Below are 72,089 nucleotides of genomic sequence, written 5' to 3' on the forward strand. Positions count from 1 at the left end.
AGACATGGGGTATTTATTTAACACCCAGGGTGTTCAATTAGGTCTCTTTCCTCTGGCTCTGAAAACTGAAGCGATTCCCAGATGAGTATGAAGTTACAGGATTTTCAGATTTTGGTTCCCTGGTAATAGTTATTTCCCCAGACTTGTAGAGCTTTACCATAACTAGATTAGCATCTAGCCAGTCTCATGATTTTTTTTTTTTTTTGGTGGTACTGGGGTGGAACCCAGAGGCTTTCTACCTCCGGGCTATACTCCCACACCTATTTAATATTTTATTTGGAAACGGGGTCTCACTAAGTTGCTAAGAGCCTCACCAAGTAGCCGAGGCTGGCTTCGAACCTGTGTGATCCTCCTGTCTCAGCCTCCCAAGCACGGGGATTACAAGCGTGCACCGCCACGCCCGGCTGAGTCTCATGATTTGTGCATATTCCTGGAGTTCTCTGCATAGAGCCTTCCTAACATTCTCTCTTTCAACTTCTAGTCTCTTGGCCTCCCAAGTTCTGATTCTTATCTCTTCAATACATGGTACCTTTTGATTCTTTTGGGTGCCCTCTCTCTACACTACAGTCTAAAAATTGACTTGGGGCAGAAAGCTGTTGGCAACCATAGGGATCACTGTGTATGCTGCTTCCTCCACTAGGACCACAGTTCAATGATGCTAGTTGAACCATGCTTCAGATCAACTGTTCCATGTATTTTTGTCCAGAGTTTTGTTTATGTTGAAATGATAAGTCCAGATCCTACCACCTCCTTATGGCCAGTAATGGAAAGATGCGATTGTAATTGTAATATATTTTATTTATAGCATTTAACAAACATTTATGGAATGCCTGTGAAGAACACATAAATGATCCTAAAACTAATACATATATAAATAAAAATTACAATATTATGGTAACATTTAAACATGGCCCCCTCAAATTCCTTAAATCTTCTTCCAAAAAGAGGCAAAGTTTATCTCCTCTCTATTGATGTAGATGCTATTACTTCTTGTCCAATAGAATAGTGTTCAAAGATGATGTATCTTTTTACTAGCCCAAATCTTAAGAAATCTTCTTGTCTCCTGAAATGCTGGATCCAAACACATCCACATTTTTATTTTTGGCGGTACTAGGGATCGGACCCAGGGCATTATACCTCTCAGCCCTCTTTTTTGGTTGTGGTTGTTATTGTTTTTTGCCATACTAGGGATGGAAGCTACGGGCATTCTACCTCTGGGTTACACTCCCAGCCCTGTTTTTTATTCTTTATTTTGAAATAGGGTCTCACTGAGTTGCAAAGGACCACACTAAGTAGTAGCTAAGGGTGTCCTTGAACCTGTCTCAGCCTTCCAAATGTTGGGATGACAAGCATGTGCCACCAAGGTTGTTGTTGTTTTGAAACAAGGTTTCTCTAGGTTGCTGAGGCTAGTCTTGAAACTGTGACCCTTGTCTCAGCCTCCCAAGTATTGGGATCACAGGTATGTGCCACCATGCCCTGCCATATTCACTTTTTTTGTGTGTGTGAGACCCTGGGAATTGAATTTAGAGGTATTCTACTTCTGAGCTACACCTCCAGCCTTAGTTTATTTTTATTTGGAAACAGGCTCTTGTGAGGTTGATGAGAATCTTAACTACTTGCTGAGGCTGTCCTCAAACCTGTGATTCTTCTGTCTCAGTCTCCCAAGTGCTGGGATTACAAGCGTGTGCCGCCATGCCCGGTGTATTCACATTTTTAAAGCTTGATATTTCCAAATAATTCTTTGGGAAGATCATGCTAATTTACACTCCGCTGACAGCTCTAATATATGGTTCCCCTCATCCTTGATTCTTTTCTTTGAATGACAAAAACTGTACTTTAATTTGCATTTATTTTGCTTTCAGATCGCGGGGTGGGGGCTGTTCATATTACATGGAGTTTGGTAAAAGGCTCTGTATACCAAGATAGGAATCTTATTATGTCGGTACTTCCATGCTACATTTGGAAGTGTTGCAAACTGGGTATAATTTATATAATTTCAATTTACGTGCAAGATCATCTTAGGAAGTTTGTTCCAATTGCATCCTAAAATCTCATAGATGCCTTAAAATTTCTACACGAGGACTGTTAACATAAACGTAGAAATAAAATAATTCAGTCAGCATTTTAAGTTGCTAGGGATCAGGGATTAATTTCTAGTTCCACTGTTCTGCCTTCCTTTTTTTTTTTTTTTTTTTTGCTATTTTCTGTCTTTCTTTGGTAGTCGGGATTGAACCCAGGGCCACTGTACCTCTGAACTCCACCAGCCCTGTTTTGAATCAGGTCTCATTAAGTTGCAGAGGGCCTAGTCTTATTGCCGAGGCTGGCAGCGAACCTGAGCTCCTGCAGCCTCAGCCTCCCAAGCACTGGGATTACAGGCGTGCCACCATGCCCGGCTGACTCATCCGTAATCATCACAGCTGCCAAGTGACTGCACTGTTAGTCAGGAGGCGCCGACACCCATGAGAACCCCCTTCTGTAGGGCAGGAGGCCGGGCTGGCGGACTCCCGGCACCGTGCCGGCGGGCGCCGCCGCTGCCCGGGAGGCCGCCCAGCGCCCTGACCCTCCCCTCCGTCGGACCCGAGCCAGCTCCTGCAGCTCACATGACTCCGTGCGAGCGCGTTCCTGGTCACCTCGCACGGCCAAGGCCGCACAGCCTTTTTACTTATAGGATGCCAGGAAGGGACTTACATTCTCATTCAGAGACACTAGGATATTCTGGAGACCCAGCGAGTGAGCAGGGTGGCGGTGGTGGGGGAACGCTCGCCCCAACGCGACCTCCTTTCTTTCTTCCCCGGCTCGGATCGACTCCGAGGGCCCTTAGTTGGCTTCGGCGCGCCTGAAGGACCCCGCCTTCGGAGCCGCCTGGCCAAGCGTAACGCCAGAAAAATAAGCCACTAAGTATACGCCGGCGTGTTCCTAGTCAAAGGAAGAGCCGGGCGGAGGGGTTGGCTGGGCGGGCCAGCGCCGACGGGGCCGGCTCCGGGCAGTCCACGCGGGCTCCCGGCAGGCAGCGCCGAGGGCAGCCCGCTTCCCGGCAGGCTCCGCGCGGGGGCCTGCGGCTCCGCTGCTGTGAGCGCCGCGGCCGCGGTTGCTGGGGGTGGATCGAGGAGGGGCCGTCGCGGGCTGTCGCTTTCGTCTCTGTGGCTGGTTTTGGCTAAGGAGACTCCCGGCCGGCGTCGCCCTGACTCCCGTGCGGTGGAGGGGGCGTCCGTGCGGACCCCTCGCACGCGGCGGACATGCCTCTCTTCGCCTCCAATCCCTTCGACCAGGATGTTGGTGAGTGTTTTGACTGCTCGCGGTCCATTCCCCCGCGCTGCCCCGGCCTGCGTGCCCCGGCCTGCGTGCCCCGGGGACCCCAGGTCCCAGCCGAGCTCGTCCCCTTTCCGGAGGCGCCTGCTTTAAGAACCGGAGAAGGTGGCGGGCTCGGCGCGGACGCCGGGGAAGCAGGACTAGAGGACCTCTGAAGTGGGCCTTGAGCTGCCACGCTGGGTGGGTTTCGAAGGCACTGCCCCAGCAGCAGCTGGTGGAGCATCTGGGGCTGGGACTTTGCTCCTGGAGGAACAGCGAAGGGCCGAGGCATATCTAGGCTAGAGCAGGATTATCCTGGAGCAGAAGCGTTTCCCTGACAAAATGTTAAGTCAGCATCGGAAGCTAGCAGAATGTTTGAGGTTAGAGTCTTTAGAGGATCCCAAGAAATCCTCTTTAGAAATGGACACTGGAGGAGGGCGCTCTGCTTAGGGGTAGACTCAAACTGTTGGGAGAGACGAAGGTGGGGTATTTGGAAACAACTCAAAGTAAACTGACTGGAGCCTCTGGAATGCCTCTCTCAGCTGAGAAGTGTGGACGAGAGCTCCGCACCTGGGAAGCGCCTGAACGCTGCCCTTTGTTTTCTGAATGATGGGCATTGGGTACTGATCTTACCAATTCAACAAGTTAGCTTCTTGGATTTTTTGGAGGGGAGGGGCTAAAGGTAATAATTATGGGATTTGAATTTTCGGGAAGAGAATTTTGGGGTGGCCTGAACGCACTTAGGAGCTGCTTTGGCATACAAATGTGGAAAGCCAGCAAATCTTATATGCCCTGTTTAAGTCCGTAAGGCTGGGTTTAATGATAACTATAGAAAAGGAATATAAGAACAACCTTAGAGAGTTATTTTACAAATCTTTGTGTATTTTAATTGTGAAAGATCAGGTTTTTATTTGCTTTTCTTGGTGCATTATAGTATCACATCATAACAGGTCTTGTGGACAGTGATATACATGCACACATGAAAGGTCAGTTTTGAGTTTTGTTGTTTTTGTGGCATTAGGGATTGGGTCCGGTATTTGTTTATTTTATTTTATTTGTTTATTTATTTGTATATATTGGTCCTATATAATCTACCAACTAACCCATCACTAATTTTGTTTTTGTGGTGGTGGGAATTGAACCCAGGGCCTCATACATGCTCTTACTGATTTCTTGAACACACATTTGCATTTGATTCAGATCAATTGCTTGGTGTCAAACCAGTTCCTTGTACCCATGCCACCCGGTTCAAACACAGGCTCCGTCTGGCCTTTATGCTTTTCTTTTTTTCGGACTTTCTACATATCCTTATGTTTTAATGCCGACTCAGAATCCAACTTGTTATACCTGAATTATTTCCTGATTACTACAGCCTAGTGTTTGTCCATAGCAACATTATAGTTTGAACTAAGCAAATATCTTGATGAGGATCTGTTCTCGAACACATAGGGTGTTGCTCTTGTCAGATAACACTGACAAAGTGTCCAGGCATTTCTAAATGTCTGTGCTGTCAAAATTGTCTTCAGTTGACTACATTTGTTTTAGTCCTTTGCAATTTCCACCCTTTCTCAAACTCTTGCAAATTAGAGTTGTGTGCCCCCCCCCCCCCCCCGGTACCCCCGTACTGGAGATTGAACCCAGGGGCATTCTACCTCTGAGTTACATCCCAGCACTATTTTGTATTTTTTTAATTTGAAGCTAGGTCCCTTTAAGTTGTGGAAGGCCTCACAAATTGGTGCTGAGGCTGGTCATAAACCTGTTATTCTCCTGTCTCAGCCTCCCGAGTTCTGGGATTACAAGTGTGTGCTACCATGCCCAGCTTAAGAGTTTTTTTTAATCTTTAATAAATTATTTAGTAATTAGTTACTCCTTAATGATTTGATGATTCCTACATAGTAGGGATTTAATAAGTGCTTGTTGAGAATGCTTCAGTTTTCACAGACCTTCAAGAGAATGTAGGATTTTTTTTGCTCCATAAAAGCTTACTTTTTAAAGTTTGTCAGATATTTGGATTAATTATTTCTTTATAATCTACATATTGAAATATGAAATATTTATCTAAAAAGATCCTTCAAGGATATCCCCCATTAATCCTGTTAATAATCATCTGATTGAGTCCAGTGGATTTTCATGTTCAGTTTATTAGTGTAACATAGAATATAGTATGTAAGCCAGGGGTGATGGCGCACGCTTGTAATCCCCGCACTTGGGAGGCAGAGAAAGGAGGATCGCGCAGGTTCGAAGCCAGCCGCGTGCGCTGGCTTAGGAGACCCTGTTTCCAAATAAAAATGTAAAAATAGGTCTGGGAGTGTAGCCCGGAGGTCAAAGGGCTTCCAGGAACCCCAGTGACACACACACACACACACACACAAAAGAATATAGTATGTAGAATGCATTTAACAATGTTCCTTCTCATCTTGTCCACCAATGATTATGCCAGTTATACTAAAGTACTCCAACTAACATTTGATAAAATTACTAATTATTTAAAACATACACATTGCACTTTATCAAAATTGTCCCTAGCTTTATTCATACACTGGAACTATGAATCTGAGGTTGATCAATTTATATTGAGACAAAAAGCTGGAAATAGCTTTTTCCTTGAAGAAAAAGGATATGAACTGGATGAGGACAGGAATTTTTGTGTGATGAATTCATGACTGTACCTAAAGCATGTAGACCAGTTCCTGAGGCTAATAAACATTCACTGAACACTGAATAAGTGAGTCTCATTCTAGACATGATATTTCTTCTAAAGTCAACTCTTGAATAAAGATAACTGATATCATCAAGCTTTTATTTCAAACCCACTACTGACTTCTTTCTTCCAAATCCAGCCGTCAGGCCGGGCGTGGTGGCGCACGCTTGTGATCCCAGCGCCTGGGAGGCTGAGACAGGAGGATCGCACATGTTAGAAGCCAGTCTCAGCTACTTAGTGAGGCTCTCAGCAACTGAGTGAGACCCTATTTCCAAATAAAGTATCAAATAGGTCTGGGAGTGTAACCTGGGGGTAGAACTGGGTTCCATCTCCAGTACCACACCAAAAAAAAAAAAAAAAAAAAAAAAAATCCAGCAGTCAGTTCCTCCTCTCTTTGTTGATCTCTTAAATATTTTTTATATCAAGAGAGGTAATATTTGTGAAACACTTAGAAACATTTCTATACTTTTTATTATAAAGTAAGATTTTTAAAACCCTAATCTCTTAGCTTTAAATAATATGTGTATATATTGTACTTAAATTTATGTACTTAATCTCAGCCCAGTTTTCAGACCTAGGCATCCCTCAATTCAGTATGTCCACTTAGGTTCTGAAAGGAGGCTAAAAACATACATATTAAAAATTTTTAATCAGGTCGGTGGCGCATGCTTGTAATCCCAGCATTTGGGAAGCTGAAACAGGAGGACTGCAGTTCACAGACACCCTCAGCTACTTAGTGAGGCCCTCCACAACTTAGTGAGATCCTGTTTCTACTTCCTATTACAACAACAACAAAATATAAAACAAAATCAATTTTATCTTGACTTCTTTCTTTCTTTTTTTTTTTTTTTTTGAGGGTTTGGGGATAGAACCCAGAGGTATTTGATCTCTGAGCTACACCCCCTGCCCTATTTTTTTATTCTTAATTTTGAAACAGGGTTTCACTGAGTTGCAGAGGGCCTCACTAAGTAGCTGAGGCTGTCCACAAACCACGATCCTCTGGTCTCAGCCTCCCGAATGCTGGGATTACAAGCATGCACCACCATGCCCGGCTTCACTGCTTTCTTGATCTGTGTTCATTTTTCTTTATAGCACTTAACTACCTGACCTTAAATTCATCTATTGACTATCCTTTGTGTGGAATGTAAACTCCTTAAAGATGAGAACTCTTTATTTCTATCCCTAGTACCTTAAGTTAATGTCTATTACATTGTAAGCACTCAATTTATCCAATAATGAAATATTAGTATTTTTCTATATTGTTAATCTTTTATTTATTTATTTATTTGAGATTTAAATGAGTTTATTAAAAAGATAGAAATACAGAAAGCAGTTACAGCCGCATGTTACCCAGGGGTTACATGAGGGGGTGCTTCGAATGAAATCACCCTATGCTGTCAATCTTTTACTTCTTTTTAGTGTTCTTATCTCTTTTTCCAATGCAGTTCTCCACTCATTATTTGGTAATTTTATAATATTTTAGTTATTCAACTTAAAACCCAATAGACGTCTTTGAATCATCCCCCTGGCTCTTTTAAGTCATCATGTGTTTGTTTTTATAACAGTGCATTTGCATGCCTGGTCAGACTCCTTTGGACCAGCCCATCTCCTACAGAGGTGAACATGTTTTTAATTCATCTGCTTAGTCCAGTAAGTATTGTAGACCACAGCCAGATTATTTTTTCTCCTGAAGTATGATCTGATGGAAAGACCGTGGCTTTGGGCTGAAATTACACCTGCAGCATCTACTACTAGTAAATCGGCAAAATTTGTAGTTAGACAGCTATAAGTACTTTCTACTTTTGTAAATAGGGATAAAAATAACGAACTCATGGGTCAGTTGCTATCACACTTAACATTCTAACTTTTAACTGGAGTTAACTCTGCTTCAAATCCCTCAGATTCAGCACGGTAAAGACCATATTGAGGTTTTTTTTCAGTTTATGCTTTTCCTCTGTTTTGATGACTCATACATCAGTTGCTTACTTAGTCACACTGGTCAAGAGCCTAAGAGTCATTCTCTTGTTCTGATTCTCTGCATTCCACAGAACAAATACATACTGTCTACTGCGTGCCACACACACTGCATATGCCCCTCATGGATTCCAGTGTTGCTCTAGTCTATACATTTCATCTTCCTATTAGCTCTTGAGTCTCTCTCTCCCTTTATGTGACTGTTAGGGTTCTTTTAGATCAGTGTAGAAGCTTCTATCTGTTCTCTGCCTCCAGTCTGTCCCTGGTCATTTTCCAGGTGGCTGGTATGATATTTTAAAGATGAAAATGTAGTAGTGACTGCTCTGATTGAAGTCTTTCATCAGATCTACAGCCCTCACGGTGATTGGAACTTCCCAGCCTGCTGCATGGGACTCTTAGCGTCAGGCCCAGTAACTCCTCAGCCGCACTCTAGTTCTATTCAAAGGGTGTACTGCACTCCTTTTTGGTTTGACACTGCTGTTTTTCAGGTGCAGACCCTCTGGCTGACGTATTCTTTTCATTAGTCCCCGTTATAGTTTTCTTGTGTTTTTTGTGGACGCCTCACCTCACACTAAGCACAGTCTCTATCACTGAGCCACAACCCTGTCATTGATCATTTTTGAAGAACTATTAGATCTCCAGGCTGACTGTATGGTATTCCTTCCCTACAGCCTGAAAAGAAGGGGTAGTCATCCTGTCAGCCTTTCTTACCTCCCCACATGTTTGGTAGTCACAAGTTTTAAGACAATTAGAAAATCTGCTTATCAGAAAAACTTCAATCCATTCCAAAGACTATTAAAATTCATTTGAGACTTTCTTTGTGATTTTTCTAGGTACTGCAGGGAAAAGTTCTTTATCACTTCTTTTTGAGTATTACAGTGAGACTAATATGAGGATAGAATTAGATCTTCACAAGCTTTGTATTCTTTAGTGGCAAGTATGTGTTATTTTTGTTTTCTCTTTTTCCTGTCCCACAAAACCTGTTTTTCTTGTAAAGTAATAGTTTTAACATCATTTATCAGTCGTAAAACCATGTTGGATTGCTGTTAATAGTTTATATTCTCCTAATTTTAGCAAAAAATTTGTTCTTTTATAACAGAAATACTCTTACTGATTTTGAGACAGCATCAGTAACTGACATGAACAATTCAGTCCTCAGTTGTGTTAATAGGCAATTTATATTTGATAGGATACAGGCCTATCATTTTTAGTTAACTATTAACTTTTAACAAACTTAGTTTAATACACTTAGTTCTTATATTATTGAATAAGATGGTAAATTTTGAAGCTGGGTGTGGTGGCACACATCTGTAATCCAATACCTAAGAGACTGAGACAGGAGAATGGTGAGTTTGGACAATTTAGTGAGGCTCCCCCCCAAAAAAAAAAAAGATAAAATGTAGCTAGAGGTGTAGCTCAGAGATAGAATATACCAGGGTTTTATCCTTAGTACCACCAAAACAAAGCAAGAAAAGGTTTCTTTCACTACACTTCAGTATTAAAAAAAAGCTTTCTTAGATACCACTCAATAAGAATGATGATTAAATTAAATTAAAATGCACTCTCAGATTGAAGAGCATCTTTACTTAAAGAACAGCTTTCCAGTATATATTAGACTGAAGGATATTGTTGAGAATGACTTAGCCTTCTTGGGCTTCTAAGGGCAGGGCTCTGGTATACAAAAGCTTCATGTTTGGAACTTAGCATTTGTTAAGTTTTTAGACTGAAATTGTGGCTTTTGAAAGAATTACCCAAAGTAGAACTCATCACTTTCTTTTTTGGGTACTGGGATTGAGCCCAGGGGCATTCTGCCTCCAAGTTGCATTGCTGGTCCTTTTTATTTTGTTTTGAAATTTGAAACAGGGTCTCTCTAAGTTGCTAAAGGTCTCACTAGGTTTCTGAGGCTGGCCTCAAATCTGCAATTCTCAGCCGGGCGTGGTGGTGCACACTTGTAATCCCAGCATTTGGGAGGCTGAGACCGGGAGGATCGCGGACAGCCTCAACTAACTTAGTGAGGCCCTCTGCAACTTAGTGAGACCCTGTTTCAAAATAAAGAATAAAAAATAGAGCAGGGGTTGGAGGTAGAATGCCCCTGGGTTCCATTCCCATACTTGAAAAAAAAAAAAAGTCTGGGAGTGTAGCCTGGTCCATCCCCAGTTACGCACGCGCGCGCGCGCGCACACACACACACACACACACACACACACACACACACCCCTGCAATTCTCCTCTCAGCCTCCCAAGTACTGAGATTAGAGACATGAACCACCATGCCCAGCTTTAGAACTGACTATTTTCAAGGAATTTACAATGTATGAGCCCTTAAATAATTACATGTAATATTGAGACAGTTCTTAGTTTACCTCCTAGCCACAATAACATTGAATAACATTATACCATTAGTATCCTAAATGACTTTATACTTAGTTAACTGTATATTTTTATCAGTTATCTCATTTTTCCTTTTATAGTCTTTACATATTGGTGGTAAATTAACTTCTCAAAAAAGCCTAGATCTGATTGGATTCATTTTTTATTCAAAATTCTTGTTTTTCTGATGCATCTTGAATCAAAACAAATACCTCTTCTATTGTGTTAGGTTTTAGCATGGCTCTATTACAGTTTTTCATAGAGTACTCTGTACTTCAGCCAGTGTAGATATTCTTCATTATGTCCTTTCTGTTCTTATAACTTGGTTTTCACTGTTCGCTTAAATAGAAAGGGAAGAGTTCATTATTCTGTTCTCCACATAGTTTCTAAATATACCAGAGAGCCTTTCCTGATTCTCTTCTCTCCCCACAGCTCCTTATCTTCCTTTCAGCTTGCTCTGGCTTTCCACGATTTTGGTGCCACCTTTTCTGTCTTATATTTAAGCATTTTTCTGTTAGTTTTATTTTCTTCTTTAGGTGGTGGGCCCCCTGTCTTCAGGCAGGGATTGGCATAGACTAGATACTAATTCCATTTCATTGGATGTGTATTCAAATATTATAATTTCCTGCGAATAAATCACCTTACCAGTGTTAGGAGTGCCCATCAAAGAGTGTCATGTCATATACTTTTGTAACAAAAGACAGGTTAATGAGAGGAAAGCTTAACACATTATTTGATCATAATCGTACAAATAACCAGAGTAAACTATACATTTTTGTGCTCAGGTTCAATGGGACATGTAGAAGTGTGATTAGACAGAAAGCGTATGAGCTAATGGCAACACACTAAGGCATGTCCGGATCTTTCTTGGATACTCAGCTGTAGCATGTCTTCTTCCTGGTTATGAATGAGTGATCTTCTAGAAGGATAATCTTAATTTCTTCATGATCAACTCCTAGGCAGAAAGTCAGGAGGAAATTAGAGGAGCAACTTTAGGTTTTATGGCTGGCTGTGGGGAAAAGGACTTCTAGCTTTTATGGCCCACCTTGGGGAAGAGGAATTTTAGCTTTTTGGCTTATCTCATGAGAGAATGAGGGATGAGAAACAAAGAAGGTAGGAGAAAATCAGACAGAAACTGCTTACGAGGCCTTTACTTTGAGCTGTCATTTGGTGAGCCACAAACATTTTGGGCATTTTTAAAATTAATTCTGATACAAGAAATTCATTGTCTGAGTAGCCTGCTTTTAATGTCTTCTGCGTTACAAGTTTTTAGGAAGGTGCTATGGTTTGGAAAGGTTTGGGTGCTGGGAGCTTGGGCCTCGGTATGGCAGTGTTGAAAGGTGGTAGAACTCTTAAGCGGTGGGACTTAGTGGAGGTAATGAGGTCATTAGGTGCATCGCCCTCAAAAGAGGCTTCTATTCTCATATGACGTGTGTGTTGTCACACACACACACACACACACACACACACACACACACACACACACACCTCTGTTACTGAGGGTCTTGGTGATGTTATCTTTCAACATACCTGATTTTTGATGAGTTACAGTGCTTCAGTCAAGACTAACAGTTATCTTATGCTTCTGTACAGCTATTGTCTTCAAAGAGAGTATTTTTTTCTTTTTCTGCTTCTACTTCTTCTGTTGCTACTTCTTTTATATATATATTTTTTACTTTTTTATATTGCTTGTTTTCTGTTTTCTTTATGTGGTTTGTGTGTGTGTGTGTGTGTGTGTGTGTGTGTGTGTGTGTGTGTGCTGGGGATTGAACCCAGGGGCATTCTACCTCCAAGCTACACCCCCAGCTCGATTTTTTTTTTTTTTTTTTTTAATTTTGAAACAGGGTCTCACTAAGTTGCAGAGTGCCTTGCTAAGTAGCTGAGGCTGGCCGTGAACCTGGATCCTCCTGTCTCAGCCTCCCAAACACTGGGAGTACAAGTGCGCACCACCATGCCTGGTTTTTATGTGTTTCTTAATCTTCCATGTTAGAAGATTTTCTTAGCGGATAATCCTTGGTTGTCCACCCATGGTTGACGATTGAGAAATCAGAAGCAGATTCGAAGTGCTGATTGTGTAGTTGGGTCTTCTTGCTTTTGGACTTCATGATAGGTTGCTCTGGTGGGTATTTACGATGGAATCCTTTTCCTGTCGCTCATTTTTAGTATCTGTAAAATGTTCTCTTGGGCTGAGCTTGAGCACTCAGAGAAAAGACGTTCACTCATTTCTTAGAAGATGATATTCTGAATTTTAAACCAGCCTTGCATAGTTGAGGAAAATATTGGTCATGCTATATACTTCTTTCTATACATTGTTGGATTTGAGGTACTAAAGTTTTATCAATAGCCTTTGCGTTTGTGCTCATGAAAGATGATGATTTAGCTGGGCGTGGTGGTGCACACTTGTAATCCCAGCGCTTGGGAGGTGGAGACTGGAGGATTGCAGGTTCAAGGACAGCCTCAGCAAGTAGTGAGACTCATCAACCTAGCAAGAATTGTTTCAAAATAAAAATTAAAAATAGGGCTGTAAGTGTAGCTTAGAGGTAGAATGCCTCTGGGTGCAATCCCTGGTTACCCCCCTCCCCCCACACACACACATTCTGTAGAATTTACTGATTAATCCATCTGTGCCTGGTGCTTTCTATTTTGGAAGATTATTAATTTTATTATTTCAGTTTTCTTAACATAATAGGTCTGTTGAGATTATTTCTTTTTGTATGAATTTAGATAGATTATATCTTTAAAAGAATTTGTTCATTTCATGTAGGTTATTGAATTTATAGGGATAGAGTTGTTCCTAATATTTTTCTATTAATGTTCACAGAATCTGTAGTGACGTCCTTTCTTTTATTTTTATATTAGTAATTTGTCTCTTTGCTCTTTTTATTTTTCTTAGTGTGGCTAGACATTCTTTTTATTGATTTTTAAAGTAACCAGATTTGGGTTGTATTAATTTTCTGTATCATTCTCTTGTTTTCAGTTTCATTGGTTTCTTCTCATTTTTATTGTTCTCTTGTTTGCTTTGAATTTAATTTGCTCTTCTACTAGTGGTTTTCTAAGGTTGAGGCTTAGATTATTGATTTTTAGGTTTTTCTTGTATGTGCTGAGTAATATACATTTTCTTCTCAGCACTCTTTCATTGTATCTTACACATTTCCATAGGTTGTGTTTTCCTTTTCATTTAGTTTGCTTTGGATTCCCTGGACACTTGTGTCTGTGGTAGGTTGTGGTTTTCCGTATCTGCTTCTTTGTCTCTAATTTTGGAATCAGCAGTGCATTCCTATTTGCTATGTGAACTCCCTTTCCTGGGGATCTAAGAAGAGCTGTTGATTTTTGTTTTGTCCGTCTTTTTACTTGTTAGGACGGAGTGAGAACGTCTAAGTACCTTACATGCTGGACGGGAGAGAGCAGTTCTTTTATTTTTTGTGCCCACTAAGCTTGATGTTGCATGTCCCAAAAAGCCTGGCTTGACCTGCAGCTAACAAACCTTTATTCTTTCTCCGGCTGAGGGGTGTTGCAGTCAGCATGTTTACTGTTGCTCCCCAAGTACCTGATGACCACAACTCAGAGGAAGGGAGATTCGTGTGCTGACAGTTCTGGAGCTTTATATGCTGACATGTCTGCAGCACTCAGGGCCCTGTGACAGGAAGGAGAGACATAAATAACCCCCCAGGCCACAGCCCAGCTACCCCTCCCTGCCTACCTCATCAGAAACCCAGTAAATTCACTGATCTATCAGTGGACTTATCCACTGTGTGACTAGAACCATCATGATTCATTTATTATTTTACATCTGAATTTTTTTGCATTGTTAGTAGATGAGGACTCCCATTGTAATGAGGGAGGGAACTTAGATGATTATGTTCCCTCTGTTACACCTCTGTCGATGTCTTATTTATAGGTAGAATGTTTTGTTTTGTTCTGTTTGTGGTGCCGGGGATGGAACCCAAGGGCATTTTACCTCTGAGCTACACCCTCAGCCCTATTTTTTATTCTTTAATTTTGAAAAGTGTCTCATTGAGTTGCAAAGAACATCACTAAGTAGCTGAGGTGGTCTGTGGACTGTGATCCTCCTGCCTCAGCCTCCAGAATGCTGGGACTATAAGCATGCACCACCACACCAGGCTCGCTGAGTTTTTGTTTGGGGAAAAACTCAAAATTTGAATTTTTAATGCCTCCTCCATTCTCTAACAAACCAAATCAATGAAACTAGCCAACTCACTAAACTACCTCAAACAAGGTGTGGTGGTACAGGATTGTCATCCCAGTGCTAGGGAGGCTGAGACAGGAGGATCGCAGGTTTTCAGCAAGCCTCGGCTACTTATTGAGATTCTTCCCAACTTAGTAAGACCCTCTTTAAAAAAAAGAAATAATAATAAAGAAGGCTGGAGTGTAGTTCAGAGATAGAATGGGAAGAAAAATCATGACTTCTGTTTTAAGCTAAGTGGACATGGAAATCTTATGCCGATGCTGAGACTTGATTGTACTACAGTTGCAAGTTGGATCTCATTGCATATATTTACAGATAACGTACTGTGATTCTTTTTACAATCTACAGAGAAAGCGACCAGCGAGATGAATACTGCTGAGGACTGGGGCCTCATCTTGGATATTTGTGATAAGGTTGGCCAGTCTCGTACCGGGTGAGTGCTCAGACTTTCAAAGAAAGAAAGCATTTGTTCTTACCTTTTATAAACATGAAGAAAGGATTAGGGCGTAAAGCAATTTATAATTACAATTTTAGTTTAAAAAGAGAATGCTTTTACAAGAAGGATTTGAAGAATTATCCTATAAAGGTTACTATAGGTTTACTCCTTATAAACAGTTATATGGTATGACTGGCAAAAAGTCGATATGTACCTGGGCATGGTGTGCATATCTTAATCTCAGTGTTTGGGAGACTGAGACAGGAGGATCTCAGGTTTGAGGCTAGCATTAGCAACGTAGTGAGACTCGCAGCAACTTAGCAAGATCTTGTTTCAAAAGAAAGGGGCTGGAGATAGAGCTTGGAGATAGAGTGCCTCTGTTTCAATCCCCATTGTTAAAAAAAAAAGATTTCTTTCCCTCTGAAATCTTGTGTTTTTTTCAGTTCTCAGATTTCATCATTATTGCTAAGGTTTTTTTTAATCATATCTGCACCATTCTACACAACTACTGTGTGACTGTTTAAAGAGAGAAGGTTAAGAAAATAGAATGTTCAGATTTTTGGCATATAGCCAGGCGTGGTGGCACATGCTTGTAATCCCGTACTTAGGAGGCTGAGACAGGACCATCACAGGTTTGCAGCCAGCCTCAGCTACTTAGTGAGGTCCTCCACAACTTAGTGAGACCCTGTTTCAAAATAAAGAATAAATAATAGGGCTGGGAGTGTAACTCAGGTATAATGCGCCTGGGTTCAATTCCCAGTACTGCCAAAAAAAAAAAAAAGGCATATATAATAAAGCTTTTCAAACAGTTTTCGAGTGGGTTAATTGGTGTGCGCGTGAATGAATTTCTCAGTTCCGGCACTAACAGAAGCTAGCCATGAGCTTTCTTACTTGGCGTGTGGCTCACAACAGCACTGCCTTGTTTGCTCTACACTTGAGAGGGTTGGGATGTGCGGTCTTACCGTACTTGCTTCTTCTGGCGAGCCCGACTGCAGTGCTTCTTTGACTCTGCTTCTGGAACATAGATGTTCCTTAAACTTCCCTTCATTTACTCTGCTTTTCTAATGCATTTTCTTTTGAAAACGTAAGCTCCCAGGTGTCTCTGTGTGGGTGCGATTTGACTCTCCGCGCGGATTCTTCTTGCTCGAGAGCAGTTCTGTGGACACAGCCTCCTTTCCACTCTCATTTGTGACCTAGCTCACCATGATTTGACTCTCCGCGCGGATTCTTCTTGCTCAAGAGCAGTTCTGTGGACACAGCCTCCTTTCCACTCTCATCTGTGACTCAGTCTCCCCATCTGGACCTGAACGATCACTTTCTGCTTTAAATCTACCTCCCCTTCCTTGTTCCACTTCTGTTCATGACAAGATGATTCTCTTCTTTTGTACTTAAAACTCAGAGTCACCTTTACATTTATTGTGATACTAAATTCTATCACTTTACTCTCTCAAGGTGTTGCTTTAAAAGTCGAATTCTTCAGATCAGAAGATTATGGTTCGCAATAGCCTCAGCGACTTAGCGAGGCCCTTCACAACTCAGTTACTTAAAAAATATAAAGACTAAAAAAATAGGGTTGGGGGTGTAGCTCAGAGGTACAATGCCCCCGGGTTCCATCCCAGTACTGCAAAAAAAGAAAAAAGTCTCTAATTCGTGAGCATGGCCAAGTCAGGCAGGGGTGTCTTTTCTTCTGGGCCTGTCTAACCCTTCACGCTAGTCCTTTTTGGCCCCAACTATACCCTGCACCACTAGGTTCCCAGAGACTATTCCAAATGTCTTCCACCTGTTGCCTGAGCTGTCTTTACATATTAGTATATCATATCTAGTTCTTTCTGACTATTGCATTTACTTAATTGCAATTGGAGTTACTACTGCTGGGTGCTACATGTCCACTCTTCCTTCTCTATTTTCATTTGACTCGCTTTACTTGGGAACTCCTTACCCTGCCTGGACCAGTGAGTAACCTCTGACATTTCTTTTCATATCCATCCCTTTTATGTCTAGTCCTCATACCCACTTGTCATATAATAACTGTGCTCATGTTACTCCCCTAATTTCTTTAGTAAGTGAAGTCTAAGATGCTTAGACTTAGGGAATTATTTTTCTTTTACTTCTTTCTTAAATATCATTCATTTAAACTCAGTTATTTTATTTTATTTTATTTTATTTTATTTTATTTTATTTTATTTTATTTTTGAGAAACTGGGGGTTGAACCCAGGAGCATTTTACCTTCAAGCTACACCCCTAGCCTTATTTTTAATTTTTTATTTTGAAACAGGGTCTAACTAAGTTGTGAAGGGCCTCACTAAGTAGCTGAGGCTGGCTGTGAACCGTGATCCTTCTGTCTCAGCTGCCTAAATACTGGGATTATAAGCGTATGCCATCACACCTTGCTCAACTCAATTATTTGAATTCTAGTCCTTTTCTACTTTAGTTTTTTGCTTAGGATTTGTTTCATTTAGCTTGGATTGCTTTCCTCTCTTTTTCATATTTCTGTGACTTATATCATTCCAGACTCACTTTAAATATTTCTCTCATGAAGTTTTTCTTTATCCTCTTTTCTGACTGTAATATCATGATCTTTTAAATCCTCAAAGCACTCGATCAAAAAACACTCTTAGGCTGGATTATAGAAGTGTATATGCTTGGTATGTGCAGGGCCCTTGGCTCAATTACCAGCACAAAAAAAAAAATTTAAAAATTTTATTTGTATTTTGTGCTTTTTATTGTATTTAGTAACTTATATGTAGCAAATTTAGATTTATAGAACAGTTTGTACATTGTTGTGTAAAAGAAAGAAGCAAGTAGCTTAATGGTCAGAGTGTGGGCTTGGGAATGAGATGGGCTCAAGTTCTGGTTCCAACTATTAGTGCTTTCAGTTGCAGAAGTAGCTTGCCTACATAAGCAATAGCCAGGCACGATGGCACATGCTTGTAATCTCAGCACTCGGGAGGCTGAGCAGGATCTAAGGTTCATGGCCAGCCTCAGCTACGTAATGAGACCCTGACTCAAAATGAAGAATAAAAAACAGGGCTGGAAGTATTAGCTCAGAGATAGAATGTCCCTGGGTTCAATTCCAGTACCATGAAAGAAAGAGGAAGGAAAGGAGGGAAGGAGGGAAAGCATGAGCAATATAAAATAATTCATAGTATAGCCGGGCGTGGAGGCGCACGCTTGTAATCCCCGCACTTGGGAGGCTGAGACAGGAGGATCACGCAGGTTCAAAGCCAGCCTCAGCTACTTAGTGAGGCTCTCAGCAACTTAGTGAGACCCTGTTTCCAAATAAAATATAAAAATGGGTCTGGGAGTATAGCCCGAAGGTAGAAAGCTTCTGGGTTCCACCCCCAGTACCACCAAAAAAAAAAAAAAAAAAAAAATTCATAATATATATATTTTTTGCAGGTCTGGGGATGGAACCCAGGGGCATTTGACCTCCGAGCTTTAACCCCTGCCTTATTTTTTATTTTGAAACAGGGACTCGTTGAGTTGCAGAGGGCCTCACTAAGTAGCTGAGGCTGTCTGCAAACTGTGATCCTCCTGTCTCCGCCTCCTAAATGCTGGGATTACAGGCGTGCACCACCACGCCTGGCTGTAGCTTTGGAAACATTCTCAGGTTTTAAGAAGGGGCAGAAAAGAGCCATTGTTGTTAAATTTTATTTAGTTACAACTCCGACCCACAGACGTGTCTACAATGATATTATGAAAAAGTTGCCTAATTCTTTAAACCAAAACAAGACTTTGTAGTGTGTTCCTGCACACATTTGTTGTTTTAAAGAATATATATACTTATATAAAATATCTTTTTTTTGTGATGCTGGGGAATGAACCCAGGATCTTGCACATGCCGAGCCAAACACTCTCCCACTGAATTACACCCTCAGCCCTGTGTGTGTTTCTATAGTCAGCGTCTCACGAAATTGCCTAGGCTGGCCTCAAACTTGGAGTTTTCTTGCCTTAACCTACTGAGTTGCTGGGATTACAGGCATACACCACTGCACTCAGCTAATGTACTTTTTTATTTTTTTTTTAAAAGGAGCTGGGCGTGGTGGCGTAGTTTGTAATCCCTGCACTTGGGAGGCAGGGACAGGAGGATAGCTCAGGTTTGAAGCCAGCCTTGCTGGCTTAAGAGACCCTGTTTCCAAATTTTAAAAAAAGTATAAAATAGGTTTGGGAGTGTAGCCCAGAGTTAGAAGGGCTTCTAGGAACCCCAGTACCATACACACACACACACACACACACACACACACACACACACACACACACACAGGTATATATTCACATGGCTCAAAAATTAAAACAAGCTGGGCGTGGTGGTACACACTTGTAATCCCAGCATTCGAGAGGCTGAGACCAGAGGATCACAGTTGGTGGACAGCCTCAGCTACTTAGTGAGGCCCTCCTCAACTTAGTAAGACCCTATTTCAAATGAAAAAGAATAAAAAATAGGGCAGGGGGTAGCTCAGAGATCGAATGCCCCTGGGTTCCATCCCCAGACCTGCAAAAAAAAAAAAAAAAAGTTTAAAAGATAAAATTGACATGTCTTAACTCCAATTCCTGTTTCCTACCACAGTAAGCATATTGTACATACTATTTTGCATTTATTACTTAATTGTATAATTCATCCTGTCAATATTTGAAATGTATCACTTTTAATGTCTATTAGTTTTGGTCAAATCTAGAAATCATCTAATTTAACATCAACTTTTGTTAGTGATATAAAGGATTTTTGTGTCATGCCAATAATTATTTAATAAAAATTATTTAGCCGGGCGTGGTGGCGCACGCTTGTAATCCCCGTGCTTGGGAGGCAGAGACAGGAGGATCGCGCAGTTTCGAAGCCAGCCGCTTGCTCTGGCTTAAGAGACCCTGTTTCCAAAAAAAAAAAAAAAAAGTAAAAATAGGTCTGGGAGTGTAGCCCGGAGGTAGAAGGGCTTCCAGGAACCCTAGTACCACCAAAAAAAAAAAAAAAAAAAAAAAAATAATAATAAAATTAATAATTTCTAATAATTGTACAAATCTCAGGAAACTGAGTAAATGTAATCCCTATTTGGCTCATGTAGATTATGCATTTTTTTAAAAAGCCAGGCGTGGTGGCACATGCTTGTAATCCTAGCATTTGGGAGGCTGAGACAGGAGGATCACAGTTCACGGGCAGCCTCAGCTACTTAGTGAGGTCCTTTGTAACTCAGTGAGACCCTCTTTCCAAATAAAAAATAAAAAAAATAGGGCTGGGGGTGTAGCTCTGAGATAGAATACTCCTGGGTTCCTTCCCCAGTACCGCAAAATAGATAAAAAGCTTGAAATATTTTATTATTGTGATTTGAAACTTAAAAAACATTCTGAAGCTGGGCGTGGTGGTGCACACTTGTAATACCAGTACTTGGGAGGCTGGGACAAGAGGATCATGCAGGTTTGAAACCAGCCTCAGCTACTTAGGCTCTCAGCAACTTATTGAGACCCTGTTTTCAAATATATATTTTAAAAATTGCCGGGCGTGGTGGTGCACACTTATAATCCCAGCATTTGGGAGGCTGAGACCTGGAGGATCACGGTTCGCAGACAGCTTCAGCTACTTAGGCCCTCTGTAACTCAGTGAGACCCGGTTTCAAAATAAAGAATAAAAAATAGGGCAGGGGGTGTAGCTCGGAGGTCAAATGCCCCTGGGTTCCATCCCCAGACCTGCAAAAAAAAAGAAAGTCTGGGAATGTAGCCCAGAGGTAGAAAGCCCCTAGGTCCCATCCCCAATACCGCAATTAAAAGAAAGAATAAAACCATTTTGAACAATTTTCAGATCTCTGCAGGTATTCACATGATTCCTAGCGTGCAGTTCCAGTGGGTGAGGGCACAGGGAAGAATGCCAGTCAGCCCCTGTGATGGGCCCAGCGTAGGCTCGGATTTGTTTAGAGCCAAGAGAACTTTCAGAATGACAGTAGCAGTTTTCTTTAACAGGTGTTTATATATTAAATAACTTCTCTGTTACTTTTGACTGGCTTATCTTTTGAATGTAAATATATATATATATATATATATATATATATATATATATATATATATATATGGTGGTAGGTATTGATTATAACAATAATAAGTTGAAATTAAAGTTGTAAAATTGCCCCTAATTTGTGCTATCCTCATCATTCATCTCTGTAGATATTCTTTAGGTACTGGGGATTGAATGCAGAGTCATTCTACTCTAAGCCTTTCAGTTTTTTGCTCTGAAGCAGGCTGAGTCTTGCTAAGTTGCTGAGGCTCGTCTCAAACTTGCAATGGTCCTGTCTCAGCCTCCATAGTATTGGGATTACAGGCATGTGCCACCACACCCGGCTTGTGCTATTATTGTATGTTAACTCTATTTGCTAATATATGCAAAATATAATTGACTGAAGATGAAACATTTTTTTCTCTACGTGGCTAATGGACATGTTTAGCAGTAAATTTTTGGTCTGTTGATAAAATTAGAAGGATAAAATTATATTCATGATGGATATTATGTAAACATGTAAGTGTAAGTCTTTGGGAAGAGACTTGTTACAAATTTTTTCCTTTGGTTCTGTATTATCTTGTTCAGGACTGGACTCTGACTATTTCTGACTTTGAACCGGAAGTTGATAAAATGCCTGGGCCACATCAGGTAGAGAATCAGAGCTCTTTTGGTTGTAGGAGGGTTTTTATTTTTTATTTTTTACTATAATCCCATCCTTGATTTGCAGGTCTTAAACTTTGGAAGTTTTAGACGCTCTTCTAAGATTAATGCCTGGCGCTATTGATCACTTATTAAGTGCCAGGCGTTGTTAAAGTGCCTCGTGCCCTTTTCTTAATCACCGTAGCCACCTTTGGTACTCTTCTGTTTTCCAGTCTACAGGTGAGGAATCTGATTCATATAGTTTAAATTAGAAGGTCCCAACAAGAGTAAAATTACAGAACATTTTTGATGCTCTTGATTTGCATCTTTCATTCTCTTTCTTAACATAGAATTCCTTTAGTTGATTTCATTCTTTGTCCTCCAGCCGGTTTTTGTTTTGTTTTCTTTTTTAATTCGACACTTAGTATTGATTGGGTATCACGTTCTGGGTATACAGAAGTGAAAAGCATTCATAGCATTTGCCATCAACAGTCCTAGCAGTGTATTGGTAGAAAATAGGAATAAACAGATAGGCGACCAAGACAGTGGTGAGGAGAGTCCTGTCACGGAGAACAAGGAGCAGACCTACTTAGGTTTTCAGGTAGGTGTGCACAGGTGACATTTGTGGTATGACTGTAAAGTTTAGAGGCAAAAAGCTGAAAGCAGTGCGCTCCAGCAAGACATGGTTGTGTCCGTGAGTGTTCGGAGGCAGAGAAGGCATGGCTTCTCTAAGAGCCAAGAGCTTGGGATGCGAGAAGCTGGAGCAGAATTGACTTGCCTCCGGGAGGAGACTTGGGTGTATCATGTTGGGATCGTATGACATGCCTCTTCATACCGGCTTCTTTCACACAGCAGTCCACATTTAGTGTTCTTCTGTGCCTTCTTATGGCTTAATTGCTTACTTTTCCTGCTGAATAGAATTCTACTGTATATATATATATATATATGTGCATATATATTAGAATATTGGTTGCTTTCATATTTTTATAACATTTACATGCATGTTTTTGTGGTGACATAGGTTTTCAGTTCAACTAGGTAAATACCTAGAAATATGTTTGCTGGGTCTAATAAGACTGTTTTTTAGTTTCATAAGAAACCCTGAAACTGTCTCCAGAGTTGCCATTTGGTTTCATTTTTTACACTGAAGTCTTTGACCTATTTGTAATTTATTCTGTTAGGCATTATAAGTTTATGGGTCTATATTTTTTTTTCCATTTGGCTACCCAAATATACCAGAACCATTTACTGAATAGCATTATAGCCCAGTTTTGCTATTTTGAAATAGAGTCCCACCAGGATTGCAGAGGGCCTTGTGATCCTCCAATCTCAGCATCCCAGGTACCGGGATGACAAGTGTGTGCCACCACACCTGACTTTGATATATATTTTAAACATAATTCTCTAGTTTTCTAATCATTCACAACAAGAGTATAAATATGGTTGCATTTATTCTGTCAGCCCAGAAGTGGACATTTGGCCTACCATTTTATTTTCATTTTTTTCACCCAGCATTAGCATCAAATGTCCAATCTATGATTGTTAAATAAGAGCATATTAATTTTATTTGAAATATTTTAAAGGAGCTAGTTAGTAGTTTTTCAAATATGTCATTAATAAAAATTAAACTACCTTCATTTTACCATATACTTCCTCTTGTATAGTCTAACAATTATGGAGGGGGAGAAAGGTGTACTTTTTTTTTTTTTGTGTGTGTGTGTGTGTGTGTGTGTGTGTGTGTGTGTGTGTGTACTGGGGATGAAACCCAAAGGCTTTCTGCCTCTGGGCTACACTCCCAGACCTATTTTTATTTTATTTGGAAACAGGGTCTAAGTGGCTGAGAGCCTCACTAAGTAGCTGAGGTGGCTTCGAACCTGTGCGATCCTGCTGTCTCAGCCTCCCAAATACTGGGATTATAAGCATGCACTACCACACCCGGCAAGATGTACTATTAATTATTACACTTCTTGTTTTTTAGACCTAAAGATTGTCTTCGGTCTATTATGAGGAGGGTGAACCATAAAGATCCCCATGTTGCTATGCAAGCTTTGACTGTAAGTCGTTTCATTTTAAACTCTACCACAAAATTATCTGCCAAAATTGAGCTCTTTTAACTTCTGATTTTATGCTTTTAGCTTCTAGGAGCATGTGTATCAAACTGTGGCAAAATTTTTCATTTAGAAGTATGTTCAAGAGATTTTGCTAGTGAAGTAAGCAACGTGTTAAATAAGGTAAGGAATGTTATTTCCAGAAATGAATTTAGGTAGTTTTCTTTCTTCATGTATTTTATTGTTTAGTTCTTTACATTTTAAATTACAAGGAACTGTTGTGTGCTTCTTAAAATACTTTTTTTTTTAACTGTATATCATTTCTAGGGTATGTCTGTCCATTATATGAATAAGCAGAGACCAAAAAAATCCTCATAATTTTGAAAGCCACATTAAACTACGTATTTTTCCATCATTCTTTTTGTCTGATAAGAAAGTATGTATTTATCTAATTAAATAATGCCAGGCCACTTTTAGCACAATTTTTATAGCTACTGAGGTATTTTTCTAATGTAGGACCCTTAAAAATACTATCAAAATGTAAGACGCTGTTTTGTTTTTATCTTATGTCAATAAGGCCACCCCAGCATGGGATGTTCACTGTATTACCAGGTTTTACTCTTTACTGCTCTGTGTCCAGTCAAACCTGTGGCTGGAGTTGCTCCACACATGGTGGCGGGCAATTCCTGCCCCAGAGCATCACAAGGTGGCTGGTTAGGAGCCCAAGAAGCAGCAGCAGAGGCCGAGGGGCAGCCAGAGCATTTGCTCGCAGCCCTTCCTAAAGAGGGCTGCGCGTCCTTGCAGGGAGAGAAGACGCGCTCTGCCCGCCCACATCTGTCTATAGTGATGACCAAGTTGCAGAGTCTGTGTGAGGGTTAAGGAATTGGGCTTAGAGTCATGGCAGATGTCTATGTGTTTATAAACATATTTGATTTTTTACTTTTTCGGATGACAGCTTGAACAAGCTTATCAATGCCTGAGGATGTTCATGGCCCTTTAACTTAGGCTCAAAGTCTGTAGATGAAGGCGTGTGGCTGGCAGGGCCACGGAATGATTGTGGTACTCTGTGCTTCTCCACTAGGACAGGGAGGAAAGCGGGGGCCCTGGGGCACCTAGAGCTGCCTACATGTGAAATAAAAAACAATTTTCAAAATTTTCAAAATTGTAATATGTGAGTTTTTAATAAAAAATATGTACATTCTAAATATAATCAATTCTGGGTTTAAAATGTTTTGTTATTATATGTCAATAAACTATTTTTGAGCCGGGCGTGGTGGCGCACGCTTGTAATCCCAGCATTCGGGAGGCTGAGACCTGGAGGATTGCGGTTCGTGGACAGCCTCAGCTACTTAGTGAGGCCCTCTGCAACTCAGTGAGACCCGGTTTCAAGATAAAGAATAAAAAATAGGGCAGGGGGTGTGGCTCGGAGGTCGAATGCCCCTGGGTTCCATCCCCAGACCCACAAAAAATAAATAAATAAATAAATAAATAAACTATTTTTGAATATTAAAAGAGGAAATGCCAGCCTGGCATGATGGCTCATGCCTATAATCCCAGTATTTGGGAGACTGAGACAGAAGATCTCTGGTTTGAAACCAGCTTTGACAACTTAATAAGACCCTGTTTTTAAAATAAAAAATAAAATCAGATTTGAGGTGTAGCTTAGAGGCAGACTGTCCCAGGGCTTAATCCCCAGTACCACAAAAAAGAGGGAGAGGGGAGAAATACCTGATTTATTTATTTATTTATTTATTTATTTATTTATTTATTCATTTGTGGTACTGGGGTTCCTGGAAACCCTTCTACCTCTGGGCTACACTCCCAGACCTATTTTTTACTCTTTTATTTTTTTAATTTGGAAACAGGGTCTCTTAAGCCAGCACGGCTGGCTTCGAACCTGTGCGATCCTCCTGTCTCCGCTTCCCAAGCGCGGGGATTACAAGCGTGCGGCACCACGCCCGGCCCTGATTTATTTTTAAATGAGTAGTTCTAGCTTTTAATAGGAAAAAGTAGTGCAAATATGATAAAAATTTAAAATTCTGTATTTTTCCTGTGCAATTATGTCATAATGAACATTAAAAGTCACAAATTAAAAATGAGCTATGCCATTTATTCTCTTCTTGCAATTTTTAAATTGGTCTGCACAAAACAAAACAGAATAAACGACTTTTCTTTGTCTTTCTGATGTACAAAGCATGCTTAGTTGCAAAATGCTCTGAAGAGTTCTTTCTGATCTGCAAAGTTACTACATATTTAAAATAGGTTTCAGTTTTGAAGTGAGATATATAAAATGGCATCTGCTGTTATTTTTTCATAGTGTGAAAATAACATTGTTTCTAGTAGCCAACTGTTTTTTTATTTTCACATGTATAGCATATAGCCAAAGGGTAATTCATGAATCAAAAGAAGTCTACGATACCTTCTAATTTCTTTAAATACTTGTCTTGGTGCATTGTCATCTCACATTATAACGTGGCTCATGTGATGGAGACGTCCATGCACACAGCACCTGGCGGGCTCCCCTCCCCTCCTCCCCTCCCCACTCCTCCTTCTCCATACGAGAGCTGAGCTTGGCACCGGCATTCTTACATAGTTTGTACTTAAGTTATCTTTCTTTAGTCAGCTAGGAAATTCACAGTTTTCATTACTTTTTTCTTTCTTAGGGTCATCCTAAAGTATGTGAAAAATTAAAAGCTCTTATGGTTGAATGGACAGATGAATTTAAGAATGATCCACAGCTCAGTCTGATATCGGCCATGATTAAAAACCTCAAAGAGCAAGGAGTTACATTCCCTGCTATCGGCTCCCAGGTATTGTGTCAAGTGGTGTGTGCGACAGTTTGCTTCTCTAAAGTGGGTATGCTTATTTGAGTTTTCCTTTTTTCTTTATTTCTGGGTAGCTTTTAATACTTCGAAGGAATGTTTGTTAATAATAGTCTTCATTCAGAGGTGGCAGAAAACTGTTGTAGTGCATATGAGGCGTGTAGTGCATATTAGGCACACCAGTCTTCATGTCCCTTCTCTCTCCCCTTTAGAAATTAATTGGCCTAACAGTTCATAATTTTTAAAATTTTTATGTAGTTCTTTGTTTTTTTCCTGAGTTGAGGATGGAACCCAGGGACATTCTACATCTGAGCTACACTCACTGCCCGATTTTCTACTCTCTCTCTATATTTCTTTTGCAGGTCTGGGGATGGAACCCAGGGGCATTCGACCTCCGAGCTATACCCCTTTACCTATTTTTTATTTTTTATTTTGAAACAGGGTCTTACTAAGTTGCAGAGGACCTCACTAAGTAGCTGATGCTGTCCATGAACCGCGATCCTCCTGTCTCACAGCCTCCCAAATGCTGGGATGACAAGCGTGCACCACCACGCCTGGCTTAGAATTTTTATGTAGTTTTACTGCAGATAACAATAAGATTACACAATCTTGTCAAATGCTTTAAGCACTATAGTTTTATCTATAAAGAATAATAGCTTGAAAAACGGCATTTTCTTTTCATCTGCGTGTTCTCAAGATAGGAAGATCCAGAAATATATTTGGAAGAGGAAACAAGCAAAGGGTATTATTATTCTTCTCAACTGAAAAATTTGGGTTTGTAGTTAGTTTTACAATGATATCTATGTCTTTGAGAAATAGTCATTCACAATTGATAACTGGCTTTACTAAGAATAATTTCAGGAATCTATATAACTAAGGACTAATTTTATGCTTCATAATCCAAGATATTACAGAGTTCTCAACAACAGAAATATGTTTACTTCTCAGAGAGCAGAAGAGCGGAGATGCTTAGTGGAGTCGCACTTTCTGCGCTTTTAGAATTTGTTGCTGTGTGACTGAGGAGCCTCAGCTTGTTAGAAAGGCAGCTTCTCGGGTGGCAGCCCACTGGTGGAGCGTTACCTCCAGAGCAAGACCCCAGGTGCTTCCATGCAAAGCGGCTCCGAGGGGCCCCACTCCAGAAAGCAGCTTGCAGCCTCATGAAGACCGCATTTCACCCCAAAGGGGCTTGCTCATAGAAGAAGAAGTAATGCTCATGTGTCCTCGCTTGATAGTTGAGAATCTTAAACCTTGTGCAAACAACCCTGGGGGTCTCTCATCCAACCTCCTCCCCCTCCCCTGCTTTACAGATTAGGAAGCTGATACTCAGAAAGTTTTGTGTGTGGGGGGAGGGCGGGGATATGTGGTACTGGGATTGGACCCAGGGAAATTGTACCTCTAGAATACAATCCACCCCAGGCTTTTCTTTTCTTGTGTGTGTGTGTGTGTGTGTGTGTGTGTGTGTGTGTTGAAACGGACTTGCTAGGCTGCTGTTGAGAATCTTTCTATGTTGCTGAGGCTGTCCTTGAACCCATGACCCTTCCAAGTATTAGGCTTACAAACCTGCACCACCACACTAGCCTCAGAGTGGTTATGGAGGCCCTTGTACTGGGCTACAGCTAGAAGTCAAACTGGAACTAGAGCACAGGTCTGCTGCCCGTCAGACCAGGCTCCTTCCATTTGGTACAGAGTTTAGTGGACTGTGCCTGTCCAGACCAGGCTTCAGAGGACAAGAAGTACAGTAAATGCTGGCAAGGGCATCTGTTTCTTGATTGGTGGGGAAATGGGTTATTCTCTTATTCAGAATACTTATGATATAGAAGACCAATACGTAAAGACTTTTATCTAGATATTATAAAATATGCAAAGGCTAATTTTGTTATAAATTAATTGGCCACAAAAATATATAAACTAGATATAAATGAAATATGAGGAAAGATTTTTGTTTTTAGTTGATCTGTAAAACGTTTTATTAGAATCCATATGTGTAAACAATATCAAGTGCAATGAAAAAAGTAATTAGGTTCAGCTGCAGAAGTCATTCTAGTTTTTTTTTTTTTTATTTTTTTGGTGGTACTGGGGTTCCTGGAAGCCCTTCTACCTCCGGGCTACACTCCCAGACCTATTTTTACATTTTTATTTGGAAACAGGGTCTCATAAGCCAGTGCGCGCGGCTGGCTTCAAACCTGCGCGATCCTCCTGTCTCTGCCTCCCAAGCGCGGGGATTACAAGCGTGCACCACCACTCCCGGCGAAGTCATTCTAGTTTTTAAAGTCACTTAGTTAAGGTCGTTGCTACATTTTCAGCAGACTAGATTTTTGTCCGGGCATATTTAACAAAAGTTCCTGAAAACATAAAGATTTTTCTAAGCATAGTTCCCCATTCAGTACAAAGAAAATAATGTAAAAATGTTAAGAAAATTACATTTCAGGCCGGGCGTGGTGGCGCACGCTTGTAATCCCTGGGATTGGGAAGCGGAGACAGGAGGATTGCGCAGGTTCAAAGCCAGCTGCGCTGGCTTAAGAGACCCTGTTTCCAAATAAAAAAGTATAAAAAAATAGGTCTGGGAGTGTAGCCCAGAGGTAGGAGGGCTTCCAGGAACCCCAGTACCACCAAAAAAAAAAAAAAAAGAAAGAAAGAAAGAAAAAATTACATTTTAGGCACCTAATTAATGCTCATGTATTCTGTTAGCACTAACTTTTTTTTTTTTTTTTTTTTTTGCAATACTGGGGATGGCACTTAGGGGCATTCTCCTGCTACTTCCAAGCTACACCCCAAGCCCTATTTTCTTATTCTTTATTTTGAAACAGGGTCTCATTGAGTTGCAAAAAGCCTCACTAAGTAGCTGAGGCTGGCCTTGAACTGAGATCCTCCTATCACCGCCTCCTGAATGTTGGGATTTATTTATTTTGTGCAGATCTGAGGATAGAACCCAGGGGCATTCCACCTCTGAGCTACACCCCCTGCCCTATTTTTTATTCTTTAATTTGAAACAGGGTCTCAGTAAATTGTGGAGGGCTCACTAAGTAGCTGAGGCTGTCTGCAAACCATGATCCTCCAGTCTCAGCCTCTCGAATCCTGGGATTACAGTCGTGCGCCACCACGCCTGGCAGCGCTAACTTTTGATATAATGAAGCAAGGCTAGCACTACCACCGTACTTGAGTTGGTGAGACAAGTATCATTGTCATTAGGGTCCTCGTGATGATAGAGAGGAACTGAGAGGTGCAATACAGGAACGTTTGGCTTAATATAACTTGTTTCTATGCTTTCTTCTGATAGACATACCTTCTAAGATTACAAGTGACTAATATGTCTATGGTGAAATTCAGCACACTGTGAAAAATATTAATACAAATGATAAAGGCTGTCACAGTATATTTTCAAATTTTCAGTAGTGTTTAATTATTAAAACATCTAGCCGGGCGTGATGGCACACGCTTCACAGTACTTGGGAGGCTGGAACAGGAGGATCACAGGTTTATCGGCAGCCTCAGCTACTTATTACTCAACTACTTAGGCCCTCGGCAACTTAATGAGATCTTGTTTCAAAATAAAGAATAAAAATAGGGCTGGGAGTATAGCTCAGAGGTAGAATGCCCCTGGGTTCAATCCTTAGAACAACACACACAAACTCTAAATAAATAATAAATAAATAAATATTAGAACTGGAGATAGGTCAGAATTGAATGCTTAAAGTTATATTCAAGTAAACAAAAAACTTCTTATCGGCTTTTCTAGAAATAATTGCCTATGCATTGCATAATAAGAAATACAATAAATGTAGAAAATAGAACTATATTTTACTATGATGTTGACTATTTTGCCTTTCTTTAAACTTAACAAACATTTATTGATTGCTTACAATATTTAGCCAGTCCCTCAAGGAGCATACAGGCTGGTTGGGATACATACGTAACCAGGTCATTACTAGAAGCTGGGATTTATTGCCTGTTCCACAGTCAGCCATTGTTCTAAGTGCTCTACATAGGATTATTTGAATATTTGTTAGAATTCCATTTTGCGTATTAATTGCCCTGGGATAACTATACGTTTGTGATTTTTCACAGCTACTTCAAGCTAATATTGTATTATTTGTTGTTGAGATAATGGAGCCCTACAGCTGTGTGTTTTAACCCTCACTTGGCGTTCTTGGTGCTGTGCGTGTTGTATGTTGTAAATCCCTCCTTATATTTTTGCTTTAGATCCTGAAGGCGCCTCATCTGGTCTGGTTCTGGGAGGCGCATACGTTGATCTGATCATCTGAATGGGCTGCGCAGTGTCTCGCATCAGCCTCGTCTTATTGATGAGAAACTTGGGGCACAGAGAGATCACGTACCAAATGTCAGACAGCTAGAAAAAGTAGGAGACGGGAGATTTGGACCCATGTTAACCTGACTTCATACCTTGCATTCTTCTTTTTTTCTTTCTTTTTTTTTTTTGTGGTACTGAGGATGTACTAGAATGCCCAGGGGCATTCTACCTCTTAGCTACACCCCAACTCTGTTTTTTATTTATTTTGAAACAGGGTGTCACTGAGTTGCAAAGGGCTTCACCAAGTAGCCGAGGCTGGCCGAGAACTGTGATCCTCCTGTTTCAGTCTCCCGAATGCTGGCATTATAAGCATGAGCCCGGCTTACAACTTGCATTCTTAACCACCCTTATTACATATAGCCCCTTGTTTAAAAGTGTTACCAGAGGAACACAGGAGAGACTGTTAGTTAAGGGGGTTAGGAGTATCTCATTAAGAAAGTAATATTTTTGCTGTACACTGATGGTGAGTCGACACTCGGTGGGGACACGGTGCGCAGGACAGAAGCCGCGGAGGGGACATTTAGAGTGGGAGCAGTACTGTTGGAAGTCTAGAAGCTTCGTATGCACGCGCCCGGAGCTGCAGCTAATGTCTGCCAACTGTAGAACAGTTCTGGTTTGTGTTGAACGACTGTAGAAACTCGGGGGCCGTGGAAGCATGAGGCTTAGAAGCTTGTCAGTTTGAAAATGCGGACCATGTTTTATAATTATTTGCTTACTTGTATATTGCTTTATCTACAAAATATATAGCGTTTGCACAGCAGTATACCATAAAAATAGGCTACCTCTATTTTAAGATTTATGAAATAGGATTTAATGAATAGTAATATTATTTATAAATCTGAGTTCCTAAAGATAACATCATGGCTCTTTAAATTATTTTATTGCTGTTGGCTATTTTTTCTGTGTGTGTGGGGTGTGTGTGCGTGTGTGTGTGTGTGTGTGTGTGTGTGTGTGTGTGTGTGTGTGTTGCTAGGGGTTAAATCCATGGGCATTCTACCTCCAAGCTACACCCCTAGACCTTTTTTATTTTTTCATTTTGAAATAGGGTCTCACCAGGTTGCTGAGAGTCTACATTGCTGATCTGTCCTCGGACTTTTGATTGTCCTTTCTCAGCTTCCCAAGTACTGGTATTAAGGTGTGCGTTACTAACCCAGCTATTAAATGATTTGTATTTATTTGTTTGTTTGTTTGTTTATTTATTTATTTATTTATTTATTTATATATTTGCAATACTGGGGATGGAATCCAGGGACATTCTACCTCCAAGCGACACCCAACCCTATGTTTCAAGTGTCCAGTTGCTCTCAGGCCGTCTCCTCCTATTCTGACTACTCCCTCTCCCTTCCTTGCAGAAGCTCTTCCAGACATGTGTAGTGGATTGATGAGAGGGGTCTCGTAAGTTACTTGATTAGGCTGAGAATTTAAGAACAACTCTCAAATACTGTGTTTCTCTCTTTTCTGCTTTAGGCTGCAGAACAAGCAAAAGCAAGCCCAGCTCTAGTAGCCAAGGATCCCGGGACTGCGGCCAACAAAAAAGAAGAAGAAGACTTAGCCAAAGGTATATTTTTAAGACTTTGATTGTGAGAATAGTATGTATATATGTATTTTCTATTGTGAAAGAAAATTTACTTTTTAATGTGTGGGGTTAAGTATAGAATAACAAAAATGAATTCCTGATGTGAAATGGAACAATGTAAAATAAAAAAAAGAAGTGCCAAGCATTTTTGATTTACTGATGAACACCAGTGGTTTTGGTGAGGCTGGCCTCATCACTGGTGATCAGCAGTGAACTTCTATAAGACTACATTAAAAAGATGGACGAAAATACGTCCCCTGCTACTCTTTTTTTTAAAATATATATACTGAGGATTGAACACAGGGACATTATACCTTCAAGCAATATCCTTGGCCCTTTTTACTTTTTATTTTGAAACAGCCTCCCTCCCTAGGTTGCTAAGAATCTTGCTAAGTTGCTGAGGCGGGTCTGGAACCTGTGGTCTTCCTATCTCTGCCTCTGAAGTACTGAGATTACAGGTGTGTGCCATCACACCCTGATCGGCTGCTACATTTTATTTTATTTTATTTTATTTTATTTTATTTTATTTTATTTTATTTTATTTTATTTTATTTTTGACGGTACTGGGGATGGAACCCTCTGAGCTTCTACCTCTGAGCTACACCCCCAGCCTTATTTTTTTATTCTTTATTTTGAAACAGGGTCTCACTGAGTTGGAAAGGGCTTCACTAAGTAGCTGAGGCTGTCCTTGAACCATAATCCTCCTGTCTCAGCCTCCCAAATGCTGGGATTACAAGCGTGTGCCTCCAGGCTCAGCTTGCTGCTACATTTTAAATAAATTATATAAGAAGTTAAATCTTTTTATTATCCACGAGGATTTAGAAGTTATTTCTTTTTATTATCCACAAGGATTTAAGTTGTATCTATTTGGTAAAAATAAGTCATGAATTTTTTGTTAATTAATTTATTATTATTATTATTATTATTATTATTATTTTAGTTTTTTGGTGGTACTAGGGTACCAGAAACCCTTCTATCTCTTGGCTACACTCCCAGACCTATTTTATACTTTTTTATTTGGAAACAGAATCTCCTAAGCCAGCACTGCTGGCTTCAAACCTACGCGATCCTCCTGTCTCCACCTCCCAAGCGCCGGGATTACAAAGCGCGCCCACCACGCCCGGCGTTAATTTTTTTTTTAAACTTGCAATGGTCAGTGAATGGGTACAATTAACGAAGGACTTTTATTCACTGTAATACATCAGGGCATGTCCTGATTCCAGCTAGATTGTTAATACATCAGGGCATGTCCTCATTTCCGGCTAGATTGTTAATACATCGGGGCATGTCCTCATTTCCGGCTAGATTGTTAATACATCAGGGCATGTCCTGATTTCTGGCTAGATTGTTGAAAGAATAAAACATCTTACGTTGCGGAATCTTTTTGTACTTTATTTGGTTCTTGGCTATATTCTTAATCTTTTAAAACTTATATTTTGCAGCCATTGAATTGTCCCTCAAGGAGCAAAGGCAACAGTCAACTCCCCTTTCCAGTTTATATCCAAGTACATCCAGTCTTTTAACTAACCACCAACACGAAGGCCGAAAAGTTCGCGCTATCTATGACTTTGAAGCGGCTGAAGATAATGAACTTACTTTTAAAGCTGGAGAAATTATCACAGTTCTTGACGACAGGTAATGGCTAGCAATAAATTGAACACTCGTATGAAAATATGTGACATGATCTTTCCGTGTTTCACATTGTTTTTGTGGACACGGTTACCAAATGTAATAAAATTATTGACCATTTTCTGTGGGTAATATTTGACTCACTTGTGTTATACTATATAGGTTATTATTTTGTGGCTTAATTTTTTCTTATTTATAATATTTAGTTTTTTATTTGTCTTGGAAGCCTAGTTTTATTTACTTATTTTCAGTTCCATCTAATAATATTAATTGTTAAATCATTTTTTTAATTTTAGAAAAAACACTCAATTTGTAAGAAATTCAATCTCTAGATTGTATTTACACAGAACAGTATATGCATGTGGAACAAAATAATTGTACGTGGAATTGTATATTTACTTTCTCATAGAGGAAGTAATATAGCAGTCTGTGTTTTCAGCTGCAGCCATATGATGTTCTACTTGAAAGTGAATTGTTTCTGATGATTAGTACTAATAATGAAAAAGTTATATTAAATCCATTGATTTAGCCGGGCGTGGTAGCGCACGCTTGTAATCCAGTACATGGAGGCTGAGACAGGAGGATTGTACTGGTTCAAAACCAGCCTCAGCTACTTAGTGAGGCTCTCAGCAACTTAGTGAGACCCTGTTTCCAAATAAAGTATAAAGTAGGTCTGCGAGTGTAGCCCAGAGGTGGAAAGCTCCAGGTCCCACCCCTACCACACACACGAGAACAAACGTTGATTTAAGGTCAGTTCTGTAGCATCACTCATGTCTCCGTCTCTTTCATGCCACTATAACAAGCTGCCATAGACTCGTTGACTTATCAAAAATATGAATTTATTTCTCAAGGTTTCTAGAGGCTATAAAGTAAATGATCCAGGAAGGCACTGTAAGATTTGGCATGCAGTGAGGACCTTCCTTTTGGTTCATAGACAGCAAACTATGCACTGTGTTCTTACATGGCAGAGGAATCAGTGGTCTCTCTAGTATCTTTTAAAGTCACTAATCCCATTCAAGAAGGTTTGCCTGCTGGGTGTGGTGGCGCACACTTGTCATCCCAGCATTTGGGAGGCTGAGGATTGCAGTTCACAGACAGCCTCATTTACTTAGTGGGGCCCATTGCAACTCAGTGAGATCCTGTTTCAAAATAAGGAATAAAAAATAGGGCTGGGCACAGTGTAGCTCAAAGGTAAAATGCCTCTGGGTGGGTTCCATCTCCAGTACTGCAAAAAATAAATAAATAAATAAATAGAAAAAGGAAAGTTCTGCCCTCATGACCTGATTATCTTCCAAAGATTCCCCTACCTTCTAATACCATCTCTGTAAGGGGGGCTGGGGGATTTCTTTTTTTGTCACACTGGCAATTGAACTCAGTCTTCTATCTGAGCTACATTCCAAGCTGCTGCTGCCGCCGCCGCCGCCTCCTCCTCCTCCTCCTCCTCCTCCTCCTCCTCATCATCATCATCATCATCATTTTTATGTTGGAAACATGATTTCACTAAGTTGCTAAGGGCCTCATTAAGTTGCGGAGGCAAGTCTTGAACTTGGAATTCTCCTGTCTCAGCCTTCTAAGTATTGGGATGATAGGCATGTGCCACCACCATGCCTGGAGGGGGTTAGGATTTCATCATGGGAATTTTATGGAACAAACATTCAAATTACTTAAATCTCTGCTTTTCTCCCAACAGCCAGCCATCCCCCACTGGCTTTATCCCCCTTCCCATCTCCCCAGCTCCTGAGATAGCTACAGGCAGGCAAAAGACGCCAAAGCCTAATGAATCCAGTAAGGCAGCAAAGCTGATACTTTAGCTCCTTGTCAGGGCAGAACCCGGAGGGAAGTGTTTTGTATCACTAACGGTGAGAAGGTCCACGGAGCCTTGCAAGTTAGCGCAGGCTGGCCTCAACTGAATCTGGTCTTGGAGAAATCAGCCAGAAAATAAATAAGAAAAGCTATGGAAAGAAAAGTAAATGTATCTTACTTATATTTTAGTATGTTTTCTTGAGTAGGAAAAGTGACGTAGAGTTTGAGACAGCTGGAAATTGCACAAACCCTAGTCATCTATCCTTTGAAAAAGTGTTTACTGGGTGCTGCCAGCTTTCTGTTTGTTAGGCCGTGGGGACGCCGTGGTGAATGTGAGTGTGCACCAGGGAACGTGCTTCTTTGAAAGCTCTGTGCTCTGAGAGGCGTCATCTTTCGTATGTGTCTGTTAGGAGAAAAACTTGCTAATGTGTCCTGGGAAGAGGAGTGACCTCGGAAGGAAGATTTAAGTTGAGAGCCCACTCAGTTTTATTTCAGAAGGTTCTTACACGGGACTCAGGGACCACCTGGAGTTGATTTTTTTAGCACAGTGGTCTCTGGGGAGAGAGCGTGTAGGTTTTTATTAGATTCCCAAATTATTCACTATCCTTCAAAAAAGGTAAGAAATGGGTGTTTAATTTTTTCTCCGAGGCCTCGTTTCTTTGTAATAAAGATATATTCATTGGCTCCTTTATTGCATTGTTGTACACTTAATTTTAATTTGGAAATAAGCTAAATACTATAAAAGGTTCATAGAAGTAAAAATCTTTATTAAAGTAAAGCATTCTTTCCTTGTTCGTCACAGTGACCCCAACTGGTGGAAAGGTGAAACCCATCAAGGCATCGGGCTCTTCCCCTCTAACTTTGTGACTGCAGATCTCACTGCGGAACCAGAAATGAGTAAGTATTTTTCAGACAGCCTTATGGATGATAGATAATCCTGTCTTCGTAATGGAAATTGAGGAAATTCAAGTTATTGGAGCAGTGACTCTCAAATGTAAGTGCCTTCAAGGTATTTAAAAAATGCATTTCTGGTAATAATTTCTAGGTACATTATTTACCAGAAACAACCTAAGGATTGAAATCCTGTGTCTACCAAGATTAACATTAGGACAGACTATAGATGGACTTTTAAAAAAAATCACATATAAATATAACCGTCTGTATATACAGATGCTATTGTAAATAGCAAATCTGTTAGAAGTGTTATGGAGAGCCAGGTGTTGAAGCGCACGCTTGTAATCCTGTCGTTTGGGGGGCTTAGACAGGAGGACTGAGGTTCAAGGACAGCCTCAGCTTAGACAGGAGGACTGAGGTTCAAGGACAGCCTCAGCTACATAGTGAGGCCCTTTGCAATTCAGTGAGACCTAGTTTTCTTTAATTCTTTATTCTAAATAAAGAATAAAAATAGGGCTGGGGTGTAGCTTAGAGGTAGAATGCCCCTGGGTTCCATCCCCAGTACCACAAAAAGAAAAAAAAGAAAGAAATGTTACAGAATTAATACATTTTGCATTTTTCTTTTCAGGTGACAAATACAGTGTAACCTCATAGGTTGTTTCTCTTCAAGTTTGGGGTAGTTTTCTTGTGTCTAACCAGATGGGAGGCTGTGGCCTCTAAGCAGTATAGTGACCCTAAGCTCCATGTCAGATACACAGAAAGAGCCATACTAACTGATATTTAACTAGTTATATAAAGAATTTTTAATTTAATTTCCAAATTTTTGCTTACAGTGAAAAATTAACCAGAAGGTAGAGCCATGGTAGAAAAGTACATTAGTGGAAGCCACAATAGTAGCAAGAAATATTACTGCCAGTATTTTGTCAAAGTATTGGGCGATAGTTTACTGTATTTCTACATAACGCCATACTTCAGTGAATCTTTATAATGATCAGTTTGAATCATCAAGAAAAGTTTGAATCATAATCTCCCTCCATTTAAGAAAACAAAAATATATTGAAGCCTAGAAAACGTTTCTATTAGTGATTGAAAAGTTTTTTTTAAAGTGTTTTAATATATAAGTTGGTAAGCCATGGTTGTCTGGCAGAATATCTCCTGTCATTCTTTCTGTAAAGTCAGATGGAAACACAGGATGCCTAGTTCTTTTTTAGTTCACAAGAATTTTAAGAAAGAATCTTTGTCTTGGCCATCTCCTCCCCCAAGCACCTAGTACTGAGTCTTACCCACAATGCGTATTTGTAAAGTAATTCTGTAAGCATTGCCCTCTCACAGTTACTGCGAGGGTGTCTTGTATCACTTTTGTAGAGACAAGTTCCTAATACCCATCTTTTAATCAAGTCTTTTATTTTGTTAGAACTCAGAAAAACATGTAGGACCTTATTTAAATAGCATTGAGTAGAGTTCTGACATGTTAATAATCTAGGCGGCTTTGCAGTTTGTGTGTGCATGTTTGTATTTGGGCCTTTTAGCTGTGTGTGTGTGTGTGTGTGTGTGTGTGTGTGTGTGTGTGTGTGTACGTGTACATGCTCTAGATTACCTTGAATTGCCTTGGACTTCAGTTCAAGGTGAGATCCAAGATCTCACATAGATCATGTGACCATTTTACCTTTTTCTTCTTAGGACAGTGTAGCTTTAATGTGAGTTGTCTAGTTGTTGTTACTGTTCCTCTTCTTTTTTTTTTTTTTTTTTTTTGTGTGGTACTGGGGATTGAACCCAGGAACATTCTACTTCTGAGCTATATTCCTAGCCCTATTTTATTCTTTATTTTGAAACAGGGTCTCACTAAGTTGCAGGCCTCACAAATGGACGAGACTGGTTTTGAACCTGTAATCCTCCTGTCTCAGTCTTCCAAGTACTAGGATTACAAGCATGTGCACCATGCCCAGCTCTATAGTTCTTCTTTCTATACTTTATTTTGGACAATCTAGAAGAGAAACAGTAGGATCAAAGCCTACATTGCTAGCATGATTCCTGTAACATCATTCTTTTAAAAGAAATATAAGTCAGCTTTGCCTAACTTATTAAAAGAAACATCTACCCTACTTGTTTTTGTTTTGGAAATATAGTGAAATATTGTGAGAACTTTCTTACACGCCACACATGCATGTAGTATTAGTTCCTCTGAGAAAGCAGACTGTAGGCTGTGCCGTGCTGGCTACATGAAGTCTGCCGTTTGTTCTCTTATGGGAAATAGCCGAGTCAGTGCTGTCCAGCATTCTCCTTGTTAATAGGTCAGGACAAAAAGCAGATATGTCTACAGCAGGGATCTCTTTTTCCTCATGGGTAAATGAATCCGTGGCAAGTGTTTGTTTTGCTTTTGTTTGTGTTTTTTGATACGGTAGGATTTTGCTTGATGTGTTAAATGTGATGAGTGTATTTATTATGTTGAATACATTTCTATTGAATATAGAGGCACACAACACAAAATATATAAGTGATAAGACCACTTGTTCTCGGAGTTAATCACAGGCCAGATTATGGCGGTATGAGACAGTAACACAAAATAGACTGGCATTCTAATCTAGACTCTACTATTCACTAGTTTTCTTTTTGCAAGAGTTTTTAAGCCAGGCGTGGTGGCACACACTTGTAATCCCCGCATTCGGGAGGCTGAGACAGGAGGATCGCAGTTCATGGACAGCCTCAGCTACTTAGTGAGACCCTCTGCAACTCAGTGAGACCCTGTCTCAAAGAATAAAAAAGAGGGCGGGGGTGTAGTTCAGAGGTCAAATGCCCTGGGTTCCATCCCTAGACCTGCAAAATAAAAAAAAAAAGTTTTTAATCTTCCTAAATCACCTTATTTATGAAATGGGCATATCTCTTACAATTGTTTTGGAGTTTTATTGGGAGAAATATAATACCCATCCAGCACATTTAATAGTTTGACGAGTATTATTTTCCTTCATTAATTCCACTGCTCTGTCATATTCTTTTCCATCTTGATTCTTAATATGCTATGAATTCTTATTCTTTGACTCAAGGATGAAAAATACAGAAAGGAAGTAAATTCCTTTAGAGCAGGGTCTCAGTAGTATTTGGAGCTTACCATATCCATGACAACCTTATGTTTACTAGTTATAATAATTTTTAAAGTCTGCTTTGTGAGCAAGAGGAAAAAAGATGTGCTTCTGACCAGTGGTTTCCTGATCCGTTAATGACAGCTTTTTCACTTCATAGTCTAATATAACCAGAAAACACATGTGTTGGGAAGGTCAGATCTCTGCCAAGGCCACTAGCACAGTTCCTCACTTGCATGGGTGTAGATCTTGGTAGAAGACCTCAGTAGCATGCCAGGGGAACATGGACCTGACTTTTAACTCGTTATGTTGAAAAGGTATGGCTTTCTATCAAATGAGATTTTTCTTTTCTTTGAAAAGACTGGTAATTTAAAAACAGTTTATTTTACGTTGCAGAATTTGCTTATGCCATTGTAAAAGTTAATTTTTCTAACTTTACTGAACTTTTACATAGTAGCTGATTGATTTTTGTTTCAGAAATGACTTATTTTTAGTGACTCATAAAATCTTGACAAGGAAAAATTAAGATATTGACAGAATATTATAATGTTCTCTCCTTTGCCTAAATCTACAGTTCAGTTCCTTAAATCAAGTCTGTCAGCTCGATGGGAATAAAAACATCCAATTCTATCTTAGTAATTGTGTGTGTGTGTGTGTGTGTGTGTGTGTGTGTGTGTGTGTGTGTGTGTGTGTGTGTTACCAGGGATTGAACCCAAGGGCATTTTACCTCCAATTTATACTCCTAGCCCAATTTTTTTTTTTTTTTTTTTAATCTTGAAACAGGGTCTCACTAAATTGCAGAAGGCCTCACTAAGCAGCTGAGGCTGGCCATGAACCTGTAATCCTTCTGTCTCAGCCTTCCAAGTACTGGGATTACAAGCATGTGCTGCCACACTTGGCTTAGAACTTAAAATTTTGAATGTAATTTTAAATTTATTATGAGAAGATAATTTTTTATATATTTTGCAGTTAAAGTAGAGAAGAAGACAGTACAATTTAGTGATGAAGTCCAGATAGAAACAATCGAGCCGGAGCCGGAACCAGCCTTTATTGATGAAGTAAGTGGTTTTCTTGCAGTAGTGGTTGGTACTTCAGATTGAAGTTGAACTGTTTTTTTTTTCTTTTAAAATAATTTGATTACTTTAGTAATATTATATTTTCTTGTTTTAAAAACTCAAACAATATAGGTTGCTTTCTGAAATCTATATTGCTTCTGAAATCTAAATATTCTTGAAACTACCTCTCCTGATCTGTTTTTACTGTATCAAGTTCTCTTTGTTTTTTAAATTGTTGTCTTATATTTCATAAAATGGAATGTCATGACTTATTTAATTATTTTATTGGTAGATATTTACGTTGTTTCCTGTCTTTGCTGTTAGTACAAACAGTGTTATTGTGACAATTTTCAAAATCTATCTTTGTGTTTCTTTAGAATAGACATCCAGCTATGGAACGCGGAGTTGTCTGCTTTGTGTGTTTTCGTGTTAATAGATACTGCCCAGTTGTTCAGCAATGGAATTTTACATTCCTCTTGATATTATGTGAGAGCCCCCACTTTCTCTTATACTCAGCAAGCATATTAAGAGCTCCCGTTCCTGAGAGTTTTGAGTGAATAAAAGAAATGACTATTTCTAAAAATGAAATTTTCATTAAATTACCAATGCATTAGCCATTTCATTGGAGTAAGTCATGGACTGAACACACTTGAGTGTCGAGCTAATGCCGACCTCATGTCAGATGTCTCAGTTTGCCATTGTCACATCTGTAACTGTGTTTAATGATTGTGTTATCTTGTTCTTTCTAAACTCATCAATATCATTACTTTTTTAATAACAGTATCAATATAACTATGGAATTAACATGAGAGTACATTATTACATTATGCAGCTAGCAAAACCATACAGGATGTTATCACCTACTGCCCAAATTTGGAATGCAACAGCATCTGTTTACATAGAGTAGATGCTTTTCCTCTGTAATGGCGAATCCAGTAACAGCAGGAGAGATCACATGACTTGCAACACCTAAAATATTTGCTCTTTGGCTTTTATTGAAACAGCGTGCTGGCCCTTGGCAGAAGGTTTTAGGAGAATCTTTTCAGTCCTTTTTTCCCATAAGTTCTCTTTCCAAAAGCCCTCTGTCTGGGAAGACACCCTGCCATCATGGGTCATTTTCTTTCTGTCTTCTCCTTTTACAATTCCCCTGGAACTTTTACAGTTCCACACAGAAGAAAGCTTTACCCCTTGCTCCTAATGAACCTGACTGTGTGCATTGCCCCACTGAATAAAAATTTGTAGGGACAATTTCAAATATTGGTCTTGGTGTTAAGAAGTAATAACTAAGCCGGACGTGGTGGTGCATACTTGTAATCTCAGTATTTCGGAGGCTGAGACAGGAGGATCGCGGTTCAAGGACAACCTCAGCTACTTAAAACCCTTTGAAATTCAATGAGACCCTGTTTCAAAACAAAGAATAAAGAAACAGGGCTGGGAGTGTAGCTTAGAGGTAGAATAGGTTCCATCTTCAGTACCCCCCCCCACACACACACAAAAAGAAATAATGACTAGAAAAACAGGTCAGACAATTTCATGTATTTTGCTACCAAAAAATAGGAGGAGCATAAGGGTCATAATGAAAAACAGCTTTTAATGATGGTTTACTGTGATTCCTAGCATAAAATTCAGAAGGTATTAAAAGAATTTATTTATTTATAACATTTATAAAAAGAATAAAAATTTATTAATGAAGATATCAAAAGAATTAGCAGGCATGGTGGCTCATGCTTGTAATCCCAGCATTTGGGAGGCTAACACAAGAGGATCACAGTTTGAGGACAGCCTCAGCTACTTAGTGAGGCCCTTTGCAACTCAGTGAGACCCTGTTTCTAAAAAAGAATAAAAAATAGGGCTGGAGGTGTAGCTTTGAGGTAGAATGCCTCTGGATTCTATTCCCAGTACTGCCCCCCCCAAAAAAAAAAAAAATCACTTTTTATCTATAGAAACAAAAAGTCGGAGCAGAAATGATGCTGAACTTGGCTTATTTTTGAAAATCTGAAATGTCTTGACCCATTATGTGCTAATATAATCATTAACTATGTAGACAAATGTAACACTTAAAGTATTATCAACTTACATATTTTTATAGTGAAATTTGATATCAGTTGACGACTTTCAAATGTATGACAGGGTAAAGATTAGTGGGGAAACTGAGTGGAAATAGGAGTTTAAGGAGAAAATACACCACTTGGACATCCGGACATCCTGGCTTTGCTTTGTTTTTGTGGTGCTGGGACTCTAGCCCAGGCTTCCTGGACAAGTACTCTGTGGTCAGAGTCACATCACGGCCCTGGACTGTGTGTGTGTTTTAATGACAGTGATGGGTACAGATGGTTGTGATATTTTAATTTCTTTGGCTATAAATGTCCTGGCAGTTATATCCTTTGTAGTATTTTAAACTTATGAAAAACGAGATGTCATCTTTAAAATCTGTAAAGAGATCTGTAGGTTTTTAGCATTCTTTTAGATGATGCCTAAAGAAAATGCAGAAAATTTGAAAAGTTTTCCTTTAGAGAAACAGTGTAGAAGACTGTGCCAAGAGCCAAGGAATCCAACTGGGTTAGGGAAGTTATGTTTGGCAAGATTACATTACCGAGGAAAATACTGGTCTCTAGAGAAAACCATTTTTTTGACATTAAACAATTTTAAATAGTTTATAATAGTCTATAAAAAAAAGCAAAAATGATTCTCATGTTAGTTGATTCTCATTCCCAGTCTTTTTTTTTTTTTTTTGACTGTAGGAAAACTTTTCTGATATGTGCCCTCTGTTTTGTAGACTTCTTAAAATGAAAATTGTGAATTTTTACATTGAAAAATATTATCCATTTCAAAGTGCATAATTCATTTTGATTTAAAATTTTTTTATATTCCTGCATTATTTTCACCCTAATGATTAATTCATCTCTCCAGCTTTTTCTTCACGGAGCAGTTTTTTCAAATAACTACTTTGCTTAGAATTAGTAGTCTTTTAAGTATTTGCTCTGTGTACTTATGTGTCGGTAATATGACCACATAAGAACTATGCATGGATAAAGCCTTGTAATTATTTTCGTAGTAGGCTTTGGTGGGTTAGATCTAGTTTGATTTAAAATACTTAGGTACTTCTGTATAAGGTGTCGAGGTTTTTTTCAGGGGTCATTTTGGAACTGGAAACGGAACCCCGAGTGCGGCACCTACACAGCAAGCGCTCTGCCACTGAGCTGCATCCCATCCTGGGTGTTCTCTGTGATCAGAAGAGACTGAAATAGCTGTGGGTCCTCAGTTTGAGATGCTTCCATCCTTTCCCACATAGAACAGAGGAGCCACACTTTCCTCCCGTGAATGATAAACGAGAACATTGGTTAGAAAATGAAGAATACGGGCTGAGGATGGAGCACAGTGGTCGAGCCCCTGCCTAGCATGCAGAGACCCTGGGTTCCGTCCCCAGCACCGCACAACAAACAAGCAGAACACAGGAGGAGGAGGCCGGCATGCTGGCGCACGCTTTTAATCCCCGCCCTTGGGATTGCGCAGGTTCGAAGTCAGCAGCGCTGGCTTCAGAGACCCTTTTTCCAAAAATAAAAAAGTATAAAAATAGGTCTGGGAGCATAGCGTAGCCCGGAGGTAGAAGGGTTTCCAGGAACCCCAGTACCACCAAAAAAAAAAAAAAAAAAAAAAAAAAAAAAAACAGGAGGAGGGAAAGGAGACAGAAAGTCCTGAGGGCCCTGCTTCTGAGAACAGCTGTACTAGAGCTGACCTCTGCTGGGCTCACGCAGCTGCTGTCCTGCGGCCGAGGAGCAGCAGCGAGTAGCTAGTCATGGGGGCTGCCTCCAGGGGCTGGTGAGCCTGCCGTGTGCCGAGCTCAAGTGTTCTGAGTAAATGTGGCTGTAATCCTTCCAAGTTATTTGAACCTCCGTTAAATATAGGAATACCTTCCAAGGGTCTGGTTTACATGGTACTAAAGAGAACACATGGCGTGTTAAAAATAAAAAGGCAAAATTGGAGTCCTGGTACTTCGCATTGTATTTTATATCCGTTATCTAGTTAAAATGAGAACAGTGTTTCATAAAGATTGGTTGCTTTTTATATTAACTATTTAATTCCTGTAGGATAAAATGGACCAGTTGCTACAGATGTTGCAAAGTACAGACCCCAGTAATAGTCAGCCAGATTTGCCTGAGCTGCTTCATCTAGAAGGTAAGCCTTGTTTACTATTCATTTTGAAAATAAAGAACGAGAGGCTGGAGATTGTGTTCTGTTGAGAATGGCTTTTTGATTCTTACTCCTCCATCCATCTGCTTGTCTGTCTGTCTTTTTTAATTGGTATTAGGGGTGAAACCCAGGGGCCTTTTACCTTTGGGCTATAATCCTCAGCCCTATATTATAATTTTTTATTTGGAAATAGGGTCTCACTGAGTTGCTGAGGCTGGCTTTGAACCTGTGGTCTTCATGCCTCAGACTCTCAAGTACTGGGATTACATGTGTGCACCATCATGCCCAACTTATTTTTAATTTTGAGACAGGGTCTCATTAAATTACCATGTACCGCTGTGCCTGGGTTTGGACTCTCTCTCTCCCCTTTTTTTTGGTACTGAGGATTGAACCCAGAGGCATTCTACCTCCAAGCTGTACCCCCAGCCTGATTTTATTTCTTATTTGGGAACCATCTCACTAGTTTTCTTAAAAAGTTGTCAAGGCTGGCTTTGAACCCGAGGTGCTCCTGTCTCAGTCTCCCAAGTACTGGAATTACAAGTGTGCACCACCATGCCCGGCCAGTCTCACTTTATACGCAGTTTAAACCTTGGGTGAAGTTTAAATTTGTGTACCTTTTTATCCAAGTTAAATATGTTAATATTTCATTCAACATTTTAGAATCAAGTGAAATGGCAAACTTAATTTTGAGATAAGTATTTTAGTTTGAATTGTGCTTTTACTTTGGATTTTGTTGACTAAAGTTAATGTGATGTTTGTTACTCTAAATTAAACCCTTATTCCTTAAATTATATTAACATCTCTCGATGGCTCTTTTCTTTCTTTCTTTTTCTTATTCCTTCAAATGATGTCATCTTAGCAATGTGTCACCAGATGGGACCTCTCATTGATGAAAAGCTGGAAGATATTGATAGGTAAGAGATGGTGGAGTTACCTTTACTGTGCTGTTTCTTCCCTGAAATTCTCTCTATAAACTATGTCTGCCTTTTTTTAAAAAAGATACTCCAAAGAGACGACTTCCTATTCCCTTGTTTACAACTATTTGTGGAAAATTAGATTCCTTTGCCCTTTTTAAAAAGTGAGTATTTAATTGACTTTTACTGTATTAGTCTTTATAAAAATAAGATTTCAGCCTGGCATGGTGACACACACTTGTAATCCCAGCATTTGGGAGGCTGGGGCAGGAGGATCGCAGGTTTGAGGCTGGCCTCAGCTACTTAGTGAGGTCCTCAGCAATTTAGTGAGAACCTGTTTCAAAACATAAAGAAAAAATAGGGCTACAGGTAAAGCTTGGAGGTAGAATGCCCCTGGGTTCCATCCCCAGTAACATACACACGCACACGCGTGCGCGCGCACACACACGTTTTGCTAATATAGTCGTCTTTGCTGAATCAACATTACCAGAGCACACAGGTGACCCGTGTCCTAATAACCGGGGAGACCTCGGAGTTTCAGATGAAGGCGGGTGCGGTAGCTGGTGTGCCGCAGCACAGCGCCTACACCTGACACGGCTTCGGTGGCTCTGGACTGAATTCAGGACATTCTTGTCACAGGAGAAGCTTTGACTCTTTACTGCTATTTTTGCTATCTTGACATATTACTATTTAGAATGCTGTATCATTGAAACAACCAACTGTGTTTCCAATTATTATGTGATGTTTCAGAAAACATTCAGAGCTCTCGGAACTGAATGTGAAGGTGATGGAGGCGCTCTCGCTGTATACAAAGGTAATGAATGAAGACCCCATGTACTCCATGTATGCGAAGCTGCAAGCCCCGCAGTACTGTGTGCAGTCCCCTGGCGTGGCTGGCTCTCAGGTAAGCGTGCAGAGCTCAGGCGTCGTGCTAAATTCCCTAGGGAACTGGGAACTGTTTGGAGTAGCTGGATTTTTGTAAAATGTGGAATTTTCTGAAGACAATGTTTATAATGAAAATAAAATTTAATAGAATTCTTTTACAGATACAGTGTATAGTATACTACACATCAATAGCTTTTATTTGTTTATTGCTGTTGTACATAGGTAGCAGGCTCACCTATCAAGCCTTTTAACAAAAATAACATACTTTGCTCCTCCGTCAGAGCTACTAAATCAGAATGTTTAAGATGTAGGCTGAAATATCTATATATTTTTTTAACTTTGTATATAACTATCTGGTTAGGAATTTCAGTTTTTATCAAATTTAAGTCTTTTTTCTAATTATTACTAAATTTTTCTCTGAGTACTGTTTTTTTTGTTTTTTTGTTTTTACAGTGAGCTACTTGTACTAAGTGTTCTTATCACAAAAATAATAAGAAGGTGGAAGGAGCCGGGCGTGGTGGCTCACGCTTGTAATCCCAGCATTTGGGAGGCTGAGACAGGAGGATTGTGGTTCGGGGACAGCCTCAGCTATTTAGCAAGGCCCTTTGCAACCATTGAGACCCTGTTTCAAAAGAATATTTCAAAAAAAATTTTTTATTAAAAAATAAAAAATAGGGCTGGGTTTGTAGCTCGGAGGGAGAATGCCCCTGGGTTCCATCCCCAGACCACAAATAAATAAATAAATAAATAAATAAATAAATAAATAAATAAAGTGGAAGAAAACATGTGGGTTGATGGATTTGTTTATAGAACAGATTGTGGTAATGGTTTTAAAGTTGTATACTTCCCTCCAAATTCATTGAATTGAACTGAACATGTACAGTCTTTTGTATATCAGTCTTACCTCAATACTTTTTAAAAAAATCTACAAATCAGAATATACCATTTCCAGAGATAGAAAAACTTTCTTAAATATCTAATAAACTTCTGGTTACCCTTAAAAGAAAAAGTTAAATGCAGTGGTAAAGTCATTTAAAAGGCTGTTGTAAACCAACAAAATATGGTATTTGTTTGTTTTTAAAAAGCTGTTTTAATATGACATTTCCCTCCTTGCTTACATGAACCTCCTCCCCTTTTGGATACTAGGGATTCGACCCAGAGGCAGTCTCCCCAGCCAGCGGCAGTCTCCCTCTGACCCCAGCGGCAGTCTCCCTCTGACCCCAGAGGCAGTCTCCCTCTGAGCCCCCCCAGCCTTGTTTTATTTCTTATTCTGAAACAGGGTCTCACTAAGCGCAGCTCCGTAGGGTGCTGGAGCTCGTCTTGGACCAGCCTGTTTCAGCTTCTCAAGTACTGGGATTAGAGGCACGCGCCACCGTGCCTGGCTGAATTCGGATGATAAATGAATTCTCATGTAATGCAGTATGGAACCTTTTCCCCTCTTTTTATCTGAAGCAACTGTTTAAGAGTCCCTTTTCCATAACTTCACCAAGTTTGAAGTATAGGAAGTAATTAGCCAAATACTCTATTTTGTCCATTTAGAATAGTCACAAACTTTGCTTAGATTACTATTATTTTAACTTGTTTATTTATTTATTTGTGTGATCCAGTTCTCCTGAAATGAGTGTCAAGCACCTTGGAGATAGATGAACAGCCAGGCCCACGAAACATCAGGCAGGATGACATCTGCTCAAGGCTCTTCATCACCAGCCTGAGTCAGATAAGCCTAATGTTTAGCTTGCAAAGAACAGTGAAGTACAGTTAGAAGGACAAATGTGGCTCTATTATTACTGAAGTCCTTTTGAATTCTGGTGTATAGCGGGTGTGTGATTTAACAGAAATACAAGATGATGGCCTTTTCTCTTAGTGGTTGTATTGTTGTCTTAACACATGGTAACCAGACAGTAGAAGCTTTCTTTTTAAACACAAAAAGTGAATACTATAGAAAAGTAAAGCATATGTTTAAAATTTTAGGTATTTAAGACCAGTCTCTTTATATTAAAAAAGAGAATTTTTTTATGGAAAGTAGACAAATCCGGCCTGCTGCCTATTTTTTCTAGATAAGCTTTCATTGGGACACAGCCAGTCATTGACTTCTGCATTGCCAGGGCTGCAGTCAGCACCTGTTGGAGTGGGTGGTAGTGGTACACACCCCGTGGTCCACAAAGCCTGAGTGCTCACTGTCTGTCCTTGTAGAAGAGAGTGTGCTGACTCCTGCTTTAGGGAATTAGCCTGCACGAGCTCAGCAAAGCACAGTTCAGCTGGGCTCAGTGGTACTTGCTTATAATTCCTAGTGGTTGTAAAATATCAGCGTGGATAGTATTAAGTATATTTAATAGAAACAGATACTAGTATGCAGTTTCAAGATAAATTCCTTTAATGATTCTGTGTGGAGATAAACATGAATTCAGGTAATCTTTACAACAAAAATCATTAGTAGTCAACTTCACTGAAAAGTATTTTTATAAAATGTCTGCTCACTTGGGAGGCTGAGACAGGAAGATCTCAGGTTCGTGAATAGCCGCAGCAATCTAGAGAGGTCCTCTGCAACTTAGTGAGACCTTGCTTCAAGATAAAAAGATAAAATAGGGCTGGGGCTGTAGCTCAGAGGTATTATGCCCCTGGGTTCCATCCCCAATACCCCCAAATAAATAAGTAAATAAATAAATGCCTGTTGACGGAAGTCACTTAAAAAAGATTTCAGAGAAGTACTTTTTGTTCTTTCTATAGCTGAATGCCTCTACAGAGAAGGTTTTAAATGTAGATTCAATTTTTCATAATCAACTAACTGTGTTTTCTCATGGACTGTCCTAGGTATACCCAGGGCCTCATCAAAGTGGTGCTTACCTGGTTGCAGGGAACGCACAGATGAGCCATCTCCAGGGCTACAGTCTTCCCCCAGAGCAACTCTCTTCTCTCAGCCAAGGAGCAGTCCCACCCACCGCAGCCGCTGCCCTTCCTACTCAGCAGACCCAGGCCTCCTACTCAAAGTAACTTGATTACTCACTGTTCTTTGAAGTTGATCCCGCTGAAAATTTTTAATTAGTTTTCAACAAGCATAGGCCTGGATAAGAAAATTGGGAGTTAGAGGTCATCACTGTTGTTAGGGTGTGCAGTGGGTGTGCAGAGTAGATTCTAGGGGACCCCTATGGTATTAGAGTGCCAGCTGTAAGCCAGTCTTTTGTTTGACTGACTTGCTAACTCTTGTATTTTGGTGTTAACTTTGTATTTTTTATTTTAGTAAGCAGGGTGGGTTTATTCTGTGAGTCAATGATGGTATTTCATGATTTCTTTAATGAAACTAACTTGTAACTAAATTTTATGTAAAATCTAAATTCTATTGTTTTTTGAGTATATAGTCTAGTCTTACTTAAGTTAGCACATATTTCTTTATTTATGCCTTATGTTGGAATTCAGTTTTATAGAAAAGACACAGCATTTGAAAAGCTGAGGTTTAAGAATCGGTAGGTAACCTCTGGTAGTTCTTGAGGCAGATAGCTCTTGTGGATAGACAGCAGCTCAGTTACTTTTGGCATTTCCTTAGCGTCTGCTCTGCATGGAGCTCAGCATGGGATGTTCAGTATGTGCCGTGCACTGTGCTGTATGCTTTACACATGTTAATTGCTATGCTTCTCATAGTAACCTACAGAGGACATATGTTAGTGTCTCCATTTCCTAAGTGGGGAAACAGACATTTAGTCAAGATTCAAAGCCAGGCATATGGCTGCAGAGCTTAGCACGCATGTCTCTCTGCTGCAGTAATATGGCATTGTGGTTCATGCCAATACAAATAAAGCGTGAACTTTAACTGGCATCATAATGTAGCACGTGGAATGAGGATGGGTGAAGCATGAGGCATAGTACCTGCACCTCCTAAACGTCTCGAGTTAGTTGTTACTATAATCGTTCTCACTTTACACTACATTCTGATTTTAGTTTACAGGTTTACAAACCACCAGTTGCCTGGGGCAGAATCCTGCATTTCACACCACACTTCTGTCTACTATCTCTGCCCTGCACTATCTCTACACCATGTTACCCAATATGCAGTTTTTTGTTTTTTGGCTAATATCCTAAATAATGCTACTCCATTACTCTCGTTGTATCTTTTACTTAGTTATTTCTTGTCTAATCTACATGGTCTCCTGATTGCTAATTTTGTCCCGATGAATACATCTATCCTAATGTCGTTTAAAGTTTTTTTTTAAATTTTATTATTATTTTTTTTAATTGGTGCACTGTATTCATACATCATAGTGGGATACAAACTTTTGTAGACATACATGCACACATCGCCCAGTCAGCCCCCACCCGATCCCTACCCCATTCTCTCCCCATCCCTCCTTCCCATGCTTGGCTTAGTGGTTGACATCTAGTATTATAGCAATTTATCCAAAATTAAAAATGATAATCTCACATAACAGTTTCATTTGTCTGATACCAAGCTTTTGATGACTTAAAGATAACATTTCAATATTTCTTTTTACTTTCTTTCTTACCAGAGAATATTTTTTTTCTATTTTTTTAGGTGAAACTATCATATATTTATATACTTATTTTTCAGAAAAAAACTCTATCCTAATATGGAATATGGACTCTAGATACCCAAAACGATCTTGAAAAAGAACAAAGCTAGAAGATATATATTTTCTGATTTCAAACCATATAAAGCTACAATAATTGAAACAGTGTAGTACTATTCTAAAGGCAGATAATATAAACCATTGGAGTTAAATACAAGCCTAGAGCTAAATTCTTCCCTATATTGTCAAGTTATTTTTGACAAGGTTCCCACGAACATTTGGTGGTAGAAATAATAATATTTTAACTAAATATTGTTGAAACATAATAATTACATGGAAAAGAATAAAGTTGGACCCTTACCTAATCCCATATACAAATATTAACTCAAAATAGATAAAAGACCTAAATATAAATCTTAAGACTATAAACTTTTAGGAGAAAATCTGGGTCATAAAAGCTCACAACACTGAAATTGGCAGTGATTTCTTGGATATGATTTCAATGGCACAGGCAACAGAAGAGTATACAGACTCCCTAAAAAATAAAAAAAAAAAATTGTATATCCAAAGACAGTGTAAACAGAGTTAACAGTTACTAATAGAATGGGATAAAATATTTCCAATTGCTATATCTGAAGGTATATTAATATTCCAACTAGAAATCCTAAAAATTAACAACAATAAAGGCAAACAATACCATTTAGAGATAGGTATAAGACTAACATAAATAATGAATCTCCACAGATAACCAATCTTAATTGTCTGTTGGATGGAAACTCTTGTTTCTCTGGTTCTGGTGTGTGTTACCTATTTCTTCTTTGTAGTTAATCTCTTTGAGTATTTTCTCTAGTGCTGGTTTTGAAGACAAAAATTCCTTCAGTTTCTGTTTGTCATGGAAGCTTCTTATTTCTCCATCAAATTTGATAGAAAATTTTGCTGGGTAGGAAATTTTTGGCTGGAAGTTGTTTTCTTTCAGAGTTTGGAATATATTACTCCAAGTCCTTCTGGCTCTCATGACTTGGTTTGGGAAGTCTGGAGTGATTCTAATCGGTTTGCCTCTGAATGTCACTTGGCCCTTTGTTTTTGTTGCCTTTAAGATTCTCTGCTTGGCTTCCACATTGGTCATTTTGACAATTATGTGGCGTGGGGATCCTCTTCTCCGATCCTGTCTAAAGGGAGTTCTATAAGTTTCCTGGACCTGTGTATCAACCTCTTGCTCTATGTTTGGAAAATTTTCTGCTATTACTTCCTTGAAGAGATTGTTGATCCCTTTGGTTTCACTTTCTTTTCCCTCCTCTATTCCAATTATTCTTAGGTTAGCTCTCTTAAAATGGGCCCATATTTCTTCAATATCAGATTCCTGCTGTCGGATATTTGTTTCTAGATTAGAAACTATGCGTTCATTTTTGGAATGATCATCTTCTAAGAGCAAGATTCTGTTCTCCATGTGTTCTAATCGGTTGTTTATACTTTGAATTGAGGCCTTTACTTCATTAATTGCATCCTTTATCTCTTTTTGGCTCTCTCTGAGTTCTTTTCGAAGCACCTCTATTATTTCTACAGTTATTTTCCTGATTTGATCTTCTAGAAATCTCTGATTTTCTGTTTTATCGGGTTCTGATGTTGTGGGGTTGTGGGCATTCATTGCTCCAGTATTATTCCTCTTTCCCATGATTTCGGAAGTTTGTGCCTTCTCTGGGTTCTTCCCTTGGGTCACTATGACTTCACTTAAGGTGTTCTGGATCTCGAGTCAGTAGTATCTCAGACCCCACTACTCCTTTACTGGGTTGTATCACAGAGTCTCCGACCCAGAGAGTCGATAGAGGCTGCTTTAGACTGTGGGGGGTGCCAGGTTGCACGTTCTCCTATGGTGTGATATCTCTGTCGCCGCCCCTCCCCCACTGGGTCAAGTCCCAGGGAGTACAGTACTGGGATTTCTCCTCTTTGGCCCGCAATTTGACTCACTGTTCTTGAGTACGCAGATGTAGCTGTACTGGATTCGGTGAATTCTCTGCTGCTGCCGCCGGTGGCAATATGGCGCCACTGCCACGCCCTCGGCTGTGAGGCTGGCGTATTTCTTCTTGGTTTTGATTTCCACTCTGAATCCCTGTGGCGTGTGCTGAGCTCAGCCACTGGGAGCTTTAGATTTTACCTGCAGCGAGAAATCCCGCCTGGCTGTTCCGCAGCGGCTCACCTCGGCTTGCTGTAGCCGTCCGGGGAAGTTGCCGCTGCCGCCGGCAGTATGGCGCTGCTGCCGCGTCCTCAGACGTGAGGCCGGTTATCTCCTCTGTGGCTCTGAGCTCTGTTCTCAGTCCGCTTTCTCTCTGGAGCCTGGTGATTTTTTTGTTTCTGGTGATGGTGTTTTCTGGCTATGAAAGGCGCTGATTTTGTGATAATGAAGATTGGTTGTTAGCGGGGCTCTTAAGCCCCGCTTTTCTCGGTCGCCATCTTCCCGGAAGTCTCCGTTTAAAGTTTTTTATGAGATTTTTTATCCTTAAGACTCAAGCTTGTTAGTATGTTACCAAAGAATATTTATTCTTTAATGCTTGTTATTATCTCCAGATGTGTCATTACATTACTTAATCCATCAGGAGCAGGGTACTGGAGCAGGGTACTGGTGGGTTCAACACATAGCTGGCCTTTCATACCTGGTATTTTTTTTTTTCTACTATGGGTATCATGCTATTCCATAGTATTGTATCTTGGTTCATGGTAGACCATCTTTTTTACTTTTTTACCCATTTCTGTCCTAAAATAAAACAACCTGAGTATATTTTCTTGAAAACCTTGTCAAAATCTAAGGCACCTAAAGTACTGGGCATGTATCTTTATCACATGTTGTAATAAAATATATGTTTTTATATATTTGCCCTACTAGACAGTAAGTATCTAGAAGCTAAGAAACTCTAAATCACACGTGTAGTCAAGTGTCTAGCATACATACACCAACTTTTCAATAAATTTCTATAAAATAAAATCATAAACATGTACCTAAGCTGTGGTGGTCTTGTGATGCCACTTCTCATCACTCACAATACTGCCATCATACTATAATACCTGTAGTATCCAAACACTATGGGTAGCTTTTGGGTACTGCATCAGTGCCGCCTTCCCCGGTGAACAGGATTGTCCTAGGGGACAGAAGTCTGAAAAATTGTTAACTCTAAAACTCTATATTTAAAAGAGTAAGAAGTATGGGAGGCTGAGACAGGAGGATCACTGGTTCAAGGCCAGTGAGTGTTAACTAGGTCAACCCTATTTCAAAATACAAAGGGCTAGGGGTGTGCTCAGAGGAAGCCCCTGTCATCAGTCCCTTGTGTCACCAGTAATAATAATAATAATAACAACAATAACACCTCTAAGACATACTAAAGAGCAGTAAACATGAAACTAATAATAAAAAAACAACATGCACAAACACACAAACCTCCCTAACAGAATCAACAAAAATTTTCATTGACCTGGATTTGCAACCTGATCCTCACTTGTTCAATTTTTGTTTATTTGCCCCGCTATCAGTTTCTTTATTTTTACATTTTAAACACACATAAACACAACCTATTTTTATATATTTATATGTATAGAGAAGTTGTACATTTATATATATAGATTCTTAAATTGTCTTAAAATTTTGTAAAGCTCTTGCAAGGATTAAAGAAATACACCTCACTGGCGTAATATGGCATCTGAACTTGTCATCATTAGCACTTAAGCATTTATTTATCAAATATTTACTGAATTCCTTGCTAGTATAAAAGTATATCCTACACAGCATGACTATTAAGGCAAAAAAGACTCAGTTCTTATACTAGCTTAGGGGGGATATTGACAAGTAAGAAGGCAGCTGCTGGCGCTTGCACAATGAGTGACAGATGTGCACACAGCTCGATGGACACGGGGAGGGGCAGCACTTCCCCAGGTCGGCTTCGTTCAGTGACGTTCTAGCTGTGCACAGGAGCGAGCCAGGCCACGGCAGCTAAAAACTTCAGGGCGTGCTCTACGGTCAGCAGACCTGTAGTAGTATTCCTTTCTAGATGACATTAACAAATATCTTATTGACAGGGTCAAGCCCTGTACCCACAGTTTTACATATGGGGCATAGTTTCAGATCTGAGGAGGTATACATGTAGGTAGTTGATGATGTGATGGGATATGGCAGCATCTTTCACTTCTTCTGTTATTAAATAAACAAGAGAAATGAGATACAGACTTTCATGTTCCCCAGTGCATTGTAACTGTGCTCGTGAAGAACGCTGGGATGTCTGTATTGCAGACTGTGGCCAGCTTCCAGCTCTCTAGTCCTACTGACAGGCGAGCGTTCCTTGGAGTGCTTTGTACTTAGCTGCCCACTGCTCCTTTTTCCCAGTCTCCTTTGACTAGTGCTGTGTTATCTTCCTCGTTTTCAGAAGTCTAGGACTGACTAGACTAAATGAGCTGCTTTCCCCCTCTGTTTCTAGTCACTCCTTAGGGGATCTCATGTAGCTCATGGCCCTAAAGACCACATATGTGCTGGCCCCCAAATGTTTATTTTTACTCCTAATGTCCCCACTGGAGTCTGGGCGTAGTAGCTGAATGTCCATACATTACTGTTTCTTGTATGTCCTCTAGACATCTTACTTGGCATGCACACCTAAGACCATTCTTTGACCTTCTCCATCCTTCTCCTATCCCCATGCTGTAGTCCTGCCCATAGTCTTTATTGAGGGTCCACCCTGCCAGTTACTTTTACCTAGGCATATTCAACCTCAGGCCTTCTCAGCTACTTTATCCTTTATCAAATTTTGATGTTACTGTCTTCAAAGTAGGCCTAGAATCTGACCCTCTTTTCTGTTACGATTCTGGCTGTTTGTTAGCTCTCACCTGGGGTGGGGGCTCTAATAGCCCCCAGTATTCTTGCTTCTGTCTTTGTTCCAAAGTGAGCCAGTTAAACCCAAGTCATGTCACATCACCGTCCTGTCTAAACTAAGTAGCATGTCTCCATCTCACTCATAGTATCAGGCCAAGTTCTGTGGCCTTCAAGATGTACGTCCTGAAGTTCTTCTCCCTTCTTCTCCTTTATCTTACCCTACTCTCCCCTCTGCTTTCTGTGCTGTGGTCCTCCGACCTCCCTACTGTTCCTTGAACACAGCTAGCATTTTCTCTTGAAGGCTTCTTGCTGCCCCCCCCCCCAACTCCTTCCTCTGTTTTTCCTAGATGATTGATGTGGTTCTCTTCCTTTTTAGATATTTCCTTAAATGTCTCCTTATCTGCAAGGCCTCCCCTGCCACTGTTTTGAATAGAATCCCTGTCCTCAGTGCTTTTGGCTTTCTCTACCATGCTGTGTTCTTCCTACAGCAGTTATATCCACCAGCATAAATTTGTCTTTTATCCTTTTTTTCTTCTATTAGAATATAAACTCCATAATAGTAATGATTTTTTTATCCCTTTGTCTAATGCAGCAGTGTTCGACATGTTATATTTAGTTAAAAATTATCAAATGAATTTAAATAAACAACTGTTGAGTAAGTAGGTTAATTATTTATCTGTAAATGTGATATAACTAAGTATTTAGCTAATCGCATGGTTTTCTCCCTCCACAGTGCAATGGTTAGTTCTGTTCAAGCAAATGCATATTCCAACCAGGCTTCGATCTACAGTCCACCACCTGCTGCCGTTGCTGCGACTGCTGATGTCACTATATACCAGAACGCAGGAACTAATATGTCCCAGGTGCCAAACTATAACATCACGTCATCGACGCTGCCTCAGCCCGGAGGCAGCCAGCAGCCACCTCAGCCGCAGCAGCCGTATTCCCAGAAGGCTCTGCTATAGGACCCGGCGTTCCTCTCCGTGGCACACACAGCTAAAGGCCACTGAGGATGTTATGAGATTCACTAATATCTAAGATGTTTATCCTCAGCTTATAGGAATCTCTCTTGGTCAACAAGTTCAGATATTCAAGAAGGTAGAACTCTTCAGTTTGCACTGACTTTCTAGAGGTTTGCCCCTCCACCCTCCCCAAAGGAATGAAATTACTTACAACATTTAATTCTTTCATAATATGAAGGTTATTTGTCTTATACAAGATTGTCTTGTAAAATTACCCGGTCTGCGAAAAGTCAAACTTCGAGAACTGTCGTGGCAAATGTTCTGTACATAAATTGATACGTAACTTCATCAGTGGCGATCATGTGAATATATTTAACACTGTGTTAAATTAATTTACATTGATATTTTATTTTAATCCTGAACAACTACCATGTTCTTAATGTTTTGTGTAAACCTAAGATAATTACACTATCCTTTTAAACTGCAAGAGAACAAAGTTGTAACATATTTACAAGAAGACATTGTTGTCGATGTTTCAGTTTTACATTAAACTGAACCTTACTTTTCCTAATTGTGAGCTAAGATCGTGTGTCTGGTGTCTGTCTGTAGCCTCTTGATTCTACTGACTTGTCATCACACCAGCGTACAGTAGCTAAATTTTTGGTGCAGTTATAACAAATGATCATGTTAGGCTTTTACATTTTGGCATGATAGTTCAGATATTGTGGGACCATGAGACAAAATTAAATAGGATTATATTCTTTATATTATTTTTAAAGAAATAATGCTGACTTGCTTTTTCCTCATTGAGAATGGTGATTAGGTTTCTGAGCTGTATTCTGTGTTTATTGGTGGCAGTGACACCAAAGGTAGAGGCATTGGATAGAAATTTTTAAACTGGAAAAAGAATGTGACTTACACTACATTTTCAAAGTCTTGTAATTATTTAGAATATAAACAAAATTTGTTTCATCTGTCTTGCCTCACTACTAGTCTTTTAAACATGTCTTTAACACATTGTATTCTTCAATTCTTCATTAAAATGGATATAAATAGATGTTTCAAAGTAATTTATATTCCTGGCTTTGCTCAACAAGTTTATATATTTATTGATATCTTTCAAACTGGAGTTTTCATCTGCTTTCTCTTTCTTTCTCCGTTAACGTTCCAATGGAATTATTTGGCTTTGTTCAGGAATATTTTTGAATGAATGCTTTCTTTTAATTCATAAAAACAGCATTTCCACTGACATTTTAAGCTTAAATATTTATAATTTCCCTGACTGTGCTATGTTATAATTTAACACTGTTATTTAGACAACTGAAAACATACTGAGTTGAGTGCCGTATTTAATGACTATATATTTAGCAGGTTTCATATTATAAATGCAAATCTGATTTGTATTTTTGAAGACTGCTGAAATCAGGTAGCTTGGTTTCTTTTTGATGAATGTCTTCATCACTGGCAGATAACCCTTGTTTCCTTCTTTCCGTTTTCATTATTATTATTATTATTATTATTATTATTATTAGAGAGAGAGAGAGAGAGAGAGAGAGAGTGTGTGTGTGTGTGTGTGTGTGTGTGTGTGTGTTTCTGGAGATTGAACCTAGAGGCATTCTACCTCCAAGCAACACCCCCAGCCCTATTTTATTTTTTATTTGAAAGAGTCTCACTAAATTGCTGAGAGTTTCACTAAGTTTCTAAGACTGTCCTTGAACCTGCAATTTCAGCCTCCCAAGTATGAGGATTACAGGTGTGCACCTATAATCCTGGCAGGTAATCTTAATGGTAACTAATTTCATGGTTCAGATTTAAAGCATTATCTTTAACCTAAGTGTTTCATTCTGGTGGTATGTTTTCTTGAGTTTAGATTATGCAGCCTTTAGATAACAAATTCTAGATATTAATTCAAACTGAGGCTTTAAATACTTTTTGTTAAGTTACTTTTGATAAACATTGTTAAACAGACTATAATCTCATTTCATTTGAATATTATGGTTTAACTGGTATACTTTTTCTACATGATATTGTATTTTTGTCTTTTGACAAATTCCTGTTTACAACTGTATGATTTTCCTATTTTAATTTTGATATCCTTTATGTTATAAAAATCAATTAAATACTCTCTATTGTGCTTTTGCCCTATAAACGTTGGAGTGGTGAAATTAAAAAAAAACTCTCATTATAATATAAATATTTTTGTTACCTATTAAATTACCAGGCTTAGATGACAGCTAATACAGCTAATATTACTTTGTACCTTTCACTTATTATGAATGAAAATAGCAAGTGAAAAATTTGATGAAAATGAAACATGGGCCTTTTCGAATTTCCAGTGGTATGACAAGGGTGGGAATAAGAAGAGACAAATTGGGCTTGAAAATATCCTTTGTCCAGAGCTTCATTCATCCACGTCCGCGCCCTACCTAATAAGCTATAACGGTAGCAGTTATAGAAAGTATTTTCCAGAATGAGGTTTATTGGTATAATTGGTCAAATTTTCATCTAATGCACATCAAAATTACTGTTTTCTTTTGCTAACCTATTTTTTGTTTTGTTTACCAGTTGTACTAATAATTCGAGCTTCCTGTCCTATCAGTTTAAAATATTAATAACAAAACTAGTTTAAATTTTTTACTCTTGCATTAATTTCCAGTTATTTGGGGTTTTTGTTTTGTTTTGGTTGATTAAATGTTTATATTCTTTAGAATAAAACTTATGTAAATATTTTCTGTAAGGTCTTATATTCAGTTACCTTTTATTTTATTTTTTATTTTTAAATTTTTTTTTTGGTGGTACTGGGGATGGAACCCAGAGGCTTTCTACTACCAGGCTATACTCTCAGGCCTTTTTTTTTTAGTATATATTTTATTTGGAAACAGGGTCTCACTAAGTTGCTGAGAGCCTCACTAAGTAGCTGAGGCTGGCTTCGAACCTGTGCGATCCTCCTGTCTCAGCCTCCCAAGCGCGGGGATTATAAGCGTGCGCCACCATTCCCGGCTCATCAGTTGCCTTTTATTTTAAAAGGGAAATAGAAATTACTAAATTCGCCCCTTGAAGTAGGCATATAATACTATAAGTGGTGGTTTTCCAAACAACTTTTTATGTAACTTTCAGACCTACAGAAAAACTGAAAGAGTAATATATTGAACATCCAAATATTCTTCACCCGATTCCCTAATCATTAGCAATTCATTTTATCTACCGTGTATGTTTACATATGCACTTGTGTTTATATATGTATAGATATGCCCCCATGTGTGCGTACACACACACACACACACACACACACACACACACACACACACACGCACTTTGTTGTGTGATTAATCAAGTCACCATCATTGTAAACACCCCTCTTGTAAGGATGGGACAGTTTCCCGTATAACTTAAATCATTATCTCATCTAAGAAAACTAGCAATAATACTATATATCATTACCAGATGTCCTCTGTCTATTATGTACATATTAAATTCAGGTTCTGTTTTACAAGCATAGACCACGTTTTCTATATCCCTTTATTCTCTGTTATTCTGGGTTAACCTCCTTGTCATCTTTTCTCCTCGTGACGTTAACTTTTTAAAGATCCATGCCAACTGACGTTTAAGTCTCACATTCTGAATTTATCTCTTTTTTCCATCATTTAGTTGATGGAGTATTTTCATGATAGGGACTAGTCCTATAAGAGTTATAGTCAGAGACATAATTTGTGGTTAGAAGTAATGAAACTAATATTTTCAGACTTATCAGAAGCTGTACTCATAAGTGGACATTGTAAGCCTTAAATTGTGTACTCTGTACACCGGACTGTAACCTCAGGTTATTGATGTTACTGTGTAGCTCAGTATAATTTTGTATTCATTTTCAGTTGCAGTAACTGAAGAAAATTTGTGCAAAAAACTCCCCAAACAGCTAATTTCACTTCTTCAACCTATTCAAACCCAAATCAACTCAGTTCATTTACCCACTCAACTTACTCTGGCTAGCTTTTACATAATTTTAGAAGTATAATCAGAAAATATAAGACTCTGTTTTTGGATGCATAAAATTTGGCATGTTTGTTTTAAAAGATTTCTCATTGCCTGTAGGAATTTTAAGATACCGAAATTGCTGAAAGAGAGGGACAAGTTTGGTTTTTTAAAGTCCTAATTGTTACTTAATTTCCTTAAGTTGGCCACCAAATTGAAAGCAGAGAGAGGGAGTAAAATTTATAAACCACAGTCAAGTTAGAAACAACCTGCAAGTCACAATAATGTATGCCACTAGGCTATTAGTTGGTGAGGATCTTAATTTGTTTTAGTTGGTTAATGGCTTTTAAAAAACAAAATAAATGTAATCCGCTGTTTCTGTGACAGGATATTTGATGTTTCTTATCTGAAGAACCATTACATATCTTTCTAATTTAAAAAGAGAAATGGTATTAAACAGTTTTTAAGGGTTTTTAATTAAATTCATTGTATGGATTGTTAATCTATTAAGTAAAATGTATAACAAGAAAACTTACATAAAGCATCCATATAATATGGCTTCTGCTTGTGATTTATGAATTGGGACAGCCTCCCATTCTATAAAGTAGGGGCCCCAGTGAGCTGAGCAGAAGAGATTGGTTTATAGGCAGGAAAGGGCTGAAGAAGGGAGAATTGAGAAAGAAAAAGATTAGTGTTCCAGATTTTGTTCCTCACAGGGTTAAAGCGGAGGTTACTTCTTTCTTACACTGGTTCAGGTTGCCTGGGGCCCTTCTGAATGGTGTATGAGAGTCTGGTCTGTGTTCTTCCTTTTGAAGTGGTGTGTCCCTTCTGGCAAGAAGCCTTCGGCAAGTCCATCCCTTAACTAAACCTGGATATGTAAAGGAATTTTAACTGCTATTATCTGCTTCTGTGATCTGCTTTTCCACAAGATAGCATCTGAGTAAGATATGAAGTGTGTCCTGGATGAACACCTGCATTTGTCAATGTGAGGATTTTACGACCATGAAAACCCAACTCTGTAACCACGGGGTATAAAAGGCCGTTGAGACTGATGTTCGGGGCAGCAGCATTTTCACGACTGCTGCTCGCCCTGGCCTGCCGGTATAAAAGGTGGCAGTATAGTGGGTAAGCAGTAGTCCTCCAGCCAGTTTGATATTTAAATCTGTTGTAACTTTGAAAGCACAAAGAATGTGTTTTTATTTTATTTTATTTTATTTTGTTTTATGATGCTGAGGATTGCACCCAGAGGCATTCTACCTCTGAGCTACATCCTTGACTGATTTTTTTTTTTTTTTTAAACAGGCTGAAAGAGTTTTTGGGAGCTTTACTAAGTTGCTGAGGCTGGCTGTGAACCTGCAATCTTCCTGCCTCCACAAGTACAGGAACTACAAATATGTCCAACAGCAGATCCCACTCCCACTTTCTTTGGGTTGAACCACAAAGTCTCAGACCCAGGAAGTTTATCGGGGCTGCATGAGTCCCCGAAGTTGTTGGGCTGGGCATTTTTCCACTGGAACTGCGACTTTATTTATGGTATTATTGAGCACCACTCAGGATCTCTGGAGGGTGTGGTAATCTCAGCCACCCTGCTCCTTCACTAGGTTGAACTGCAAAATCTCAGACCTAGGGAGCTTATCATGGCTGTACTAGTCACAGGGGGGGCGCAGCACTGGGAGTTCTCCTGTGTGGATTACAATTTCACTTATGATTTTGGTGCATGCTAGTCTGGATCTCTGGAGGACGTGGTGAGCTCGGCTGCTGCTGGCAATATGGCACTACCATGGTGCCCTTGGCCACAAGGTGATCGGGTTTCTTTTCTAGTATTGAGCTCCACTCTGGATCCCTGGGAGGGTGGTGAGCTCAGCCTCTGGAAGTTGTAAGCCAGTGTTTGCACAGGAAGAACAAATGGCTTACAACCTGTTAATCTGCAGCTGTTTATTTCAGGTTCTTGTTTTCCTTTTTGTTTCTGGAGTCCGGTGCTGTGAGGTAAGATGTCGCTGCCGCGGCTCCCATCGTCACAAGGCAGGTGGGTTTCTTTTCTGCTTTCTGTTCGGTTTTCTAATCTTTTTCTCTGTCCCTTGTATTTATCATTTTTAATCCTCTACTGATCATATTTTATAGCTTTGTAGAACGCTGGTTTTGTTTTTGGTTTTTTTTTTTTTTTTTTTTTTTTTGGTGGTACTGGGGTTCCTGGAAACCCTTCTACCTCCGGCCTACACTCCTAGACCTATTTTATACTTCTTTTTTTTTTAAACAGGGTCTCTTAAGCCAGTGCGGCTGGCTTCGAACCTGCATGATCCTCCTGTTTCCGCCTCCCAAGTGCAGGGATTACAAGCGTGCGCCACCATGCCCGTCTTAGAATGCTGTTTTTGAGGCAATGAAGATCAGGTGTCAGCAGGACTGGTAAGTACTCCTTCCCTTGGTCACCATCTTCCAGCACTAACCAACTTAATACACAAGAGAGGGGGGGAGAATATCAACCAAATTATGAAGATAAGAGATGAAAAAGAATATATTACCACCAACAGTGTAGAAGTCCAAAGGATTATCAGAAAGTACTTTGAAAAAGTATACTCAAACAAAATGGAAAATCTGGAAGAAACTGACAACTTTCTAGATAAATACAACCTTCCTAAACTGAGTCAAGAAGATATAGAACATTTAAACCAACCAATAGCAATCAAAGAGATTGAAATAGCAATAGCCTACCATCAAAGGAAAGCCCAGGACCAGATGGTTTCCCAAGTGAATTTTATAAAACCTTTACAGAAGAGCTAATCCCAATACTCCTCAATCTACTTTTTGAAATAGAAAAAAAGGAGACTCTCCCAAATACATTCTATGAAGCCAACATCACATTAATACCAAAACCAAATAAAGAACAGCTCAAGGAAAGAAAACTACAGGCTTGTATCATTAATGAAATTAGATGCAAAACTGCTAAACAAAATACTAGCAACACACATTCAAAACTACATCAAGAAAATCATACACTGACAAAGTAGGGTTTATCACAGGGATGCAAGGCTAGTTCAACATACAAAAATCAATTCATATAATTCATTACATAAAAAGAACCAAAGACAAAAATCACATGACCATTTCAATAGATGCTAAAAAAGCATTTGACAAAATCCAACATCCATTAATGCTAAAAGCACTGCAGACAATCGGAATAGAAGAAACATACCTCAGCATCATAAAGGCAATCAACAATAGGCCCACAGCAAACATCATATTAAATGAGAAAAAAAACTGTGAGAATTCCCCCTAAAACAAGGATGTCCATTATCGTTATATTTTCAATATGGTTTTTTGAGACTGTAGCCAGATCAATAAGGCAAGAAAAGGAAATCAAAGGAGTACAAATAAAAAAGAACTCAAACTTTCACTATTTACAGATAACATGATACTATACTTAGAAGACCCAACAAACTCAACCAAAACTTTTGATCAACAAATTCAGCAGGTGTCTGGATACAAAATTAATCTTAAAAATTAAAAAGCTTTCAGTATACTAACTATAAATCCACTGAAAAAGCAATCCTGAAAACACTTCCACTAGCCGGGTATGGTGGCTCACGCTTATAATCCCAGCATTTGGGAGGCAGAGACCGGAGGATTGTGGTTCGCAGATAGCCTCAGCTACCTAGTGAGGCCCTCTGCAACTCAGTGAGACCTGGTTTCAAAATAAAGAATAAAAAATAGGGCAGAGGGTATAGCTCAGAGGTCAAATGCCCCTGGGTTCCACCCCCAGACCCGCAAAAAACAACAAAACAAACAAACAAAAAAAAAACACTTCCACTCAGGATATCCCACAAAAAATAAAATAATAAATTACTTAGGAATAAACTTAAGCAAGGAGGTAAAAGACCTTTACAAAGAACATTATAAAACACTGAAAAAAGAAATCGAAGATGACCTTAGAAGATGGAAATATCTTCCATGTTCATGGATAGGCAGAAAAAATATAATCAAAATGGCTATACTTCCAAAAATGATCTACACATTCAATGAAATACCCATTAAATTACCAAGCTCATTCCTTACATACCTAAAAAAATTCATTTGGAACAACAAAAAGCCCAAAATAACCAAAGTAGTTCTCAGCAACAAAAAATATGTAGGAGGAATCATGATACTTGATTTTATTTATTTATTTATTTATTTATTTATTTATGTATTTATTTTTGCAGTACTAGAGATAGAATCCACGGACATTCTACGTCAGAGCTATACCCCCAGCCCTATTTTTAATTCTTTATTTTGAAACAGGATCTCACTGAGTTGCAAAGGGCCTAAGTAGCTAAAGTTGGCTGCGAACCACAATCCTCCCGTCTCAGCCTCCCAAATGTTGGGATTACAAGTGTGAGCCACCATGCCTGGCACAATACCTGATTTTAAACTATACTACAAAATCATAGTAATAAAAACAGCATGGTACTGGCACAAAAACAGATACATAAACCAATGATGCAGAATAGAAGACTCTGAAACAAAGTCACACACTTATAGCCAATTGATTTTTGACAATGGGGTCAAAAACATACACTGTAGAAAAGATAGCCTGCTCAACAAATGGTATTGGCAAAACTGGTTAACCATATGCAGAAAAATGGAAATAAACCCCACTTCTCACCCTGCACAAGTGTCAATTCAAGATTGATTAAAGACTTAAAAATTAGACCAGAGATCTTGAGGCTCCTTGAGGAGGGCAATGGTCCAACACTGCAACACAGAGGCACAGATAAAACCTTTCTTACCAAGACCCCAAAGGCACAGGAAACTAAAAAGTTGATCAATACATAGGATTGCATTAAACTGAAGAACTTCTGTATAGCAAAGGAAACTATCAAGAACCTAAACAGAGAGCTGACAGAATGGGAGATTTTTGCCACCTCCCCCAATAGAGGACTAATATCTAGAATATATAGAGAACTCAAGAAACTCAGCACTAAGAAAACAAATAAGACAATCAAAAAATGGGCAAGTGAACTAAATAGACACTTCATGAAAGAAGAAATTCAAATGGCCAATAAATGCATGAAAAAATACTCAACATCATTGGCAATCAGAGATGCAGATCAAAACTACCCTGAGATTTCACCTAACTCCAACTAGACTGGCAATCATTCAAAACAAACAACAACAGATGCTGGTGAGGGTGTGGAGAAGTGGGAACTCTACTACATTGTTGGTGGGACTGCAAATTAGTGCAACCACTTTGGAAAACAGTATGGAGAATCCTCAGAAGAATGGGAACAAATCTACCATTTGATCCAGCAATACCACTTCTGGGTATCTACCTAAAAGAATGAAAACTAAACTACAAAATGAATGCATGCGTATCTATGTTCGCAGCTGCACAATTAATAATTGCCAAACTATGGAACCAGCCAAGATGTCCATCAACAGCTGAATGAATTACAAACCTATGGGACATGTAACACAACGGAATTTTACTCAGCCATAAAGAAAAATACAATTACATCATTTACAGGGAAATGGTTGGTACTGAGAATACTATACTAAGTGAGATTTAGTCAGGCACAAAAAAGAAAACGGATGCTCTCCCTAATATGCAAAAGCTAGGGAGAAAATGGTCATAGAAGGAACTCTAGACAAAGAAGGAAATATGACAGGTGAGCAAATAAGGTGACCTAACTGAGGGGATGGGAGGGAGGAAGAGGGAAATTCTCTAATGTTCATGATGTACTTTAGTAAGCATATCAAAGTCAATCATTAAGCCAAATATGAGAAGGAGGGAGGAGGAGAGAAAGGGGGAAGGAATTGGGCAAGGGCTAACTGGGTCATGTGTGCATGTACGTCTCCACCATCTTGTACTTCATCAAGATGTATGACTACAGTGCACCAATAAAAAATAAAAAAAAGAAATTGGTAAACAAAAGTAACATCAACTGGAGGAGCAGAGACTCCAATGAGTGGTGGAGGGGTTGGGGAGGGAGGAGGTGGAATAGAGATATAAAGAATGTAACAGTTGAAATACTGCTATCTACCTATATTAAATTACCAATGCCAATCCCAAAGACATCTACAGGAAAGAGGGGTGTGAGGGTGGGACACAAAGTGAAATTCCCCGAGAGTTGTGTGCATGTATGTTCATATAACTCTATACCTCAGTATAATGTTTAATTACAATAAAAGTGTTAAAGTAAAAAACAAAACAGAAAATATTGTATATTCTGCAAGACCGTACCTTTATAGCCTAGTTTTTGTGTGTGTGTGTGTTTGTGTCTGGCACTAGCAATTGAACCCAGGGGTATTATACCTCTGAGCTACATCCCCAGCCCTTTTTATTTTATTTTATTTTATTTATTTATTTTATTTTTTTGGTGGTACTGGGGGTGGAACCCAGAGGCTTTCTACCTCTGGGCTGTACTCCCAGACCTATTTTCTACTTTTATTTGGAAACAGGGTCTCAGTTGCTGAGAGCCTCTCTAAGTAGCTGAGGCTGGCTTCGAACCTCAGTGATCCTCCTGTCTCAGCCTCCCAAGCGTGGGGATTGCAAGCGTGCGCCACCACGCCCGGCTGCCCTTTTTATTTTAAAACAGAGTCTTACTAAGTTGATGAGGGTCTCACTGAGTTACTGAGTCTGACCTAAAACCTGAAATCCTCCTGTCTCAGACTCCCAAGTACTGGGATTATAGGCCTGTGCTATGATACCTGGTTTATAGCCTAAAAAAAATTTTTGTGGTACTAGGGATGGAACCCAGGGGCATTATACCTCTGAGATACACCCCCAGCCCTATTTTATTTTTTATTCAAAAACATGGTCTCACTGAGTTGCAGAAGACCTCACTAAGTTGCTGAGGCTAGTCTCAAAAATGCAATCCTCCTGTCTCAGCCTCCCAAGTACTGCAATTACAAGAATGCCCTACCACACCCGGCTTATAGTCTAATGTTTTTGTGTGTGTGGATCTGGGGATGGAATCCAGGGGCATTTGACCTCTGAGCTACACCCCTGCTCTATTTTTTATTCTTTATTTTGAAACGGTTTCACTAAGTTACAGAGTGCCTTGCTAAGTAGCTGAGGCTGTCTGTGAACCACAATCATCCTGTCTCAGCCTCCTGAATGTTGGGATTACAAGCGTTTGCCACCATGCCCAGCTCCTAAATTTTAATAAAAGGATAATTTACTGTGGAAGATCCCAAACCCACAAAATCTTTTAGAATATGAATTGAAACATTGTTTGAAATAAAATATAACGTGCGCCACCCAGCGGAGTAAGGAAGCACTGCATATAAGCAAGCTGGAAAGTTAAACTATTTTATTACTACAATCCAATTTACTGGATATATATATATATATATATATATATATATTTTTTTTACTGGAGATATATATATATATATATTTTTTGCAAGTATGGGCAAGACCACTAAGAATGATTTCAAGTTACTTTTTTTCTTTTGGAACCGGGGATTGAACCCAGAGCGTCACACCTGCAAAGCAGGTGCTTTACCACGGAGCTACATCCTGGCTCTTCACATTATTTTAAATTAAGTAAGCAAAAACTGGAGAAGCGCAGAGTTGAGTCCTGTAACAGTGAAGATTTGAGGAAATGTAGGCCAGAGCATTCTTGGGAATTTTGCTAATTGATTAAGACCCTGCCTACATTTAAATAGGTTTCTATTATTTGCCCTGGAATGCTTGAAAGGCCAAATTAGAATGGTGTGTGTGTGTGTGTGTGTGTGTGTGTGTGTGTGTGTGTGTGTGTGTGTTTTACTGGGTATTGAACCCAGAGGCGTTTACTTGTGACCTATACCACTAACCCTTTTTAATTTTCATTTGGAAGCAGGGTCTTGCTTGGTTGCTCTAGTCTTGATACTTGCTGACTGTCCTTGAATCTGTGATACTCCCGTCTCAACCTCCTAAGTACTTGAATTACAAGCATGAGCCCGGCTTTGTTGCAGTCTGGAAAGATAAAATTTGAAAATCATTATAGATCATGAAGGGACTTCTTTTCTTTAATATTGCCTTTTTAATTCCTAGTCTGATATACATACAAACTGTGTGATGGCTACATAGTGAAATGGAAGATTTAATCTGTTTCTTTTTCTTTCACTTTTTCTTTTCAGATCTGGGCAGTTATAACATTTTAAGCATTTTAAGGGAGTATAATTATTAAAGAAAATAAGGGCAGCCTTTCTATTTTAATTTCGGAGAGTCACCAGTTAGGAAACAGTTAAAAAGGTGAATACAGCATCATCCTTGCTCTTACAAAACTGCTTAAATTACCTAATAGCCAGACACAGAAGAAATTACACTTTGCTCTCTACTGTGTGTTGGTTGTAGTCCAGGCAATGAGAGCATGCCATTGGTGAGAAGGTGATGTCACATCTTACTAAGTTCCCCTCAGGTGATTTATTTGGTAACAGCTGCTAATGAGGATCAGCAACTCTTTGGAAGTTGAAAACAATTAGTAAATTAGGCCCGGTGACATGCCTGCACATCTTCCCGAGGCTCTCTGTAGATCCAGCTTGATCCCAAGGGCTATTTCACGGCCACCTGCTCCCGCCTTTCTGCACATCAACGCCGAACGAGCACAGGAAACAACCCTCGGACACTCCAGGACATTCCTGGCAGGGCGTACATTTTGTTTTACAAACCCTATCCCGAAAACAATGAGCAAGCCTCGAGATTACAAATGATCTTAACTAGCAATTTTAGACTTTCAGCTCTTGACTTCCTGCCTGCAGGAAGGAAATGACAGTTGGAAGTGTGGAGAACAGGTGTTCCTCTGGACAGAATGATATCTTCTGCTTACTAAAATAAAAACCCTGCATCAACACTCCCACATGGAAGTGAGTTCTGACCACAGACTCAGTCCTTCCACCATGGACCCAGCTTCAGAAAACCAAACTTGTTTCCTACTAGGAAGTTCTTAAACCCAGCCTTGAAGAGCAGCCTAAGGCATGGGGTTCTTCAAGCAGCGTTGGGCTGACCCAAGTAAAGAACCTGGGTGGCGTAACACGCCCTCCTCCTTGTCCCTCTGGTAGTAACAGTGCAGTCGCATGGCAGCATCGTCAGGGGGCTTAGCAGGAAGGACTCGGACTGGAGAAAACAGAGCCTAGCTGAAGGTTAGATGATTATATTTTTATTTTCTATTTTTTTAATAAATTTTTATTGGTGCAGTGTAGTCATACATCTCAATGGGCTAAAAAACTTGTGGAGATATACTGCACACATCACCCAATCAGTCCCTACACAATCTCTAACCCCTTCCCTCCCTCCCTCCTACCCATGCTTGGCGTCTTGATTGACTTTGATGTGTTTAAGTCCATCATGTGCTTTAAAGAGTTTCCCTTCTCCTCCCTCTTATCCCTCAGATATGTCACCTTCACTGCTCCTCTATAGGGTCCCCCCTTCTTCATCTAGAGTTCCTCCTGTCACCCATTTCTCCCTAATATTTTGCACATTAAGAAAAGCATCTGGTTTCTTTTTTTGTGTGTGACATTTCACTGTAAATTCCACAATTTTATTCTCCCTTATGGGAGAGCAAAATTCCATTGTATACATATCCCATAATTTTGAAATCCACTCATCTGTTGAAGGGCATCTTGGCTGGTTCCAGTTTGGCAATGGTGAACTGTGCAGCTATGAACGTGGTTGTTCATACATTAGTTTGGTATTTTGGTTTTCATTCTTTTTGGTGGATACCCAGAGGTGGTATTGCTGGATCATATGGTAAGTTCGTTTTCCTTCTTCTGAGGATCTTCCATACTGTCCTCCAAAGTGGTTGCACCAGCTTGCAATCCCACCAACAGTGTATTAGAGCTTCTATTTCTCCACACTTATTCCCACTTATGAAAACCTGAAAGGCAGAAGGTTAGTAACTTTGACAAGATGATCTACTCACAACCAATTTTTTTCTAATAGAGATCACTTGGATCTGGAAATCTGCTGAGAGTTTAGGTGAGACAGCGGCAGCTTCTAGTGCTTCCTGGCCACACAGCTGAAGAAACCCGCTGGCTCTTTGCTGTGGAGAAGGCCCCAGTTCCAGGCCTGCCACATAACAGGCTCCGGGCCCGGCCTCGCTGACCCCAGACCTGGCATGATTTTAAAACCCTCTTCCAGCCAGGCGTGGTGGCGCACGCTTGTAATCCCCGCGCTTGGGAGGCTGAGACAGGAGGATCGCGCAGGTTCGAAGCCAGCCTCAGCTACTTAGTGAGGCTCTCAGCAACTTAGTGAGACCCTGTTTCCAAATAAAATATAAAAAAAAAATGGGTCTGGGAGTATAGCCCGGAGGTAGAAAGCCTCTGGGTTCCACCCCCAGTACCACCAAAAACAAAACAAAAAAACCTCTTCCATCTCACTGTCTCCAAGTCATGCTCTGGCCTTATTTATTCCCAGTAATTTAATGCTGGCATAAGGGCATTCTTTTTCTTTACTAAGCCAGCTAGCTGCTGTATCACTCATGAAGGAATTTACCCTGCCCACCAATCCAATGTTTATAATCCAGGCAAGTGACACTTTAGGAAGACTTAAGACTGAAATAATTGAAGGCAATTCCCTGAACCAGACAGTCCTTTTCAGCTTCCTTCATTAATGTCTCAAATCCATTAAGAAACATGCATTTTTCTTGGTGGAACTAGAGATTGAACCCAGGGGCACACTATCTCTAAACAACACTCTCAGCCCTATTTTATTTTATTTTATTTTATTTTATTTTATTTTATTTGGAAACCAAGTCTCACTAAATTACAAAGGGCCTAAGTTTCTGAGGCTGACTTTAAACCTGTGATCTTGTCTCAGCCTCCCAAGTACTGGGATTATAGGTGTGTGCCATTACACCTGGCTTGGAATATGCATTTTTTGAGGGCATATGGGTTGGGAAAGATGTTGTAACATGATATCTATGAAGTTTTTGTGAATACTTGGAAAGGGTCATAGTTTTTTCCTAACATGCATCAAGAGATTAGCCAATTCTGCAATCCACAGGGACCTTGTCTTTTCTCTCTTCCCTGGAGA

The 72,089-nt window shown here is 39.6% G+C and overlaps 1 protein-coding gene across 3 annotated transcripts; it reads left to right on the plus strand.

Annotated features, from left to right (window-relative positions):
* Positions 1-3,236: 3,236 nt before the first annotated feature.
* STAM (signal transducing adaptor molecule) lies at positions 3,237-57,130 on the plus strand (the record flags this gene model as incomplete). 3 transcript variants are annotated; one of them, XM_080717250.1, is made up of 14 exons in its annotated part: positions 3,237-3,276; positions 14,889-14,973; positions 23,575-23,650; positions 23,732-23,827; positions 26,308-26,457; positions 32,243-32,333; positions 33,794-33,986; positions 36,586-36,680; positions 40,724-40,812; positions 44,898-44,985; positions 45,860-45,914; positions 46,665-46,818; positions 49,611-49,786; positions 56,899-57,130. In XM_080717250.1, the coding sequence occupies 14 exons, from the start codon at positions 3,237-3,239 to the stop codon at positions 57,128-57,130; spliced, it is 1,620 nt and encodes a 539-aa protein (XP_080573376.1). The 3 variants fall into 3 exon arrangements, with proteins under 3 accessions (XP_080573376.1, XP_080573377.1, XP_080573378.1); XM_080717251.1 differs by having other exon boundaries at positions 26,308-26,454; XM_080717252.1 differs by lacking the exon at positions 23,732-23,827 and having other exon boundaries at positions 26,308-26,454.
* Between the last annotated feature and the right edge of the window lie 14,959 nt (positions 57,131-72,089).

The sequence above is a fragment of the Muscardinus avellanarius genome, assembly GCF_963383645.1.
Source record: "Muscardinus avellanarius genome assembly, chromosome: 20".
NCBI classification, from domain to species: domain Eukaryota; kingdom Metazoa; phylum Chordata; class Mammalia; order Rodentia; family Gliridae; genus Muscardinus; species Muscardinus avellanarius.